The 51,957-nt window shown below is 36.7% G+C and overlaps 3 protein-coding genes and 4 pseudogenes across 3 annotated transcripts; 1 reads left to right on the forward strand and 6 right to left on the reverse strand.

The window, feature by feature from the left end:
• The first annotated feature begins 70 nt into the window (after nucleotides 1-70).
• Nucleotides 71-1,074, forward strand: LOC125596282 (annotated as a pseudogene).
• An 11,985-nt stretch (nucleotides 1,075-13,059) lies between these two features.
• Nucleotides 13,060-16,381, reverse strand: LOC125596280 (annotated as a pseudogene).
• Nucleotides 16,382-16,808: 427 nt separating this feature from the next.
• LOC125596281 (CRS2-associated factor 2, mitochondrial-like) lies at nucleotides 16,809-18,688 on the reverse strand. Its single transcript, XM_048771464.1, has 5 exons — nucleotides 18,160-18,688; nucleotides 17,649-17,776; nucleotides 17,341-17,566; nucleotides 17,147-17,274; nucleotides 16,809-17,060 (listed from the first exon to the last, which is right to left on the reverse strand). Exons 1-5 carry the CDS (start codon nucleotides 18,638-18,640, stop codon nucleotides 16,989-16,991), a joined length of 1,035 nt encoding a protein of 344 aa, XP_048627421.1. The 5' UTR covers nucleotides 18,641-18,688; the 3' UTR covers nucleotides 16,809-16,988.
• Nucleotides 18,689-20,313: 1,625 nt separating this feature from the next.
• LOC125596278 lies at nucleotides 20,314-21,742 on the reverse strand. Its single transcript, XM_048771463.1, has one exon. The coding sequence runs from the start codon at nucleotides 21,665-21,667 to the stop codon at nucleotides 20,654-20,656; it is 1,014 nt and encodes a 337-aa protein (XP_048627420.1). The 5' UTR covers nucleotides 21,668-21,742; the 3' UTR covers nucleotides 20,314-20,653.
• An 88-nt stretch (nucleotides 21,743-21,830) lies between these two features.
• LOC125596277 lies at nucleotides 21,831-24,459 on the reverse strand. The gene is made up of 7 exons (XM_048771462.1): nucleotides 24,054-24,459; nucleotides 23,545-23,685; nucleotides 23,098-23,463; nucleotides 22,766-23,011; nucleotides 22,580-22,672; nucleotides 22,316-22,516; nucleotides 21,831-22,246 (listed from the first exon to the last, which is right to left on the reverse strand). Exons 1-7 carry the CDS (start codon nucleotides 24,378-24,380, stop codon nucleotides 22,031-22,033), a joined length of 1,590 nt encoding a protein of 529 aa, XP_048627419.1. The 5' UTR covers nucleotides 24,381-24,459; the 3' UTR covers nucleotides 21,831-22,030.
• A 10,879-nt stretch (nucleotides 24,460-35,338) lies between these two features.
• Nucleotides 35,339-37,628, reverse strand: LOC125575714 (annotated as a pseudogene).
• A 2,594-nt stretch (nucleotides 37,629-40,222) lies between these two features.
• Nucleotides 40,223-40,928, reverse strand: LOC125596279 (annotated as a pseudogene).
• Between the last annotated feature and the right edge of the window lie 11,029 nt (nucleotides 40,929-51,957).

A 51,957-nucleotide genomic window follows, 5' to 3' on the forward strand; every position in this document is an offset into this window, starting at 1 on the left:
TAACTTGTCTACCACTAGAGTTTTTCTATCGTAGTGGCCTTGAGACACTCATCATTGCAATGCCAATGTCGCCGATATGAGTTGCTTAGTTCGTCTGAAAAAGAAGGTGCCTGTGGATTTGGTGCACAATGATCCTGATGATACTATGGTAACGATCGGGGCATCTCATGGGTGGGTAGCTAGTTTGAAGGACGATGGAATCCTGCGTCTCCATGACGATCTAAACCCTGTTGCATCTGATACAGATCCTAAACGTATCCAGCTGCCTCCTCTTGTGACTCTGCCACACTGCCAAACCAAAATCGTCACCAACGTGTCAATGTCATCATCTTCTCCAGAGGATGATGAGGACTGTGTCGTGGCTGTCAAGTTCTTGGGACCTCAACTCAGCTTTTGCAAACCAGCCGGTAAGAGTAGTAAACCAGAGTGGACAACATCAAGATCGAAAACCCTTGCTTCTACTCCTCCCGTGTCATGTTTTCCAAAAAGGACAACATGTTTCGTATTCCCGGATCTGGAGGCCACCTCATCGGCTCATTGGATCTCTGCGAACCTAACGATAAACTCAAGTTGCAGTGCGTTGGATTTGAAAACCTTCCTCCTAAGCTACCCACTCCCCTTATGGATTCATGCTGCATGAGCCAACACTTGGTGGAGTCAACATCCACCGGTGAGACTTTCTTGGTTAAGCAGTATAGGAAGACGGCCAAGATCGTCCAAGGTGTTGCCCAAATGAAAACACAATTTTTAATGGTGTTCAAGCTAGACGATGAAGGAAACGCGGTCTACACTCAAGACATGGAGATCTCACCATGTTCCTCTCAATGTCTGAACCATTTGTGTCCCTTCTACTTCCTTTCCTGGTTTGCTTCCTAACTACGTTTACATCTTGGATTTCGACGAAACCGCAATGGTTAGTCTGGTGGATGGTTTCCCCTTGGTCGCTACAACTGGAAAAACGGACGCTCCTTACTACATTCCACCTCAAAATATATTAGACTGAGGCTAGACTATATCCTCCAGCTTCTATATCTTCATAAGTAGATTGTACTGTTTCCTGTTTTATGTATGAAATATTTGTTCTAACGCCGTGAAAATTGTTAACCGTTCGGTGGGCTGTGGCCGTGGACATTTATCTCAAATCAATTATATAACTGGAGATAAGAAATTGAATATCGACTTTTAGTATTTTAAGCTCAGAAATGGAACAATTGTTCAAAATTTTCATACAATGCTTAAACCATGTAAAGAGTGAGTTAAACCCGAGTTTTGATGAGGATACATTGAATGGCTGCTAGCTTCTGAAATCGTGAAGCCTTTGGATAAGATGACACCAAAATTACTATGTTACCTTTACTCCATAAATGAAGAAAAAAGTGCTTCAAAACTCAAAACACACCTGATTCGGACAGTCGACACACAATCTATTATATTAAAACAGAAGTCACAACTTTATTTCATGTGTAATTTTTTAAAATGAACCATCACTAGAAATCAGTTATTATTTATTCATTACTAATAATATGCCTAACTATATCACTCCAAATATTCCTATCCACGCCTAATAATACGGTGGGTTAACAAACATATATTTGCTTCCTTATTCAATTAAATATGTGAAATCAATGTTGGTAATATAAACCATTATCAAACCAGTCCTTAGACTAATACATTATCGTATAGTTCCAATTCTGAACCGGTTACTATAATTTAATTAATTATGTTTTCACCTGAAATGAACCTTAAAACCTCTGTTTTAGTTTCTTTTAGTCACTTACGCATCATATATATATGATCAAGTGATGATCCACCTCGATGATTTGAAGCATTTCACCTGAAAAGAACCATCAAATCGGTCGGCTTTAGTTTATAATCGCTTCTTCGACATTATGTACATATATGATCAACTGATAATCAACCTCCAGAATATAAAACCCATAATATATGATATATGACTAGATTTAGTAGTTAAAATCAGTGTTTTTCTTAAAAACCGATGTAACAAGATTTTTCAAAACCACCATTCGGTTACAACAACAATATCTATATTACTTAATATCTATACAATAAAAATAGAAGTCATGATTTTTTTATATGTGATTTTAAATTTGGACAATCTCTAGAAAATTTATTAAATTTTACATAACTTAATTATAATATCTTTTAATGTCTTTATTTTTATTTGAAATACTATTAAATATCTTAAAGACATATATAACAAAATCTTTCAAATATCTTTTGGAATCTTTTTAAAATATATTTCAGAGATTAGTTAATTAAAATTTTAATTATAAAAAAATATAACTATAAACTAAATTTTAGTTAGTTGATTACAAAAAAATAATTTAGTTTTGATTGTAAAGAAAAATTAATAATTATATAAAATACCTTTAATAATATTTTAATGATAATAACAATTTTAAATTGATTTAATTTTCAAATTATATTTAGGAAATGTTTTATAAAATGTTTTTAAAAAGAAATATTCATTCTATTTCTAATTTAAAAATGAAAACTAGATCTTGACCCGCAAAACCGTGCGGGTGATTAGTTTTATTTTACACACATAACTATTTTCTTACATGATTAATTGTAATATTTACCATATTACAAATTATTTAATATAATATTTTGTTTAAAAAGCAATGTTATAGTTCACATGTAATAATTTAAACCATGTAAAAAATTTAATTTTAAAATATTTTTAGTTAAGGATCAAAATTTAATTGAAAAGTATTATATTAAATTAATATCACAAATTTTAAAAAAATTTCAAATTTTTTTAAAAGAAATATTCATTTCTATTTCTAATTAAAAAATAAAAATATATTATCTATTTAGCAAATAAATTATGACTTATTTCATTAGTAATTTTGTTTTAATTTAGACAACTTAGAATTAATACTTTTAAATGCTTTTACCATGTAATATAATTAATTACACATCCCTTCATAGATGAAATATTTAATCTTTATTCATATTGTATACATAAGATTTTAGTATACTGTTATTAACGCCTGTTTATTCTTTGAGTTAAAAACCAATTCAATTTATTATTTAAACATTTATACTAAATTGGTTTTATTAATCACTTTATACCAAATTCTCTATTATGTAGATTCAACTAAATTTAATTTTTTTTATATATTTCAAATTTAGATATAAAACAAAAATTATGTAAATTAGTATTGTTACATAATAATGTTTTTAAAATAAATTTTATTACAAAAATACAAAATTTATAAATTTTATAGTAATAATATTATACGCCACACAAATATTATTATAAAAATACATAATATATAACACCAAATTACATTAATTTATTGATATATTTTATTGCATAATCTAAAATATTTTAGTATTAAAGAAAACCCGCATGAGATCTAGTTTACGTCTTAAAACACTAGACTCACGCAATTATTCTGCCAAAGTAATATATATATACTGTCTCAAAACTAGTCCCCAAAATAAATCCCGTAAAAATAGTTTAGCATACGTTAAGCCTCATAACGTAGTCTCCAAACAAAGACAAACATCTAACTTTTAATTGAATGAAAAACGTTATAATTTCATTGGTTGATTACTTTATTATTATGACTTAGAAAAATTTACTAATGACACACTTTTGATAGTCAGGGGTGGGCGTTCACATACCCGTTCGGGTTCGGATCGGGTATTTCGAATCTTCGAGTATTTCGGTATAGAAGTATAAAACTCATTCGGGTATTTTTTATATTTCGGGTCGGGTTCGGATATTTAAATTTTGAAGGAAAATAAATAAATTATTCATTGTTTAAGGTTTTTGTATTTAAAAAATATACTTTTAACTTAACCGATTTTTTTAATTTTTAATAGATTAAAATATTAATGGGTTTGAAGATAAAACTTTAAAAATAGAAAAACACTAATTTAGTTGTTATCTTAAAATTTGGATGCACCTTTGTTAATGTAAAAAACAAGAGTTTGATATGTATTTTAAATGAGTAGCAAATGATTTTGTCCATAACTATATGTAAGTTATCTGATTTTGTCCATAATTATATTATTTAGCTTTTGTTTATGTTAAAAAAATGTTGTTAAATTTATTACTAATTAAATATAATATTTTGATGAATGTAAATATTACAAATTTAAATCTACATTTTATTTATTTAAAATACAATTTTACAAATTTAAACTACATTTTATTTATTTAAAATAAAATTTTACAAATTCATAAAATTAAAATATGAAGTAAATGAAAATTGTGTATGCGGCAACCAAACAAACAAAACTAAATCTACTTTCTGCGGCTGCGGCTGCGTCAATGTCATGTGTCTTTGAAACAAACAACAAGCTGTGGCTGCGGCTGCAAAACGAACAATAACCAAACGAACAGACGCAGACGCAGCCGCAAAGGCTGCGGCAACCAAACGAGCAGCACTAGGGGTGGGCGTTCGGATACCCGTTCGGGTATTTCGGATTTTTGGGTATTTCGGTATAGGGATAGAGAACCCGTTTGGGTATTTATGTACTTCAGATCGGGTTCAGATATTTGTAGTTCGGGTTTGGTTATTTTGAATCGGATTCAGATATTTAGACTTTAAAAGAAAAAAAATTCATTTTTAAGTTTCTTGTATTTAAAAATATAGATTTCAGTTCACTGATTTTTTTATATAGATTGAATGATTAATAGGTTTCGAGATAATATTTCAAAAACAAATAGATATTAATTTGGATATTGTTTTAACTTTGAATGTAACTTTTGTTAATACATGAAACAAAAAGTTTGACATGCATTTTAAATGAATATCAAATCATTTTCTCCATAATTTTATATATACTTATGATCTTAAAATATGTGTAACATCAATATAAATATTTTTTAAAAAGATGTAAACTAGAAATATAAGTGTATGTATATATATGTTCGGTTATCTTCGGATATCCATTCGGGTTCGGATATTCACTACAAGAAAACAACGGTATTCTGACGAATATTTCGACGGAAAATGAAATCCTTGGAATATCCAGAGGAATTTCCGAGGATATTCCGAGGAAACACAAAATTTGGTTTCCTCGGAATTTCCTCGGAATATACCAACGGAATTCTGAGGAAATATTAATCCGTCGGAATTTTCTTATGGAATACCGAGGAAAAATGTATTCCTCGGAAAACCCGATGAATTCTGAGGATATATTATAGCCGCTAGAGAGCCGTTGGGGGATTTTAAAAATTCCGAGGAAATTCCGACGAACTAGCCGTTTCTGTCGGAATTCCGTCAGAATTTCCTCGGTCTGTCGGTAGGATTTCAACTATAAATACAAGCACCCCTCTTCCTCTTCATTCACTCCATATCTTCATCTTCCCTCTTACTCTCTTTACACACGAATTTGATTCATAAAAAACATGTCTTCTTCAAATTATTTTCGTTTTTGGATCGATCGACCTCATTTGGATCCGAACACGAGATTGCTTACGGAAGAATACCAACGAGGTATAACTGAATTCATGGGGTTAGTTCACCGACAACCGGAAGCAAAAACAGGTATGTTAAGATGTCCTTGCTCTAATTGTAAAAATAGAAAGGTTATTAAAGAGTGGGATGTTTGGACTCATCTATATTTGAGTGGGTTTACACGAAGTTACAAAATTTGGTATCATCATGGGGAAACTGATTATGAACATGGTAGTACTAGTGAACCTCAGCCAGCGGTTAGATTAGAAGAACCAATTAGAACGAATGTAGATTATGGTGTAGGTACTGAGCAGAAGGTAAATGATATGGCAGGTGGTATTTGCATTAGACGGAAAGGTTGCAGAGGTTGTATCTGTCTGAGTGCACAGCGCAACCAATGAGATGGCATGCGGAGCACTCAACAGATGGTGAGATCAGACATCCTTCAGATGCAAAAGCGTGGAAGCATTTCCAATCAAAGTATCCCGACTTTGCGTATGAGAGAAGAAATGTCTACCTTAGATTGTGTACTGATGGTTTCAGCTCGTTTGGCAAGAGTAGAAGACAATATTCTCTATGGCCAGTCATTCTTACACCATACAACCTACCCCCAAACTTGTGCTTGCGACGAGAGTTTTTGTTTCTCTCGATTCTCGTTCCCGGACCAGAGCATCCTAAGAGATCACTTGATGTGTTTCTTCAGCCACTAATATATGAGTTGCAACAACTATGTGCTCAAGGTGCTGAAACATACGATGTTTCGTGTAAAGAAAACTTTCAAATGCGGGCAGTACTAATGTGGACAATAAGTGATTTTCCAGCATATGGTATGTTATCTGGATGGACAACGCATGAAAGGCTATCATGTCCATATTGTCATGATAACACTGATGCTTTCCAACTAAAACACAGAAGAAAAACGTGTTGGTTTGACTGTCACAGGAGATTCCTACCACCTGATCATCCATATCGTAGGAGTAGGAATTTGTTTACGAAGAACAAGAGGGTGTTTGACAGTCCACCTCCGGAAATTTGTGGGAAAGATTTGAAGACACAACTAAGAGATTTTGGTGCAGAAAGGACGCCAGACGTCGGTGGACATGAGCGTTTTCCGGTAGATGCTGTTGGAGACCTACATAACTGGCGCAAAAAAAGTATTTTCTGGGATATGCCATACTGGGAGGATCATCTGCTAAGGCATAATTTAGATGTCATGCATATTGAGAAGAACTTTTTTGACAATCTCATGAACACGATCCTTAATGTTCAAGGTAAAACAAAGGATAATTTGAAGTCAAGACTGGATTTAGTCGATATATGTGCTCGTTCATAACTTCATGTTGATGAGAATGGTAGGGCTCCTTTTCCCATATACCGACTTGATGCAGAGGGAAAAGATGCGTTCTTTGATTGGATTTCAAACGATGTGGAATTTCCAGACGGTTACGCATCTAATTTGCGTAAATTTATCGACAGAAAGGAAGGAAAGTTTACTGGCTTGAAAAGCCACGATTGCCATGTAATGATGCAGCGCCTCCTTCTGTTTGCCTTCAAGGAAATATTACCACGAAATGTTCATGAAGCAATTGCAGGGATAAGTGGTTTCTTCTGCGGTTTATGCACGAGATCAGTGACTCTTGAAGGTATTGAAAATTGAAGACTAACAGCCGTGATTCAGTGCAACCTTGAAAAGATATTTCCTCCCTCATTTTTTGATGTTATGGAGCATCTTGTTATTCACCTGGTAAGAGAATTGGAACTTGGTGGTCCTGTGCAGTATAGATGGATGTATCTGTATGAGCGGTATATGTTCCATTTGAAGTAGATGGTGAAAAATTTAAGTAGGGTGGAAGGTTCTATAGTCGCACAGATGATCAATGAAGAAACTCCAAACTCTGCCGAGTACTACTTTCCAGCAGAAGTTCAGACTAAAAAAAGAAGACCTGCTTGGCATGATGATAGAGGCGAACGAGCAACATATCATGTTACGGTTCCAGACATTTTCACAGATGTTGGACGACTTAGCGGAAAACCAAAGGACCGTCGACTTACTGAGCAGGAGCGCAGTAATTTGCAAACATATTTGCTCACCAATTGCGAAGATGTTCTTCAATATGAGAGGTAAATAAATTAGCTTACAAATTTTTATTTTAACAAGTTGAAATTTAAATCTTAATTAATTACATTATTGTCATCATATGTACAGGATTTTCATGGCAGAAAAGCGGTTCGAATATAGATACGCCACAGAGGACGAACTAGAAGAAATGAAGCAGAGAGAATTTTCTGGATAGATGTTTACTTATGTGAGTGCTTTAAACAAATTAAAATATCATTTATCACATATTTATACTAATTCACATTTATTGATATAACATATATATGTGCTATTAATATAGGTGTCTGCTGGTTTGGCCAGAGGTGAAACATTTGACGATTGGATACGCGAGATGGTCGTTGGACCAAAATTTGTTGTGAAGTCATATCCGAGATTTTGTACTCGAGGATATGCATTCACAACTCAGAAGAGGAGACGTTCGAGTACGACTTATGATGCTGGCGTTTGTTCTGCATCTGAAGATGATGTATACTACGGACACATACATAAGATTTTGGAAATCAAGTATTTGGGCATGGTTGGATTGCGCTGTATTGTTTTCTATTGTGATTGGCATGACAACACTCTAGATCGAGGTGTGAGAACAGATGCATTTGGTGTTACATCAATAAATTCGAGGCGAAAGCTGCAATATTATGATCCTTTCATTCTTGCTTCTCAGGCCAATCAGGTAATTAAATGTTAATTATTTAGAATGATTCATCATCATGTGTATTAATTTATAATTTTACTAATAATTTTTTAAATGTTACAGGTTTGTTATATCAAGTACCTCCGGGTAAGGAACATAGATGATCCATGGGTTACTGTTACAAGACTCAACCCGAGAGGCCGAGTTCAAGGAAGTTCTGAGCTGGAAGATCCACTACAACCAAGCACATCTGGCAACTTAAGTGCAGCAGAAGATTTAGCTGGAGTTGGCCTTGTAGTCGATTTAACCAACTTCGGAGAGGAAGCCGTCGTTCACGCAGAGGATGAACCAGTGATTGGAGAGTTTCACCAAGATCCAGATTCAGATTCATCTGGTGATGATGACTCGGAAACAGACTAGCATCGACTTTTTTTTTTAGTAGAAATACCGAATTGAGGAAGATAAGGGTTTCCTCGAAATTCCCTCGGAATATTCCGAGGAAATTCTAAGGAAGCAGGGTTTTTAAACCGAAAACAACGTTTTGTGGTTTGAATAACACTTATATAACCCTTATTAAGTGTCTTAGACTGATTATGAAGTCAAAAATTTGTTCCTTATCCTATAATAAACACTTTTCCGATTGTATGAACGAAATCCCCACAACATAAGAGAAACACTTATACACTTTAATGAACGGTAAAGGGAATACTTACAATTATTTTTGAAATTTTGTTATTTCATGGTTTATGATCATCTATACAAAGAATCCTCAATGGTATGCATTACAATTGTATAAGAAATGAAATACGGCAAAAAAAATCGATGTTTTAAAACCCCAAACACTAGTTCCTCGGTATTTCCTCGGAATATTCCGAGGGAATTCCGAGGAAGATAATTCCGAGGGAATTCCGAGGAAGCAGGGTTTTTAAACCGAAAACAACGTTTTGCGGTTTGAATAACACTTATATAACCCTTATTAAGTGTCTTAGACTGATTATGAAGTCAAAAATTTGTTACTTACCCTATAATAAACACTTTTCCGATTGTATGAACGAAATCCCCACAACATAAGAGAAACACTTATACACTTTAATGAATGGTAAAGGGAATACTTACAATTATTTTTGAATTTTTGTTATTTCATGGTTTATGATCATCTATACAAAGAATCCTCAATGGTATGCATTACAATTGTATAAGAAATGAAATACGGCAAAAAAAAAATCGATGTTTTGAAACCCCAAACACTAGTTCCTCGGTATTTCCTCGGAATATTCCGACGGAATTCCGACGGATATTTAAGTGTCCGTCGGAATTTCCTCGGAATATTTTCATTTGACCGGGAAAATATTTCGCGAAAATTGAAATTGGAATTCCGAGGAAATCCCGACGGAAACTATCCGTCGGACCCTAGGTTTTATAACCACGAGCCGCTTCTTCTTCCCCATTTCTCTCTTCTTCCTCTCCGGCTCCACTCCCTCCTCTCCGGCGATCTCCCCCTTCTCTCCGACGATATCTCCGGCGAATCCTCTCTAAACCTACACAAATCATGTAAGGACCCTATCCCACTCTCTTAGGTTCTATTTGTTAGGTTTTTGTGTAGATTTGATAGATTTTTGGTAGGGTGATTGGTTAGGATTGTGATTTGGTTGTATAATAGATTTAAAATTGTGATTTGGTTGAATAATTTGTTTTGTTGAATTGATTTAGAATTTTTTATAATTTTTTTATTTTCTTTGTATTTATAAAATAGATTTTTGTATATAAATTTGAGTTTTGTGTATAAATTCAATTTTTGTATTTTACAAAATGATTTTTGTATATAAATTCGATTTTTTGGATTTTACAAAACGTTTTTTGTATATATTTCGATTTTTTGGATTTTACAAAACATTTTTAATATCTATAAATTTTTTGTGATTAAAAACTATTATTTGATATTTAAAAATATATATATATATATATTATATAAATTTCTATATTTATTAATTTTTTTTAATATTATTTAAACTATTTTTTTGTAATTATTAAACTATTTTTTATTTATTAAAACTATTTTTTTTGTTTATTAGAACTATTTTTATATATTTATTAAACATTTTTATCTATAAAACTTTTTTTGTGATTAAAAACTATTTTTGGGATTTAAAAAAAAATAATTTATATATTTCTATATTTATTAAATATTTTTTTAATTTATAGGTCTCATGATGATCAGACCCGCCCTCGACAGCGTCGTGGTCGTGGTGGTACGAGGAGCCAGTCTCGGGATTCAAACCGAGGATGACGATTCGACGGCTTCGACCAACTTGTCCCGGTTTCGAATTAACGAAATCGTTGAATCCGTAAGTTCTTTTTTTTAAAGTTCAATTCATTTATTTCTTGATTTAAATTTGGATATTTTCTATTTTAGTCAGTTCCAAAGAAGAAGGGACGTTTGGTCGGTTTGGGTCGTCGCACCCGGTCGGTTCCTCCTTCTTCTGCACCACCGCCCTTTGTTGATCCAGAAGTACTTACGGCTCAGTTGAAGGACAAGGATGATCGCATATCTTTGTTGGAGACCCAGATAGCGGCTCAACAGGCGGGCTATGAGGCACAGAGGAGGCTGAACCAGCAAATAATGGAGATGATGCAGAGGATGTACCCGAACGAGGTGTTCCCGAACGTGCCAGACCCGTAGTTTTTTTTTTTTCAAAAACTCAGAATGTTTTATTTTTATTTGTACAACTTTGAATATTATCTAATATGTTTTCAATTTTAATTTTAATTTTATATTTTCGAATTAAAATTTCAAAAATTTAATTTTTAAAAAAAAAATTAATTTTTTTTTAAATTCCGAGGAAATGAACTCTCGGAATATACCAAGGGACCTGTTCATCGGAATATACCGAGGGAGTCATTCCTCGGAATATACCGAGGGACTCGTTCCTCGGAATTTTCCGAGGGCTCCGTTCCTCGGAAATTCCCGATGAAAATTCCGAGGAACATTTCGTCGGAACTTCCAAGGATTGGACCATCGGAAAGTCCATCGAAATATCCCTTGGAAGTTCTCCCTCGGTATATTCCGAGGAGCTTTCCGACGAACTGGTGGTCCTCGGAGTTTCCTCGGAATTCCGTCGGAAATTTCCGAGGAAAAATGAATTTCCGAGAAGTTATTTCCTAGGACTTGTATTTCGTCGGAATAACGTTATTCCGACGACATACAAACGATTTTTTCCCTCAGTATGTCGCTGTTTTCTTGTAGTGATTATCCGTTCGGAATCGGATATTCAATCTCTCCTAACTTAATACCCGTTCGGGTATTTTGCTACTTCGGTTCAGATTTTTCGGATTGGATTCGGATACGGCTTCGGGTATCGGGTAAAGTACAAATAAATCAGTCATCTTTAAAAATGACTTCGTACATCATCAAACCAATACATTCAATATATACCAGTTTTGTGTGGTTCAATATATACAGAACTCGGACTTCAAATTTTGATATGTTACTCCTGAACTTGGGAAACACATTTTTTGTGCATGGTCAACAAATATATCATCGTCCCTAGGTGTCAATTGGACGGGCCGTCCAATGGTTGCCCATGTCCATATACAAACGAGCTTAATATGGACAAATCCATTTTTTTCCATTGGTTTTTATTGGACCAAATGTGAGACCATTAAGAAAATGGTCTTTGTTGGTTTTGGACTTTATGGACGTGGACTGTCCAATGGTCACAAAACCTAGGGTTTCTAAAATTTAAGTTTTTCTGCTAAAATCGTAAAATCGATTTTTCGCTTAAATTTTGATATCAAATTTTCCCGTCAGAACCAGAAAATCGAGTTTTTCCGTCAGAACCACAAAATTGAGTTTTTCTTCAAAACGCAAAATCGAATTTTTCCGACAAAACCGGAAAATCGAGTTTTCCTGCCAAAACCGCAAAATCGATTTTTCTCGCCAAAACCGAAATTGTTGTACTTATGAACTTATGTATTATTGTACTTATAAATTTATGGATGAATTTTAATTTTATGAACTTGTATATGTAATTGTAGGCTTATAAATTAAAATTTTCTTATATGGTCATTATGGACCCCATGGCAAAACCGAAAAATCGAGTTTCTCTGCCAAAATCAGAAAATCTAGTTTTCCGCCAAAACCGCAAAAACGAGTTTTTCCGCCAAAACTGCAAAATCGAGTTTTCCCGTCAAAACTGCAAAATTAAGTTTTTCCGCCAAAACCGCAAAATTGATTTTTCCCGCCAAGACCGGAATTGTTGTACTTATGAACTTATGTATTGTCGTACTTTTGAATTTATGGATGAATTTTAATTTTATGAACTTGTATATATAATTGTAGGCTTATAAATTAAAATTTAAAATTTCTTATATGGTCATTATGGACCCCATGGCAGTCCATGAAAATATGGGTGTTAGTGGGTATGGTCATTAATGGACATGGTTCTTAATGGACATGGTCACTCTCTGTCCGCAAACAATAAATGGACAAATGGATATGGGCTAATGGACATGAGCTCGCCCAATTTACACCAATACGTCCCTACAACAAATGACTATTCAATGAGCATTGGAGCTTCATCAACGGTTTGTGGTGTTGTGGAATGGTTTGATGGCAAATTAACAAATTTTAATGCATCAAATTAACAAATTAGGAATAGAATTATATTATATGTGTGTGTCAGTGTGCTCATTATTAGTTGGTGTCTTTCACTGCTGGACAACACAACACAACACAACACCAACATGGCAACTACAATCTCTATTTCTAGCAGTTTTTAAAGCTAGTGTTTGCTTTGATGGAACACATTTGATTGTTGCAAGATTTGTTGCCTTTGGTACAAGGATCATAACGATTCCACATACAAGAATGCAACAAAAAAATATTCAAATAGGAAACGCTTATTCATTTAATTACATAAGTCCCATGAAATTTCATTATATATTACATATGAAGATTATGGGAGTTTGTTTCCTAATACCAGTTCTTATATCTTCTTCAAGCTACTTGTAGATCTCGCAGGTCAGGTTGCACAAAGAGGTTTCACGACAAGGCAGAGGTGTAGTAGCTAGACGCCCTATCTGAGGAACAGCTTTGGAGGTTCCTGTCTCGAAGAAGGCTGAATGGAGAGCCTTCACACAATGTTCAGCCTCATCATCATTCACTATCAGCGAGATGTTTACCTGATTTCACCACCAAAACAAACACATTAAAGAAAAGTCAGACAAGTGTGCATACATTTCACCCCCATAAAGCAACCTTATTTTACTGTCTTTTAATCAAACATTTTTTTTATTATAATGAAACATGCAGTGAAGATTAAGTTGAAAGAGATTTTGACCTTCGATGCACCCTGAGAGATCATCTGTACGTTGATTCCATTGGTTCTAAGAACTCGGAAGCCCTGTTTGTTGTTCATTTAGTCACTAGTAACAAATCAAACAAACCAAAAGCCATACAAGAGAGAGAGAGAGAGATAACAAACCTTCTCTAGTATGAAGGATGATGATCTCTGAAAATTTCCAATGAGTGAGATAATTGATCTGTGCTGAAGCAGGTTTACCGTAGCAATCTTCTCGAGTTCCTCTACCACGTGATTAATCTCCTGTCACATCACCAATAATTACACAAAATACAAGATGAGTCCTCTTGTTTTCATTGTTTCCATGCTACAAGAACAAAAAAGTACTTCTCTCATCTATAACCCATATAAAGCTTGCCTGTTGAATTAACTCTTTGCTGCAGAACTTTGAAGGATCCAATGTCAAGGAAACGCTAACTTCGCTGGTTGCAACAACATCCACAGATATGCCCATCTTTTCAAATGTGGAGAGCACCTGCCAAGAAAGAAAGAGAAGAATTTTTAAAAACGTGAGCTGCAAGATAGGGGAAGTGAAAACATTGCCATCATTATTACCTTGGAAAGGAAGCCATATTGACCGAGCATACGGTTGCTAGTGATGTCCAACATGGTAACATTACGTTTCAGAACGATGCTGGTCAGTACAGCCTAAGGAGAAGGAAGAGGTGGTCATGAATCCTGATGTATGGCTGTGATATAAATAAAATACTCATGCAATTGTTGTTTTTAACGAACCTTGCTCATGTCTCTTGATCTAGTGATGAGAGTTCCTGGGGAATTGGGATTGTAAGAGTTCTTAACCCTTACAGGAATGTTCCCTTCGCTAGCTGGCCGCATGGAAAGTGGATGCAACACTTGTGCACCAAAGTAAGCAAGTTGAGCTGCCTCATCAAATGTCAAGTGTGGAACTGGTTGAGCTCTGCGGTATATGTTTGGATCACAAGTCAAAACTCCATCCACATCTTTCCAAACCTGCCACCACAGTTAAATTCATTCTTGGTTTAACAAAATCTCATCTAAAAACAACTCAAATCTTGGTAAAACCAACGCATCAAGCTAGACCTGGACCTCCCTCAAACCTAAAGCTTTCCCAATTGTTGTTGCAGTCAAATCACTACCTCCTCTCCCCAACGTAGTAACAGCACAAGATCTCCATCCCTACAGAGTAAATTGTTTTGTCCTTTATGTCACAAAAGGCAGAAGAGGACTCATTAAATTGCTAAATTTGATTCAAACCTTTCCAAGAAAGCCTGTGACGACAGGGATTGCACGTTCCTTGGTCCAGTCACCAAGTAACCTTTTTGAGACTGCTGGGTATGTTGCCTCAAGAACATCAGCATTTGTGAAGTTATCTGTGGTTATAATCCCCATCTCGAATGCATCGTACTGCCAAAGATAAAAGACTCATCAAAGTCAGTCATGCAACAACAATCTTGAGACATAAGATAATAAACAAAATCTAGGTGACTAACCTGGCGTGCTTTGTGGCCAATCTTGTTCAGGTAAGCAGCAAATAGCCTAGTGGACATGCACTCTCCAAATGAAACCAAGTAGTCTCTTGTGCGTAGAGTTAACTCTTTCATCATTGCAATGCCGTTAAGAAGCTGCTCTAGTCCTTCTAGATGCTCTACAGAAAGATTAAACGACAGAAAGATTCAGATACTAAAACATATATATGTTAAGAAATTTTTTTACAGAAAAGACAACTTTATAACACTAACTTGCAATTACTGCTGTTCCCAATCCAAGCTCATGAGCAGTCCTGGGTACGTAAGAGAATTATGATTACACATGAGAACAAAGCAAATATTTATAAAAATAAGAACAAAAGAACCAATAAAGTGTATGTATCTTCTATGCAACCTTATATGGAGTTCCTTTATATAGCTCAGCTCTTCAATAGTGTTGATGTTGGTGACGCCGCAGCAAACAGCCTTCTCACCAGCCTAATGAAAGCCGAAGAGCAAGTTTATTACAGAAAGAGAGAAGGAAAAATGTACACTAATTGAATTTTATTTATTTTCTTACCATTAAAAGGTTATTGGTGGTCTTTCCCATTGCTGATAACACAACAACAGGCTTCTCATCAGGGAAGCTGAGTATGAGTTTGGCAACTTCTTTCATCCTCTCTGCTGATGCAACTGATGAGCCACCGAATTTCATTACACATGTCAACTTTATCTCAGTTCTGTTTAGTTTGAAAGTCTCGGTGTCTTTTCTCTCAAGCAACTCCGCGCTTCTAGCTTCACACGTAACTCTTAGAGTTCTGTTCTTCCTACAAGAGTGATTGATGTCTCTAGTGAACACGGGAGCAAGGAGGTTCAGCCCCTTTGACCCGAACTCAATGCTTTTTGAGTTGAAGGCAAGTCCTGAAGTTCTAACTCCGTACAATTGCACTGAAGCCGCCATCACTCACAACAAGTTCTGAAGAAGACGACTGTGAAGCTTACTTAGAACTCAGACACGAATGTTTTTGTTCACTGCGGCAACCTACAACGTTTCCGTGGGAAGCAAGCAAACAAATTTAAAACACATGAACACAAATGCTACAACATTTACTTAAAAGCAGCATGCAAAGGAAATTGAAAGTAGCTTACCAGTTACCTAATGATCTCTGCTGAGCGAGCCAATGAGTTTATTTAAATGTGTATAACCAATCGAACGATCATTCGACTTTCACAAATATTATATTTTGTACTTTATTCCATATGATATGAATCTGCTTAATGATTCAGACTTTAGGTTAAGTAGCATATATATATACAAGTCATTTTAAACTCCAAAGTGTGTTTATTGGAGAACGTGACGAAAACACTTGATGTTACTGAGCCCTTAGGAGGTTGAGGAGGTGCAGCAAAATATAGTTTAATCGAAAAAAACGTGGCTACCTACTCATAGACAATGTCTTAATATTAATTAGCAACAGAGAGAATTTTACATATACCAATATATGCATACTGCCTAACACGTGGCATCATATGTATCGTTAATAATTCAACATTCAGTGGATGGTTATGTCACACGCAATGGACCATATGAAAACTCTCAAAGAGATACTGGTCGTTCAATGTGCATGAAATGTATTTAACAAAAGTTGAAGGGGTAAAGCTGACTCTAGTATATTGCATGAGACCACTAAGCAAGGTGACAAAACTACAAGGAAACTAAACTGAAGAGTGACATAAAAATGCTTGCAACACTTCAGGATATACAATTTCAGCAGATATCAGTTCCAGGCTTCTCCAAAGAGTGCCACATGTTACTAGCTCGTTCTCTAATCGATATAAGTTAAAGAAACAAACTGTTGTTTACAAGGAAAAATATATTCAAGTCACATGATCACTGTTTCTGGATCAGTGTTTCACAGTTGGATTTGTTCAGGTCACATTATTATAGTTTCTGGATCAAAGTTTTCACAGAGTAGCATCCTCTTCATCTCAATTCTTCTTCCCTCTCCAGAGTATAATCTGCTCATCCTTGAACAAAATAGGAACACATGGAACCAAATCCTGCAATTATGTTCACATCATCAAAACCAATCATACAGAAATAATCTTACAGACATGACAAGCAAAAACCATTTAAGAGTCTATACCTTTAGCTTCACACCGATTCGTTTGCAATCACTCATCCCAACATGAGTGCAATCTAGTCTCACAACCTCTTCTGTTTCAAACTCCTCCCTCACTCTTCCCACCACATTAACATAGACACCGTTCCTAGCTGAGATCAATACATAACGTCAATAATAAATGACTGATTACGGCGTAAAAAACATGTACTACTTACTAAGTTTCATAAGAGCAGGAGCGTGAAGCCCACGGTTTCTCATCTCTTTGGTCTCTTCAAACGTTAAGCCATCAGCGACATTCTTTACAAGTCTTGGATATATTGGTGGGTAAGGCTTCCATAACATGAGTGGTATGGTGGGACGACTCTTCGGATCATAGTTCCTTCCCCGGTACAAAACTAGGATGTTTATGTTCCTGTATACAATCTTTCCACCTGATTTTTCCTGTCAGGCAAACACAAACTACTAGTAAGATCAAGCAGAGAACAAATAGAGCATTGGTTATTGAGAATTGAATAAGAGAGACCTCGAGGTGGTGGCATATGTTGTCCATGTCAAGAGTAGGTACTCCCAAGCATTTAATCCTAACTGCCTCGGCTTTCTTCCAATGGTTATGAATGTCATCTATCATATTGTGTGTGACTCCTCCTTTCCCTAATAACATCATAACAACAACAGGAAGAAGAACCTTAACTCATTGGTTCTCGAACTTTTAGAAGAATACAATAGCTTGAAGGTGTGTTCCCTAGTGATCAGAGTGTGATCAGTCTCAAATTGGATCATGAGAGACCTTAAGAATGGAGGAGTAATCAGACAAGTGTACATAATGATCATGAAAGATCCCAAGACCTTAACTTGCAATGATTCATAAAAGGAGAGTCTTTACAGAAAGAAACTACATTCAAAGCTTAAAGCTTTAGCAAGAAGAAGAGTGTAAAGACTCTTACTTTGCAATGGTTTTATAAAACCAAAGTCGTTACATGACGAAACTACATTCAAGGTTTAAAGCTTTAAGCGAGAGGGGAAGAGGGCAATACCGAGATTGATCTGGCGTGAACAATCACTGTGACGGTACCGTTCAACGAGCTCAGCCACTTCCTCCTCCGTCAACGCCTCGCCGAGAATCTTGTCTCTTACCACCGCCCATTGCCTCTGATCACTCTCCAGAGAAGCTGGAGCGCAAGTGCCCGTCCAGTTCCGGTCCAATCGACCCGGTCCGAACGGAGAGAACCGTTTCGGTTCACGGAACCCAATTGGTTTGATTGCCGGGTTGGTTTCTGAATAGGAATACCTAAAATCGAAAGGGAGGTCTGACGTCACCGGCGCCGTCGGGCTAGTCATCGGCTCCGGCGACTGATCCTGCTCGGTTTTCTTCGTCTTCTTCGCTGGTTTAGCGGGTTTGGAGAGAGGGGAGAATGGTGGGTCATAGTATTCTGTAGAGACGAATCGAGCTTGGAGATTACGTAGCGACAAAAACGAGTCTTTCGCTAGAGCTAAGCTTCTGCGAGTTGAAAGCATTCGGACAAGACACACTGTTGAGCTCTTTGGTAAGTGTTTCTTCTCCTCGTCGTGTGTTAGTTAATTCGGAAGGAGCAAATGTTTTTACTGAATAAGACCTATATATTCCTATTTTACGCATTTTGGCCCGGATTTTTTGCTTAACTCATCCTAACCCCAAATAGTCTACAAAACCTTCAGTTTACTTCAAACTTAGCTTCTCTTGTTCAACATCGCTAATTGCTACGATTATATTTCAGCTTTGTTTAGACGGCTGCCAAACTGAATGATTTTTTTTTTCTTATCTATTGTGATTCTATTGCAGGAAGCTGGATCAGATGAATTCATTGGCAATACTCTAATAATATAGGCCATGTTCGTTTGCTCACCCAGATGGATGCAAATCGATGTTCGTTTTGTGCATTATAATGCTACATCCAGATGGATCACCCAGCTGATTTTTTAAAAACTTATCTCAAATTCTCACCCAAACGAAGGTGAGTCTTGATGGTGCATCTGGATGCAGATGCATCTAGTTCAGTCCAAAATAATAAATGACAAAAATGAACTTTTAAAATCAAAATATTATTTTCAAACCTTAAATTCTATTTTTTTTGCATATACATTTTCTACTATAACCAAAAAATGCATTTTCTCGCAAAAACTGAAAAACACACTTTCCCGCCAAAACCGCGAGATGCGTTTTTTCGCAAAAAACGTAAAACACACATTTCCATAAAAACACATTTTTCGGCCAAACCATTAAAACCGCACATTTCGACCAAAACCGAAAAATCGCATTTTCCCGCCAAAACAAAAAAAAACGCATTTTCCCGCCAAAACCCAAAAACACGCATTTTTCCGCCAAAACCCAAAAACGCATTTTCCCGCCAAACTCCAAAAAGCATTTTCCGGCCAAAACCGCAAAAAACATTTTCTCGCCAAAACCGGAAAAACACAATTTTCTCGCCAAAACCGGAAAGACGCAATTTTCCCGCCAAAACCAGAAAAATGCATTTTCTCGCCAAAACACAATTTTCCCGCCAAAACCGGAAAGATGCAATTTTCCCGCCAAAACCAGAAAAATGCATTTTCTCGCCAAAACACAATTTTTCCGCCAAAACCGGAAAAATGCATTTTCCCACCAAAACTGGAAAACAAAATTTTACCGCCAAAACCGGAAAACGCATTTTCCCGCCAAAACCGGAAAAACGCATTTTCCCGCCAAAACCGGAAAAATACATTACCCCGCCAAAACTGGAAAACACATTTTCTCGCCAAAATCGGAAAAAACGCATTTTCCCGCCAAAATCGGAAAAATGTATTTTCCCAACCGAAACCAGAAAAATGTATTTCTCGTCGAAACCGCAAAAATGCTTTTCCCACCAAAATCGCAAAAAAACTTTTCCCGCCAAAATCGCGAAAAAACTTTTCCCGCCAAAATCGAAAAAAACGCATTTTCACGTCAAAATCGTGAAAAAAACTTTTCCTGTCAAAAACATTTTTCCCGCTAAAACCGCAAAACACACTTTTTCCGTCCAAACCGCAAAACGTATTTTTCCGCCAAACCCATAAAAACGTATTTTCCACCAAAACAACAAAAATGCACTTTTTTGCGAAAAACACAATTTCTTCAAAAACCGCAAAAATATTTTCCGCCAAAACTGTAAAAATGCTATTTTTCCGCCGAAACGTAAAAAAATATATTTTAATCATTTTATTAACAAGTCCACCTGGATGTAGATGAAAGTTAAAAAATGAAAAGCAAACGAACATGGTTGCATTCAGACGATTCATTTGGATACATGGACGAAATGAAAAAACGAACAACACTCAGATGGAGATGTACAAACGAACACGGCCATATTCTTGATGATGCACTTGTAAGGTGAGACCACTAAGCATGAAGACAACAAGAAGCTAATGTAGTGGCTGTCAAAGGAACATTCCAGAAACATTCGCATAAATTATCAGAACTTAAGACAATTAGCAATCTCAGCTTAATAAATGTTATAAGAGCAAAGCCGTTGGCTTTCAGAGAACTTTTCCAAAGTTCTCATCTTTGCATCTTCTTTGATCCCCAACCATGGATTCAAAAACATCCAACATATTATCCAAACCTTCCGTATCTTCCCCCATCTCCTTCATCGCGTGTACAATACTCTCTATCGTCGACAAACACCCCTCTCTCGGCTGCCTCCTTACTTCTCTGTACAAACTCGCACCTTCGATTTCTAGCTTCACGTGGCTACACAAAAGCTTCAGCCACGGGTTCTCAACGTACATTCTCCTCGCCTTGGACCACGTCCCATCAAGAACGATCAGATTCCTCACCTTCAAATCTCTCTCTTTAAGATCGTTGATCATCACAGATCCTTCGCTAGGGAACAACAGTGCTGATCCGGGAGGAACCTCGAGCTCAAACTCTTCCTTCCCTTCCGAGAACTTCGTTACCACAAACCCTTTTGCCAACACATCCATGGCTGCAGGAGAAGCCAATATTCCATCAAAACTAGCATCTTCCATCAGAGAGGTGGAGACATTGCTGATTACACCTCGTTTCTTCATAGAGATTCTCATCAAATCCTCTTCACAAGAACCTCTCTTATCAGCTAATTGTTGATAAAGCTTCAAACTTTCATTATCCACATTGTCACTACCTAACTTTGAGGTATCAACAAGCTCCAAGGAGGCTCCTTTAACTCTTATCAAGAACTCAGCCTCGTCATGGACATCGCAAACGGTGGTGACAGTAACGTTCTTAAGCCCTAACCTAGCGATTCGAGTTGAGTTAAGCGCGTGTTTTCTCTCGAGGCTGTGCTGAAGGATAGTAACACTCACCTGGTTATCCAGAGGCGGAGATCGGATACGGTTGCAGAGGCAGAGCTGCGTGGGTTTAGCGCAAGAAGGGCAAGTGGGTCGCTTTGACTGCTGCGACTCCATGCTTAGGGTTTTTGAAACCCTCAAGCCTTGACACCGTATGCTATCGGCGAAGTTATTTCGAGACAGGATCAGGTGAGTCCGGGCCACGACATGGCCCATCATCATCTGTCCTAATGAACTCACATTCACTAGAAAATAGGAATCAATCGAAAGTTCCAACCTTAGCTACTACAGTGCTACTTTAACGAGGAAGATGAGATTGAAACCAGACTAAACCGGCCTAAACCAAGAGAAATGTTCAAAAGATCAATCTTTAAACCAAGAGATATATGTCCAAGAGATCAATCTTTTAATTCCTACTTTTTGCGTCTCATAATAATTCAAACAATTACATAACCTGTAGTATCAGAGTATGCTACAGACCTGAGTTATATATTTACAAACAGTTGTTAAGAGCTTTCACCGTGGTATTACATTAAAACTTGTGTCCTAACAAACAGACAAACAGTTGAGAGTTCCAATTGGTTTCTAGCAGTTGTCTGGTCTGCTGTACTTTGGAGGCAGAGATGGACATAGCTCATTCATATGGGTGTATGGTTCCATAGTGTTGTAACCAGGAAGTTGCATTCTGTACTTGCCAAGTATCTGACAGTAAGGAAGCTTCACACTGTCATTGTCATTGCACCATTTAGGAAGTCTACTTGCGTTTGTCTCGAAGAAGTTGAGCATGTAAGCATCTTTGAGCTGCAAAATTTTGAAATATTAACACATAACACGGTAGCACTAGCTTGCGACTTATGTATTGCTTCTCACCGTGAACTCTGTGACTTGAATAGAATCAGCCAATGAGCCGAATAGGCCACCTTCTTTGTACATTTCGAGGATGAAAGCAATGCATGAGGTTGATTTACCATCGCTGTATATCCAATCGTCTTGTTCGGGTATTGCCAGTAATTTGTCAAAAGAAGACCCGCGCTTCTCTACTTCGACCAGTACATCAGAAAGATCAAGACCCTGCAAAATTAAGAACATGTAAGAGAATGATATCAAGAAGAACAAAGGAACAAATTGTGATACCTTTGTTCCGAGACGCTTGTTCAAAGCTTCATTCCACATATTAGCAGCATAATCAGGCTGCATTTTGCTCCAAACAGTCATGAAAGACGCAACCTGAAAGAGAGAGAAAGAAAAAGCTCCTAATTAGAAAGAGTACTCGTTCACAAGGACAAAGTTGTGAACTGAGAAATGAAAAGAAAAACCTACAAGATGAGAATCGAGAGGAGGCGGGTAGTTCTCACTAACAGTATCGATCCAGCTAAAAATCAAATTATGATAACCATACGGTTTACCCTCCATGCTTCGAGCATACTCCCACGCAGCAGAAACGTTGAACTTAGCACGAACATCGGGATGCAAAGGTAGCAATGCGATCTGAGGATTCGCGTCATCCTTTGTTAGTTCGAATTCCCACCATTCCTCCCATGGTAAGATCGCTATTACATCTTCTCCCTATGATCATCACAAACCCCAAAAACACTTCAACAAACGAAACTCTTGTTTGCTAAAACTTAACTCTGAAGTTTAGTTTTGTTTACCTTCTCGTTTTCATTCCCAGACTCACCAACCCACAGTTTCCCTTCGGAGTCTCTCAAGCAGACAGCGGAATGACCAGCGTACGCCCCGCTCACCCACTTCTCAAGAGTCTCGAACCCACCCCACCGTCCACGGATCTTCGAGATAGCTAGCAGATCACCAGACTGGATTTGATCAGTTGTAACGTTTGTGACCCACGGTTCAGGACGAGCGTCGAACTTAGCTCCCATATGCTTCTCAAGAAACGCGAGGTTAGAGCTCTCCCCCCAACCAGTATTGGTAAAGAGAGGAAAAACATCCCATAACGCTTGAAGTGTTCCTAACATCCCCGCGTGCATAAGGAATATCGAAACTCCCTTATTCTTAACCTGATACACACCCAAAGAATCGCATCAAAACAAAGTCATCCTAAACTGAGAAACCAAAAGACATAGCAACAACCATCTTACATATTCGTACTCGGCTAATCCATCCCACTCCGGGAACTCCACAGTGTGCGCACGTGAGATGAAGTACCAAGTCCATGTCACACGGTACGGAGTTGCAAAGACATAAAGATCCATGCAAGTCCAACTATGCGCTTTATCCGCCTTCATAACACACAAAACAAAAGAACAAAACTTAGGAATAATCCACTACAAACAGTTTCACATCAACTACAAAAGCAAGAAACAACAAAGCTCACAGATTTTTTTAAAAATGGAGTCTTTACATACTAAACTCAGCAAGTACTCAACTTTCATTAAAATTGATTAAACCCAAAACTAAAAAGCGTATCCTAAGGACTACCCACAAGAGAAGAAGGTTAAATACAACTTAAATCAACAATGTGCCCTAGCAATTGAATCGAATCAGAAACTTGCAATAGTCAAAATTGAAAGAGGACCCATACACAATTAACTCCCATAGACACTCAATCGCGGTCGAAATCTATTCGAATTTGAGTTCTGATTCGCACCTGAATGTGAAGCGTGCCTCCACCAAACTCGCTGCCAGACTTGTTATGAAACTCCAAATAAGCCGTGTTCTCGTAGAAACAAGCGCCTTTCCACTTGACGTCATCGTTCCCTGGGCTCGCTGTTCCGATGAAAGTGGGGAGCAGATCGGCGGCGCCGTAGAGGGAATTGAGAATCGGCCACGAGACTTGCTTGGGAAGAAGTGGAAGGAGGTCGCGAGGGTTAAACGGGGATTTCAGTGATTCCGCGGTTGAGGCAGTTAGAATCAGAACGGCGATGGAAAACAGAGAGGGAAGCGTGAAAGACGATGAGGAAGATGAAGACGCCATGTCCGTTTTTTTTGGGGGTTCGTCGTCTCTCCACGATGTATTTTAGTTCCTATATTTTCCCTCGAAAATGTACTTTATCTTATTATTAGTTATATATATGTTGCTGGCAAAATGCTCTAATGCTTAATGATTTCCACGTAACATTTTTATCCATAGAAAATTTTAATTTTTTATTTTTCAAAATTTGAAATCTTATCCTCAAAACCTCATTTCTCAACTCTAAACCCTAAACTCTAAACTCTAAATCCTAAACCCTAAATCCTAAACACTAAACCCTAAACCCTAAACCCTAAATCCTAAACCCTAAACCCTAAACTCTAAACTCTAAACCCTAAACCCTAAACCCTAAATCATAAACCCCACCCTTTAACTCTAAACTCTAAGTTTGTGACTTTTTAATAAAACATTAAATGCTATTTTTGTGACTTTTGACCTTGAATGCTAGTTTGAGAACAAAAACTTGATTTAGTGCTATTTTTATCTTTTTCTCTTTTTTTATAGTCAAAATACCAATAGAAGATAACATTAAAAATTTCCTTATTAAAAATATAGCACACAAATGTAAAAATGATTAAAATAGGTTTTATTATAGAGTAAAATGATAATTATACTTTTATTATATATATATATATATATATATATATATATATATATATAATTAAATAAATATTTTTAAATAGAAATTTTGTTGTTGAAATATTCAAAAATTTCCTTAAATTTTTTTTCCATTTTGTTTCAATTTTTTTTTGAAAAAACAATTTTCCTTCTAAAAGTTTATGAAAACTTTTCTAAATATTCATGATATCTTTACTGAATTTGAGTTTAGAAAAATCTTCATGAATGTATTTAAATGACATCTTCTTAAATCCGAGTTTATGAAGTCATTTCTGAATAAGTATAATATATTTCTAAAATTTAGAAAAAATACTGATAAATTTTTAATATTTTAAAAAAAATTTAAGAAGATATTAATAAATATCTTCATAAAATTTAGAATTTTTTTTTCATAAATATGCATTTAAAAATAAATTTTAAACATGTATTTAGGAAAACTTTAATGAATATATATTTATGAACACTCTACTAAATTTGAATTAAATGCATAAATAATAAGATATTCTTAAATACGTATAACATTGTCCTACCTTTATGGAAATGTTTTTATATCTAAATTTATAAAAATATTATACATATTTAAAAACATCATCGCAAATTTTTGAAATATATTATATATATATATATATAAAAATATGTTTGTCTTTCTCCTAAGCTATCCACGTGGAAAGTCACTCTCTGACAGACCGACACGTGTCTCTGGGTTTTATTTCTTTGGTTGGGCTTGAGTTTAACTTTGGGCTTATACTATGAACAATTGACATGGCTTTTTACTCTTTAATATTATTGAATGTGTTAATTATTTCTTAATACATAGTAAATAAAAAAACACACACATTACGATATGGACGTTATATTATCATCAAAGCAATCTTTACCCTATGTACTTTATCATGTGATAATTTATAAAGTAACAACGAATCTATGAGTTCATCAAATTTGCAATTACTTACGTCAGAATTGTAAGTATATAAACGGTTAATAGTAGTGTGTTGAATATTATATTCATATGATTTAAAAGCCTTTACAAATTTTTATTTTTAAACATACACCAAAATTTTTATGAAAGTAAATATTCATTCAGGTTTTCAACTACTTCAAATACCACCAATGCCAAAAAAATTTAATCAAGTGCATGAAAACTATAATATATTTAAAACTACAATAAATACATTAGTTAATGAAAAATCCTTTTTAAAAAGTATTATGGATGCATACATAAATATTAAGAGAAATGTATAAAAGGAAATAAAATTAATAATAACTTGAAGAAAAAAAATGTATAAGACTGAGAATATTTATGATTTGTGGTTTAAGATATATTCAAACTTATTGTCCTAATCAAGGTGGAATAAAAATTAAATAATATTTTTTTTTAAATTATATATACATAGAAATATTTTTAGTGGTAGGGTATATTTATAATTTCCAATATTTGGTCAAATAAAGAAGAAGGAAACCTGCATGTATATAACCACGAAAAGAAAACTACTTTAAATAACTTAATCAAAACAACATCCACGTACAACTAAACCCGATGAACGTCCCAACCTCAGAAGAAAGATGGTATAAGAGCAAAAATCTCAAGACATGACATATAGTGTTGTACTAACAGCTTACCAAGCAATTTAATTTACATAGTTCATTCAACAGTAATCAAAGCAAGCAAATATCCCTAATCAAAGCAAATATTGGTAGTTTCATAGTCTATTTAGTATTCAAATACATTAACATGTACAATATTTAACTAATATGTATATTTTTATATGATACAAATTTATATTAAACATTCATTCTAACTGTTTAAATTGTTTCTTAATTTTTATCCCGTCCGTAGAGCGGGCCGGCCCTAGTATATTAAATAGGATTTTTTTAATATGCATATAAATCAAATTTGAGAAGAAGACATACACATTTAGGAAGACATTCTTAAATATACATACAAGTTGCATTCATAGGTCTATTTACACATTTATTAAGGCATTTATGAATTTGGGGGAAAACAACTTATAAATTCAGGTAGATATCATATATGTTTAGAAAGGTTTTCCTAATTTTCTTAAGAAAAAATCATTTTTATAAAATGAAAAATATATTTTTATATATTAAATAAATAATTAAATAAAATTTTAAATAAGATAAAATTGTCATTTGACTCTTTAGTAAAACCTATTTTAGCCACTTTAATTATTTAATCAAAAAGAAGCTTTGCCATACCAGTAACCTCATTTATCTAAATAGTAATATTTTTACCTCTAGTAAAAATGTGAAAATTTATTGGATTTTGAATCTAAAGAGTAGGTAATAATTTTATTGATTTGAAAAAAATTAGTTGAAGAAATAAGTAAATATTTAAAAATGTTTGATGAGTTTTAATACATTTATCTAATTCTTATGTTTTAAGTTTCAAAGGAATGCAAATAAATTTAATAGAAACTAATTCCATGAAGTTTTTTCTTTGTATATAAGGAGATTCCAAATAAATTGGATTTATTAAAATAGTAAAACTAAACTTTTTATATATCATGGAAACAAAAAGATATTAAATGGAACAGTCAAATAAAAAATAAAAGTTTTGAATAAAATTTTGATTAACAAAAAAATTGAATAACAAAAAAACATCTTATCTGAATATAAAAAGTTTTTAAAAAAAATTGTCTTAACTAATTTATGGATAATTTTGAGAAGAATAATTGAAAGGGTTTGTCCATCAATACAACATGGATTATGACAATAATATTTTTTTCATTCATCGTCATGGTAATATACTTTAACAAATTATAATGAAAATTATATTCTTAAAGCTATCATATAATAACTATTGATGTACATATCGGATAGATAAATATAAAGAATTATCTTCAAATCATAGTTTAAAAGCACATAATTGGTCCCTTTTATAATAAAATTTTCATTAAATTCTTTTCAAATACCAGTATCTCAAAATCCACCAATTATATAACATAAATATTTAATAAAATTAGAAAACTGTTAAATTCAATAACACAAGAAATTAAATTAAAGTATTTGAGAAGAATGGTTACAAAGACTTAATCCAAGAACACAAAATTTAAAATAATTGACAAAATACATAATTTAACAACACTAGAATTTAATGAAATATTCAACATAGTTCTTGTATTCTTCCAAAAGCGTTACTATCTTAGTATAGTAGGTTGTAACAACCATAGATCCTTACTGAAAAATACTTAAACATTGTTCTATATCATAGACTCTAGATACATCATCATGTTCAAATCAAGTAAGCAAGTTCTTCCATATAGATTCAGCAGTGGACATAAAGAGAAAACTCTGACCAATTTTCTTGAAAACTGAACTCATCAACCAAGTAGCAAACCATATCGTTATAACAGGACGAAGAACCAGAATCACGATGATTATCAAGGGGTTTGGAATCATACTATCAATAAATCCAAACTTATAGCGGATATTGAGAACAAGACGTATAGAGCGACACCAAGAATGAAATTTAGCTCCAGAAATCAGTCAAGATGTAACTAAAACCAAGCCAGCATGATCAGAGAGCCGTGAAGAAAGTACGAATTCTCGTAATGATGCAAAAATTGAAGATTGTTCACAGTTGATTCCATGATTGAGAACAAATCAAGAAGCAATGAAGACAAATCAAGCTAGGAAACGAATCAAGAAGACAAAATGAATCAAGAACCGGGCAAAGAAATCAAACGAATTGGATCCAAACTTCAATCGTTGATTGCGAAAATAAAAGAAGAAAAACAAGAACACGCAAAATGAAGAAGAAAAGCTCAGTATTCTCGAAAAAATTGATTAGAGTAATGAAGTCAGTGATGGATTAGAGTTGAGAAATACGCATCGTCATTAGGAAGGTTGTTAGGCTATGCTACCATATCAAAATGTATGAATTATATTTCTCAAATTGTAAATTTCATACTTATTACAGTTTAAATATAAGTGGAATAAGCTAAAGGAAACTTAACCACCAGTATAAAATAAACCAGATTATAAACCTATATGTACTGTAATAGTCTTGCATGTCCTTGCGTATAGCCCTCTTCGTTTCCGTCTCATCGAAATCTCGATGGAAGCTTCCACGGGTCTTTTAGCTTGATTCGTAAGGAAAGCCGTTCGTTCATGTGTGGATTACGAAATTTGATTGTCTTCTTCGGTTCTGGTTCTCTCCTGTGAGGTAACCTTTTCCACTGAGGATGGTTTCATCAGTTCATATGTAGAATCTGTAGGTTATTTTCAGATTGGTGTTTACTTTTATGAGATTTGTGATTTGAATCTGGATGTCTAGTATACTCGTTGATCAAATGTTGAGTGATTGAGTGGATAGTGTTTGCAATGTTTTACCTAAATTGATCCTTACTATTTACAGCTGCTGATGGTATTCTTCCACAAGAACAAGAGGATGTCTGGTGGTGCTACAACCGCCTATGTTTTATTTGAGTTGATGGAATATCACCTTCTCACTCTGCTCTGCCATTTGATTATTGTTGTGTTCTTTGTACTGTTTCTATGGTCTAGTGCCACCATGTTCATTAACTAGTAAGTTCATCACCAATCATAAATCAGCTTTGATTACATTCTCTTATCAAATGTTAATGATGGATAAAATAGATTGTAAAGTGTGTGTCGTATTGATGAAAGTACGTGAGTATATACAAGAGATTAAGTCCTTATCACGAGAGGACTATGTATTTAGATAAGTACAACATATCATTATCTATAATTCACATCATTATCTCTATACCCCCCCCCCCCCCCCCCGCAAGTTGGAGGTGAAAGATTTTGAATCTCCAGCTTGGACAGTAGATAAGAAAATGTAGTTGTTGGTAGGGCCTTGGTGAGAATGTCTGCCAGGCTGCTCAGTGGTTCTGATATGTTCTGTAGTAATCAGCTTGTCCTCGACAGCATCGCGAACAAAATTGCAGTCCGACTCAATATGTTTCGTTCGTTCATGGAAAACTGGGTTAGCCGCAATGTAAATGGCCGCTTTGCTGTCACAGAAGAGTTGCATTGGGTGATCATGAGGTATGTCAAACGCACGCAGCAGTTGCTTGATCCACTTGAGCTCTTTTAAAGATGCTGCCATGGACCGATACACGGCCTCAGCTGAGGATAACGAAACCATCTTTTGTTTCTTCGTTTTCCAAGAGATGGGAGACGAACCTAGGAGAACAATATAAGCGCTGAGTGATTGTCGCGTCAAAGGACAACAGTTCCAGTCGGAGTCACAATAGGCTCGAATGGAGAGATCAGAGTCAGCGCGTAGTAGTATGCCATGATCAGGAGAGCCTTTGAGATAGCGTACCGTTCGCAAAGCTGCGTCCCAATGGACCTGTAGTGGAGACTGCATGAACTGTGCAAGTATGTGGACAGCGTAACAGATCTCAGGTCGAGTAAAAGTGAGGTAGATAAGGCGCCCTATTAGACGACGATAAGCCTCTGGATCAGCAAAGTTGGGACTAACAGCCAGAGCCAGTTTATGATTGAGTTCTATAGGCGTTGAACATGGTTTATAGCCCAATAAGCCAGTCTCAGAGACAATATCCAACGCATACTTTCGCTGAGACAAGAAGATACCTTCACTATTGCGAGCAACTTCAATGCCAAGAAAGTACTTGAGTTTGCCCATATCTTTCATGTGAAAGCACTTGCTCAGATAGTTCTTAAACTTCTGAATAGTAGAGATGTCGTTGCCGGCTACAATGAAGTCGTCGACATATATCAAAATGTGTAATGAGATGTTACCCTTGATCAACGAGAAGTGTGAGTAGTCAGCCCTGCTTTGCTTGAAACCATAGTCTTTCAAAGCTGTCCGGAGCTTTACGAACCAGCAACGGGGAGACTGCTTGAGACCGTAGATAGACTTGCGTAAGCGACACACTTTGGTAGGATCAGGATGTTCGAAGCCAGGAGGAAACTTCATATAAACCTCTTCTTTTAGATCACCGTGCAAGAAGGCGTTGTGGACGTCCATTTGATGTATTTCCCACTTCTTTGCTGCGGCGATTTGAAGTAATAGTCGAGCGGTAGTTGGCTTTGCGACTGGCGCAAAAGTGCCGGTGTAGTCGAGACCTTCTCGTTGTCGATTACCACAAGCAACCACACGAGACTTGCGACGAAAGATCTTGCCATTTGAAAGATACTTGTTCTTATAGATCCATTGACAAGCAATCGCTTTCTTGCCCGGAGGAAGAGAAGTGACGTCCCATGTGTGTTGACCTTCAAGAGCTGCATATTCATCAGTCATGGAGTCATTCCATTCATCATCGAGACAAGCTTCCTTATAGTTGCGAGGTTCAACATTTGATGTCAGAGCTGCAACAAACGCTTTGTGTCCTGCGGAAAAGTTTGCCCGTGAGAGGTAAGTAGAGATAGGGTAAGGTGTAGTACCTGAGACTATGATAGAGGAACCCGAAACAGAGGAAGATGAAGCGAGAGGGGGTTCTTGGAGTTGTGTGGCGTTGACGACATAGTCCTTAAGAAGAACAGGCGGTTTGTGTGATCTATGACCACGACCAAGTAGTAGTGGGAGACCAGGAGAGAGACAGTCTGACTGCTCAACAGAGGATGGAGCGGGTAAGGCCGGGGTTGGTGAAGTAACAGTCTCAGGAGGAGAGATAGAAGTGGTAACAGGAACTGTAGTAGTAGGAGACGGCGGGTGTGTATCAGTAGTCAGGGGTGTGGTGATCATCGAAGGTGAAGAAGAAACTGGTGATATCCAATCATCAATAGCGACGTCAGGTTGATAAACAGGAGGCGTGACATATTCAGTATCTTAAGTTCCAGGGAATTGATCTTCAAGAAACACCACGTCACGACTAGCGAAGAACTCATTTTTATCAATGTCAAATAACTTCCAAGCTTTCTTTCCATAAAGATATCCTACAAACAAGCATTTGCGACTGCGATCTCCAAACTTATCTCTGTCTCGCGGTCGTCGATGCTCATAGCACAAACAACCGAAGATGCGTAAAGAGTCAAACGAAGGCACAACTCCATGGAGAAGTTCGTAAGGAATTCTCCCTTGCAGAAGTGGTGTAGGCGTGCGATTGATCAGGTGAGAAGCAGTAAGAATACTCTCACCCCAAAAGGAAACTGGTAACTTAGCTTGGAAGAGAAGGGAGAGAGCAACATTTAATATGTGACGGTGCTTACGTTCCACACGGCCATTCTGTTGGTGTGTCAACGCAGGAAGTTTGGTGTTGTATCCCTTGTTGCCGTAGGTAGGAAGTCAACACCGTGAACTCGGTACCATTATCTGAGGGAATGCATTTGACTTGTTTGCCGAACTGTTTTTCACTCATTGCACAGAAGTTTCGTAAAAGGTTTTGGACTTCAGATTTTTCGAGCATAAGGTAGGTCCAGACTGCTCTGGAATAATCATCAACCACAGTTAAAAAATATGCAGCGCCACAAGAGGAAAGAGTACGGTAAGGGCCCCAAACATCGCAGTGAATTAACTCAAAAGGTGCTGAAGCTTTATTAAAACTATCTCGAAAAATTGAACGTGTTTGTTTTGCTTTAAAACAAATCTCACACGCAGGAGTTTCTAAATCAACACGCAAATCAGAAAACATAGGTAAGGAAGAAAGCATCTTGTATGAAGGATGTCCAAGTCGTCGGTGCCATAAAACTGTAGGTGATATCTTTTCTTTTCCAGTCTGATTAGCTCTAGCAACTGTGACCCTTTGAAATAGTAAACCCCCCCTCTCTCTCTTCACTTGCTCCAATCAGAGTCCTCATAAAACGGTCCTGCAAAACACAAAGTGTATCAGTAAAGATAGCGATGCAACGCGTCTGTTTAAGAAGCTTTGATATAAATATCAAGGTGCAGTTAAAATTCGGCACGTATAGAACGTTGATCAGAGAGTAATCTTTAGTTAAACGTAATCTGCCGATCTTAGTGGCTCTAGAAGCTGTGCCGTCAGGGAATGTAACCGCCGACGGGACAATGTCGATACTATCGTGGAGAAGAGACAGATCACCAGTCATATGATGAGAGGCTCCAGTATCTAATAAAACATCTGTAAGATTTGTCTTACCAGACAACCAATCAGTAGAGAACTGATTGTTTTGAGACTGAATTAGGCTGATGAACGTCGCAATTTGATCTTGAGAAGAAGTAGGAGTATTTCTGGTAGTTGCAGAAGCAGAGTTAACACGTCCATGACCACGACCACCTGAAGTAGAGTTTCGGCCACCTCGTCCTTGTCCCTGAGATTGACGTTGTTGTTGTTGCTCAAGAAACCAGTCAGGATAACCGTGTAGTAGGAAACACTCTGCTGCCTCATGACCCTTGCGTTTGCAGTGGGTGCAAGAACGATTAGCGTCCCGGTTGCGAGAGGACATAGAAGCCGCAGCTGAAGAAGTAACAGGTTGTGGAGACTCTGTTTTGACTGAGAATCCAACAGCATCCTGCTTGATTTCAGTAGTACGCATAGTATTCAAGTGTTGTTCAGCACGAATGACTCGAGAATAGACGATGTTGAGATCAGGTAGTGGATCGTCATCTATGATCTGGGAACGAACGGTACTGAAACGTGATTCATCGAGACCGAAGAGAAACTTGTGAACCTTGGCATCTTCTCTTTCCTTGTCAAGATCAGACACGTACATGAGACTGTTGTCTTGAAACTTTGTAATTCTTCCCAGAGTTTGGTTAGACGACCGAAGTATTCGAGGACAGACTGGCCATTCTGTCTACAGTTTGTAATTTCATCCTCTAGAAGATGTTTCCGAACGCTGTTCTTGACGGAGAAGCGAGATTTCAGAGAATCCCAAAGCTTTGCCGCGTCAGCGACGTGAGAGACAGTAGAGAGAATCTGCAGATCAATGGAGGTACGCATCCATCCAACGATCATAGAGTTGATGGAAGTCCATCGCGCAAGATCAGGGTTTGAATTTGGTTTCTCTACGGTACCATTCAGAAACCCTATTTTCTGTTTTGCTTGGAGTGAGTTTCAAAACTCAGTTGCCCATTCTGAGTAGTTATCACCTTTAAGAACCACCGGTGTGATAAGTGCACCAGGGTTATCCGAGGGATGAAGAGAAAAAGAAAAATCCGAGGATTAATTTTCAGTAGTAGAGGCAAGGGCGGTAGAAGAAGTAGTAGAGGAAGTAACCATGTTCTAAAGTGAACACGAGTATGTAAGCGGAAGTCGGTTTGTAGAGCAGATCGTAAAAAAATTTAGGTTAAGATCGAACCTGCTCTGATACCATAAAATAGATTGTAAAGTGTGTGTCGTATTGATGAAAGTACATGAGTATATATACAAGAGATTAAGTCCTTATCACGAGAGGACTATGTATTTAGATAAGTACAACATATCATTATCTATAATTCACATCATTATCTGGATTCTCTGTCAGGTCTCCATCAAAGATTAATTACTGAATTTCATATCCTGGAGAGCCTATTCCTCAACTTGTGTATTCTCTTATCTTCACAATCGCTTGGAGATTTCGAAGAATATTCTGATCAAGGCAAAAAAGAAATAACTTTATAAAACCCATGTAAAACTTATAAAATTATTAAGGAATGGGTTTACAAGTTGAAGCAAACTTCAAGAAATGAATATGACGAATTCCAGTTGAATTTATAACCCATTATGTATATAAGAACTCATATAATGATTTATAAACTCTAAATATAACTTACAAATTCATTTACTAGAGTTTACAAAATTACGATATTATTTATAAAAGTTTCAAAAATTTATAAGGGTTTATTAAACATTCATAAGGGGTTTTAAAATGTTATATAAAATTTTATTAAATCATTTGTAAGGTTTATAAACTATTATAAATTATAATTTATCATTATAAAAGTGGAATCTAACTTATGGTATTTCAAACAATTTTTCTAAGGTGTTTTCCCCATTTAAAATTAATGGTAAATTTGCTTATGCTTTCAGGAAGGTATTTTAGCGAAATAGTATTGAAAATGTGTTATTTTGGGTAATTTCTCAACATAGTATTTACATAGCGTTTCATCAAAAATTCAGCTTAGCCAAAAATATGTCATTTGTATAGTTGTCTTAAATTACTCAGTTTTTTTCATCAAATGTATAAATAAAACATGGTATATATACATATATATATATATATATTAATCTTACATATTTCAAATCCATATTCTTAATAATTTTGAAACAAAATACAAAAAGATTGACTTGACGAAATGGAAATAACTTACTACTAACCATGAATACAAAATTACAAGTACAGCACAAATACAGATTTATTTAGAAAGGGACTGAAAAAAATACAAATGACATGCTGGAGAGCGAAAGAGTTCAACTGCCGTAATAAGAGAAATTTATCTGGCGATTTATCTGGCCATTCATTGGTATAGTCACCACCACCACAACATTCTCAAATGGGGATATTTTCAACGAGCAAAGAGACGACGTGCTCTTTCAAGAACTCGGGGTGGGTGTAAGCATCTTGGTACCTATAGAAAACATGGATGACACGTGAAAGGTTAAGAATTGGCATCAATAAAGAGAAATTAACTGAGTGAGGCCTCATTAGCTCTTGGTTCAAATCTTTCCAAGCATTTGAAACAATGTTGAATATTTCTTCTGCGGCTCGCTCCTTGGAAACACCAAATTGCTTCATGTAACAATTGATGCCTGTCGCCACATGTTTCCTTTTGCGTTCAAACTGCAATCATTAGTTAATATGTCAATATGTCAAAAAATTTTATACTCTGGAAAAGTAAATGTATTTAATGATATACGTATATTTTTAATTTTGATATACTTATATTATATATAGTTTGTGCTCACCTCGTAGCTATAATGTCATCTGTGAATCGACAGAGTACCTCAGATGCTACCCTAATTTTAGGATGCGAGCTTAACCATTCAAAAGCATCAAGTTTTGCGACATCTCCCATTCCCGCGAACGTCACGGCCATGATGCCATAGTAACCGGAAGACACGATAGCACTCTCTTTGTATTCGTCGAACTTAGCAGTGTAATCCTTTTTCAACCACTTTGCCTCTTGCATGTATCCATTGGCTGTTGCTTTCAACTGATTATGAAGAATTCACTTAGGTCTGAATATATGAAGTTCAAAAGAAAAAAAAAAACATTTGTTCTAAAATAATTGATTCTTAGGGCCTTAACTGATTTCTTAAGATGGAAGCCACAGCCTGACCTCCCTTCCTTCTCAAGATCATGCTGAGTTTTTCGTAGAAATCTACTATGACACGGTAAAAGTGTTTCATGCTATCAGGTATCCCGGTAGGGGCTTCGGGAAGCCACCTGTATTAGATCCATCAAATATTATAAGTCAGACATTGAAAACACACAAAAAATATGAAAAATCTTATGTTTTTGCAAAACGAGTACTTTTCCAATGCATGTGTGAAAATCTCAAGTTCCTCTTTTGTGCCATACGCATCATACACATCATCAAGTGCTGTGTATAAGATGACTATAATAGCTAATGCAACCCGTGCTTGAGAATATTCAGGTTCAAAGTATGTTCCAAGTGCCCACAAGTAGGCCTCGGCTACTATATGTCTTGTGTATGTTATTTTAGATTCAAACTCCATTTCTTTGTGCCACCTGAAATGTAATGGAGAAGGTCAAGGTCAATGAAGACTAATACGTATATGTTGGAGCTGCCGAGTTAGTTACCTTGTTACACAAGCAAGCTCTTGGCGGTGCAGCATTTGCAGCAAATTAAAGTCGATCTTTGCAAATTCAAGTAATGTTGCATCACACTTCTCTTCTGCCTCGTAGTATGAGATATATTGCCTCGTTTCTATCCTCGATATGCCTTTGTGAAATGGATGTTTTAGGGCCTTCTTGATGGGTATTGCGAGATGAGGGCTAGACCGAGAAGAGATTTCTTCCAACTGAGAATTTGAGAAGGCGAGAGCTTCGTCAAGAATGTCTTCTCCAGGAATTCTCCACTGTGCCGCTTCATACAAGCTTAACATGCCCCTTGCATCTGCCACTAAGTGTGCTTTGAACTTCCCATCCTCGTCTTCGAAGTTTTTAAACACATCTTAAGACATGGATATAATTAAAAAAGCGTTAAATCAAAACCATGCAAACGTTCTAGAAAACTTCACTCATATAATTCCATTTGAAATGTTTTATGTAATAAAATAATTACCAGCAGGAAGTTTGAACCCAAATAGCCTGAAAACCTGGAAAACTATTCCAACCGTGCACAAATCACCTCCGTCTTGTCTTATCTTCTGATTAAAATCAGGACAATCAAACAACTTCTCCAGTTGCTCTGTGATATCTTTTTCAAAATGATAGGAGACACCAATTAATGCAACATAGCGTGTCGATGAACATGATGTTCTCTATTGGATTCGCTCTTGACGCCGTAAACGACTCATTCACAGTCTCCTTTAGAGTAATATGCTTCTCTTTAAGTGAATCACTTCCCTATACGGAAGTGAATTGTTATCAGTGAATCAAATGACGGTAGACTACTACAAAGGATCCAATATATAAATAATGCATAAAATTATATGAAAAGAATATACGTACAAGTTCAGACTTTGAGAAGGAATTTAAGATATCTTCCCATATGTTCACTGGAAAATCAGCTAGTGGACGCTGAACTTCACTCTCCATGCTAAATTTATCTGGTAGCAATTAGCAATCGGCTTCTCAACTTAATCACTTGTCGTTCCACAAAGCTTTACCAAAACAACTGTCATCTCTATATATATATATCTTATATATTAAAACAGAAGTCACAACTCTGATTCATGTGTGATTTTTTTTAAAAAATGTACCTAATGTACATATTCTTAGAAAATCATGTTACATTTAATCTCTAATCTTATCATTTAAATTTTGGATCTACCAGAAATTTTTATTGGGCTATTAATAATTGGATTTAAAGAATAGATGATCCATTGGATTTATAGATAGTATAAATTAAATAAATACAATTTAATGTTGTAATACTATACTTCTATATATTGAATATTTAAATATTTGTCGATATTAACTTTTAAAATTATAAAGATTTTTCTTAAAATAACAAAAATCATATTATCTAACAATGATTAATCTTTACTACCTTAAACCAATGAAAACAAATTTTAAACTATATAGTTTATTTTAAAAATTAAACAAAAACTAAATGCTTAATTATTTACTCGATAATATAAATCTATGAAGCGAAAAAATTAATTTTTTAAAAACTTTTTAAATTTTTGAAATGTTACAATATCTTTGAATATGACAATAAAACAATATTTTACTAATCTTTATATATATATAGTTACGATTTTAATAATGAAATAATAATCCAAAAATATATATATAGAAGAAGATACAAATACATATGAAAGTTTGAAACAATCTATTCCATGAAAAAATATACCGTAAACTTATTGTGTTTTAAAAATTGATAGACACATATATTATACTAATATATACCAATTTAAAATTAAAAACAAAATATTTATATAAAAATAAATAAAAACAAAGTCCGCGCGGTTGCGCGGATCGAGGTCTAGTAGAAAATTAAAACAACCATTACAGTTAGGGGTGTCAAAATGTGTTAAAATCAATGGGTCAATCCAACTCAATCTACACCATGGATCTTAATGGATAGAAAATTGGATATAAATGAATTAATGGATATAATTATTAATGGATTTATTGGATTTGATAAATGGTTTGGATTGTTATGGATAATGAGTTATCCATAACCAAACCAATAAACATCTATTAGTAACATAAACTCAAAAAAAAAAAAAAAAAAAAAAAATTGACCAAACCAAAAGAGAAGAATAGCCGCAATGTCGTGTTTTCCTAATGAAATCACTTTCCGCCAAAATCACAAAATTGTGTGTTTCTCAACAAAACAAAATTACAAAATTGTGTTTCCCGCCAAAACCGCAAAATAGTAAAATCTAATTTTCTCGTCAAAACCTTAAAATTATGTTTTCCCACTAAAACCGTAAAATCGTGTATCTTGCCGCCAAAACTGAAAAATCGTGTTTCCATCAAAATCGTAAAATCTCGTTGATCAAGTGGACCAAAGCAGTTTGATCCAGTGGTGTTACACTGGACCAAATTGATTAATCGTGGAAGCCCTTTTGGATCAAACCACTTAGTCCAAGGAGGCTTCCACCAAATCATGTTTCCATCAAAATAATAGTTTAAGCAATATTTTTCATCTCCAAAAATAATTATTTTACTTAGTAATTATTTAAACTATAATATTATTATTTATGAGTTAACCATTAAAACAATGAACTCTTTAACTTAAAAGGGTTATGGAATGATCCAATTTGAAACTTAAAATGAGTTATCGATTGATCCAATTCATTTGTCAAATGGGTTGGATTAATTCATATCCATATGAGCTTAGAACCACTTAGATATGATATGATTTGGTTTGGGTTGGTTTATGCATTTTGGCACCCTTTATTATTATTCTTCTATTTTTTTATTAAATATAATAGACTGTGATCACGATTTAGTCGTGGGATAATACAAAGAGGATGCTGTCGTATCTTCCGGTTACTATGCCATGATGGCCTATGACATGAATTGATCATTAGTGAGGGCTGTTCTTCAGATTTTGGGGTTATAAGTAATTTAGTAGTTTGTCATTAACTTTTTTTATATAAAAAGTTGAGAAGCTTCAGATTTTGGGATTATAAATTAGTAATTAATTTTATGATTTGAAAAGTTTAGAACCTTTGTTAGTATAATTAATTTTTTTATCGTCCAATGGAAGAACTTGGCGAAGTTCTTAAAAAAATTTCAAGTAAGTTGAATTATTGGATTTCATAACATGAAAGAAAAGCATACATAAAAATTCAAATAAAAATGACATAAAAGCATATTAAAAATACAAATACAAATCGTAAACGAGATCGAGCCATTCCTGCTGATTCCATTGGGGTTTTGGGGAAACTGATTGTGGCGAAGACTTCTCCTTGTTCCACTTTAGTGGGCCAGTTGCAGGAAGTAACTCGATTCCTGCTGATTCCATTGGGGTTTTGGGAGACTTCTCCCTGCAGCTCTCAGGAGATCAAGCGTTTGGTGACAACACTATGAAGAAGAAGAAAGAGAGCACAGTAGGTGAAGAGTACAGCTTGTTTGCGGAAAGCAACAGCTTGAGGTTTACTATCTTCTAAAAAGCTTTTTATAGAGTTTACTGGACAAGGTTTTATACACAGTTTACTTTTGGATTTGTTTGGCGTTATGGAGGATTGTAATCCAGAACACAGTTTATTTCATTTCATGTAAAGATCTCTCCACAAGAGTTTTCTTTACATATTATTTATCTTTTCAAAAGGTTCTGATTTACTCAAAATGAATCGTGTGTTTGATTACAAAGACAACAGGTAAGTCAGAGACAACCAAATCTGAAAACTCCTTCCTTTGCTGCTTTAACCCTTCTCTACCTTGCGGGTGACTGATTACAACTCGTGCACCTGTCACAAAACCATTAAACCAAACTGTGTTAGAAACCAACCAAGAGCCAACAAAGACATGGTTCAGAACATTGTTACCTGAGGAACAACGTTGAGACAGTGTCTTGAACACCTCGTCCAGACCAAAAGGCAAAGCTGGAAGAAAATAGAGAAACACGACATCTAAAGAAGACCATATCTCTGGAACATAGATCAGCTATACTTGCCAGCATTTGACTTTGTCGTATTTCTCTTTGACGCAGGCTAACATGAAAAGGGAGTCGTGGACTATAAGCAAGAGCTGGGAAGGCGAAGATTCCACCAGACGATCAACGAATGCTTCTGAGCTAAACGAGACCAAAACCCTCGAAGACTCTGTTACTTCTCCAGCTTTTACGATCTCTTTGACCTTCTGGGTCTGTTCGGTTTCCATGGATTTGAGAAAGGACCAATCTTTCTCGTGGAAATCGACCATGGAGACAGTTTCCTCTGGTGGGGAAGAAGCTTAGGAGAAAGGTAGTGACTTTGAAGAAAGTTTAGCTTCTTTGGTTGCGAAGAACCATGAAATTAACCAACCCTAATAATCCCTTTATGTGCAATAGATTGACGTATCCACTACAAGAAAACATCAAGGATTCTGAGGAAAAAAATCGTCGGAATTTCGTCGGAATATCGTTATTCCGACGAAATTCCGACGAAACACGTCGTCGGAAATAATTCCTCGGAATTTCTTTTTTCCTCTGAAATCCCTCGGAATTTTCCGACGGAATTCCGAGGAAATAAATTTCCGAGGAAATTCCGAGGATCCCTTGTTTGTCGGAAAAGTCCTCGGAATATACCGAGGTAGAACTTCGTCGGGATAATTCCTCGGAAGTTCATCGATCGATGCGTGTTTGGACATATATACATCGATCGATAGGAGTATACCGACGGACTTTTTCCTCGGTTTATTCCGAGGAACTGTTCCCTCGGTATATTCCGAGGGATCCGTTCCTCGGAATTTTCCGAGGGAGTTGTCCCTCGGAAAATTCCGAGGGAAATGTCCCTCGCTATATTTTTTTAAAAAAAACGGATCGATCGATGCGTTTTTGTTCAAAAACGCATCGATCGATCTAGTGAAAAATATAATTAATTTCCTCGGAATGTAAAAAATATTAATTTTTTTGAAAAAATAAAATTTCTGAAATTTAAATTCGAAAATATGAAATTAAAAGTAAAATTGAAATCATATTAATTAATATTCAAAGTTTCACAAATAAAAATAAAACATTCCGAGATTGGGGAAAAAAAAAACTACGGGTCTGGCACGTCCGGGAACACCTCGTTCGGGTACATCCTCTGCATCATCTCCATCATTTGCTGGTTCAGCCTCCTCTGTGCCTCATAGCCCGCCTGTTGAGCCGCCATCTGGGTCTCCAACAAAGATATTCGATCATCTTTGTCCTTCAACTGAGCCGTAAGTACTTCTGGATCAACAAAGGGCGGTGGTGCAGAAGAAGGAGGAACCGACCGGGTGCGACGACCCAAACCGAACAAACGTCCCTTCTTCTTTGGAACCGACTGAATAGAAAAAAGCCAAATTTAGAAATTTAAACCAAGAAATAAATGAATTGAACTTTAAAAAAAAAGAACTTACGGATTCAACGATTTCGTTGATTCGAAACCGGGACAAGTTGGTCGAAGCCGTCGAAGCGTCATCCTCGGTTTGAAGCTGAGACACTTCGTCTACCACCTGAGTTTGGACCAGGTCGACCACGTCCCTCACAAGACCGTCATCAATCTGGCCGGTCTTCTTGTTGGTATACGCCCTCCTCATTAGGGCGAGATCATCGACCGGCTCGCCATCATTTTCTTCCGCCTTGAAAAAAAACATAAAATTAAAGAAACATTAGAAATTAGAAGAAATGCACAATAAATTTAAATTCTGAAACTCAAATAATTGAAGAAAAAGCGGTTGAACTTACCATGCGATCTCCGAGAGTGGCAATAGATTGAGCACCCAAGTTATGCTTGTAGATGCCCTTCCCTTTACGGTCGCTCCTGCGGTTGGTGGAGTTGGTGGAAGAAGTTTCTTTCGTCTCCTCCTTATCCCAATGCGCACACAACTCCTTCCAGACCGTGTCGTTCATCGACTTTGGGACCTTTTAATTAAAAAAAAAAAAAAGTTTAATAAATTAAAAAATAGTTTAATAAATTAAAAAATTGTTTAATAAATTAAATCGAACCTTATTGATTTCCCACTTCTTCTTCCACTCGTGGATCTGCTTCCCATAGTTGTCCATTACTTTATGGACGAAGTGGTGATAGATAAAGAGCGTCTCATCGGAATTCCAGTTGAACTCTTGCTGAAAAAAAACACAATTAGTAGAAAATTTATATTAAAGATTAAAAATATAAGTAAAAAATTAGAATACTTACCGCAAACTGACGAAACCACAGAACCTGCTTGTCGGTTGGGAAGTGAGTGAAAGTCGGATGTCCACTGTCGAGGGCCGAGTACATCATACGGTTGATCCATGCGCTGATCCCGTTCCCGGATCGGTTGAACCTTATTAAAAGAACAAACGGTTAATAATGAATCCAAATTTAAAGAAAAAAAAATGTTTAATTACCATGTTTGACCCCGTCCATGTGGATACGGAGTGAGATACGGAAGATGGTCACGACCGGGCTGTTGAACCAACTCCGCAACCCTCATCACTCCCGGAGGACCCGGAGGAACAGGAGCGGATGCAGCAGCGGGAGCGAGAGGAGCATGAGCGGGTGCAGCAGAGGGAGATGTATGGTTGGAGCTGTGGGGCGAAGGGGAATCCTGAAAATGGCTGGAATCCCGAGACTGGCTCCCCGTACCACCACGACCACGACGCTGTCGAGGCCGGGTCTGATCATCATGAGACCTGTAAATTAAAAAAATATATTTAATAAATACAGAAATATATAAATTAATTTTTTTTATTAAAAAAAATCCCAAATAATTTAATCACAGAAAAAGATTTATATATATTAATTTTTTTTAATAAATATATAAAAATAGTTCTAATAAACAAAAAATAGTTTTAATAAATAAATTTTTTTTAATAATTACAAAAAAATAGTTTTAATAATATATATATATGAAAAATATTTTTAAATCCCAAATAATAGTATTTAATCACAAAAAAGTTTTATAGATATTAAAATGTTTTGTAAAATCCAAAAAATCGAATTTATATAGTAATTTTTTTTGTAAAATCCAAAAAATCGAATTTATATAGAAAAATCGTTTTGTAAAATACAAAATCGATTTTATATACAAAAATCGATTTTATAAATACAAAAAATAAAAAAATTATAAAAAAATTCTAAATCAATTCAACAAAACAAATTATTCAACCAAATCACAATTCTAAACCTATTATACAACCAAATCACAATCCTAACCAATCACCCTAACAAAAATCTATCAAAACTACACAAAAACCTAACAAATAGAACCTAAGAGAGTGGGATAGGGTCCTTACATGATTTGTGTAAGAGAAGAGGGAGATCGCCGGAGATATCGTCGGATTTCAGGGGGAAATCGCCGGAGAGAAAGAGAGGAGTCGCGCAGAGGAAGAAGAGAGAAATGGGGAAGAAGAAGGGGCTCGTGGTTATAAAACCTAGGGTCCGACGGACATTATCCGTCGGAATTCCGTCGGAATTCTAATTTCAATTTTCGCGAAATATTTGCCCGGTAAAATGAAAATATTCCGAGGAAATTCCGACAGATAGTAAAATATCCGTCGGAATTTCCTCGGAATATTCCGAGGAAATACCGAGGAACTAGTGTTTGGGGTTTCAAAACATCAATTTTTTTTGCCGTATTTCATTTCTTATACAATTGTAATGCATACCATTGAGGATTCTTTGTATACATGAGCATAAACCATGAAATAACAAATTTCAAAACTAATTGAAAGTATTCCCTTTACCGTTCATTAAAAGGTATAAGTGTTTCTCTTATGTTGCGAGATTTCGTTCATACAATCGGAAAAGTGTTAATTATACGGTAAGGAACAAATTTTTGACTTCATAATGAACGTAAGACACTTAATAAGGGTTATATAGGTGTTATTCAAACGGCAAAACGTTGTTTTCGGTTTAAAAACCCTATTTCCTCGGAATTTCCTCGGATTATTCCGAGGGAACTCCGAGGAAAAACCCTCTTCTTCCTCGAAATTTCCTCGGAATATTCCGAGGAAATTCCGACGAACTAGTGTTTGGGGTTTCAAAACGTAATTTTTTTTAAAAAAACGCATCGATCGATGCGTTTTTGAACAAAAACAAATCGATCGATTACTAAGATGGCCCGGGCCGTAAGATTGTGATCGATCGATGAGAGTATCCCATCGATCTATCGACAATCGATGAGATATCCATCGATTTCCTCGGAAAATCTGTATGTAAAAATGTTTTTTTTAAAAATGCATCGATCGATGCGTTATAGAACAAAAACGCATCGATCGATTACTAGGATGGACCGGGCCGTAAGATTGTGATCGATCGATGAGAGTATCCCATCGATCTATCGACAATCTGAATTGTTCCTCGGAATTTCCTCGGAAAATCTTGTATGTTTTTTTAAAAATGCATCGATCGATGCGTTATAGAACAAAAACGCATCGATCGATTACTAGGATGGACCGGGCCGTAAGATTGTGATCGATCGATGAGAGTATCCCATCGATCGATCGACAATCTGAATTGTTCCTCGGAATTTCCTCGGAAAATCTTGTATGTTTTTTAAAAACACATCGATCGATGCGTTATAGAACAAAAACGCATCGATCGATTACCAAGATGGCCCGGGCCGTAAGAATGTGATCGATCGATGCGTTATAGAAAAAAAACGCATCGATCGATGCGTGTTCGGAAAACAGAATTATAAGGCAAAACCCGACCTTTTTTGGATCTAAACCTTAGAACTCTCATCCCCTCCGATTTCCCCTATAATTCGCCCCCCCCCCTTTCTCTCTCTATAATCATCCGATTTGAACAATTTTGGGCTCTATTCCACTTGATTTTTCGAGCTCTACCTGATTCCTACACTCGTCTTCACCCTAAGACAGGTATACTCCGCGAATCTCCACATTCTGAAATCGTGTTCTTGAGCAATTTTTTGGGTTTTGTGAATTTCTTATTTCCGTGTTGATTCCTTGATCAAATATGCATGAAACAGATGTTTAAACATGGAATAGAACACAATTGTCTGTGATCAACGAGTTTGGAACATGATTTGAGATGATTTAGGGATAGAGAATTTTTTTCAATTTCGTTTTTTTTTTATCACAACTCGATTTCGCTTTTCATTTTCATGTTGCTTTGAGTTCTTAATTGATTATAACCATGTTGAGAGCAATGATTCTATTTTGTAGAGAATGAAGCGCACGAAAACATCAGCAAAGAAAACACACAAGAAGAGGGTTCGTCACAGCTGGAGAAGCAAAGGCCAAAGAAGTGGGATAAGTCTGATACCACCCACTACAACAACATGAAGAAGGTAGCCGTTCCGGCTACACAACTAGCATGTCCTGAGACGATGACAATATTGGGAATCAAAGCAGACATTGAAGGACTGTTCCAGAACATGGGTCTAGGCCAACTATGCAACCTCAAGGAACCCACTTATCCGGAGTTGGTACGCCAGTTCATAGCATCCGCATACGTCACCCGTCCCGATGATAGCCATCAGGAAGGTTTTCTGGCATTCGTAGTGCAGAAAGTATACTATGAGGTATCTTTCACAGACCTCTGCGGACTATTTGGATTGAGTGCGGGGGAGAGGACATATGGTCTTTATTGGACTTCAGAGCTGTTGAACTTCTGGGAAACGATTGGCACAGGGGTTTATAGATCTTCTCAGGCAAAGGAGTCACTTATCCGGAGCCCAGTACTGAGATATGCGACACGCCTCATTGGCTCATTGCTATACGGGACAACCACAGCCGCATCAGTCACGCAATGGGAGTTGTGCCTCCTGTACCAAGGTGTGAGGCATTTGCTACCGGCATTTGGAAACTCTACATTCCCACCTGCTACTGCCTTCAACATGGGAGCGGTGCTGGCCGCAAACTTAGCAGGATACAAGGGGAAAGTAACCAAATCCAAGAGCAATGCATGTGGATTTGGTGCAGTGATTACTCGGATCCTTAGACATGTGGGTGTAGACTGCGAGAACCAGCAGGTAGCACTGGACAGATCGAACAACATTGCTTGGAACTACCTGGATGTCATTTCTCTAGTAAGTAAGGAGTTCATAGCTGGTCCCCACTCGAGGATCGATCGGGATGGTCCTTACGTCTACGTATTCCAGGACCGAGCGAAGAAAACACTCTACTGCCACCTGCCTCAGATCGGCCTGACTGCTCTACTTTCAGAGGCTGCAGTTGAGTTCCTACCCCCTGCTACCGCACTAGTAGACAAGCCATCCTTCTTCACGCCAAAATATCAGACCAAAGGCAAGGGCGTGGTTGATGAAGAAGGACAAGATGAGGCTGCACAAGCCATTCCAGATGATTCACAACCCCATCAGCTACTCCCATCAGACTCCAGCCAGTACAAGCTGCAAGAGCTTCCACCGAACGCCACTTCGCGCCAGCAACAACATTGGAGAGATCAGAGCATAAAGACAAACAACGACATGCTACACAAGATCTGGGCTGCCATTTCACGTATCAGGCCGTGTCGTTGCCAAAAGGATGATGTAGTTCATCGGGACAACTCTCCATCCAGCTCTGGTTCGGGTTCGAGTGGTACACACAGGGTAAGAAAGAGGTCCAAGAGACCCAACGATGCAGGAACATCTGGAGCAGGAGACGAGGAGTAGGAGCTATCACCGGCTATTTTATTTTCTTTTCTATTCTAACGTTTTATGGTCTTATTTTCTGTTAATTTTGAACTGAGTTTTTTTTTAGGTTTCTTAATTATGAGTTCGTATTTCTTTTACATGGTTTCTTTGTTTTATTTGGTTGTGTTTTGTGTAGCTTTTAATTCGTATTCAGCTTTGCCTTGCTAGATAAACCAAATAACTATTATCCGAGGAAAGAGGTTATATCAAGTGTTCCTCGGAATTTCCTCGGTATTTCTTAAAAAAAAAAAAAAAAAGTTCAATGGTAGTCTGTTTCCGAGTCATCATCACCAGATGAATCTGAATCTGGATCTTGGTGAAACTCTCCAATCACTGGTTCATCCTCTACGTGAACGACGGCTTCCTCTCCAAAGTCGGTTAAATCGACTACAAGGCCAACTCCAGCTAAATCTTCTGCTGCACTACAGTTGCCGGATGTGCTTGGTTGTAGTGGGTCTTCCAGCTCAGAACTTCCCTGAACTCGGCCTCTCGGGTTGAGTCTTGTAACAGTAACCCATGGATCATCTCTGTTCCTTACCCGGGGGTACTTGATATAACAAACCTGTAACATTTAGAAAAATTATAAATTAATACACATGATGATGAATCATTCTGAATAATTAACATTTAATTACCTGATCGGCCTGGGAAGCAAGAATGAAAGGATCATAATATTGCAGCTTTCGCCTCGAATTTACTGATGTAACACCAAATGCATCTGTTCTCACACCTCGATCTGGGGTGTTGTCGTGCCAATCACAATAGAAAACAGTACAGCGCAATCCAACCATGCCCAAATACTTGATTTCCAAAATCTCATGTATGTGTCCGTAGTATACATCATCTCCTGATGCAGAACAAACGCCAGCATCATAAGTCGTACTCGAACGTCTCCTCTTCTGAGTTGTGAATGCATATCCTCGAGTACAAAATCTCGGATATGACTTCACAACAAAGTTTGGTCCAACGACCATCTCACGTATCCAATCGTCAAATGTTTCACCTCTGGCCAAACCAGCAGACACCTATTAATAGCACATATATATATATTATATCAATAAATGTGAATTAGTATAAATATGTGATAAAATATATTTTAATTTGTTTAAAGCACTCACATAAGTAAACATCCATCCAGTAAATTCTCTCTGCTTCATTTCTTCTAGTTCGTCCTCTGTGGCGTATCTATACTCGAACCGCTTTTCTGCCATGAAAATCCTGTATATGATGACAATAATGTAATTAATTAAGATTTAAATTTCAACTTGTTAAAATAAAAATTTGTAAGCTCATTTATTTACCTCTCATATTGAAGAACGTCTTCGCAGTTGGTGAGCAAATATGTTTGCAAATGACTGCGCTCCTGCTCAGTAAGTCGACGGTCCTTTGGTTTTCCGCTAAGTCGTCCAACGTCTGTGAAAATGTCTGGAACCGTAACATGATATGTTGCCCGTTCGCCTCTATCATCATGCCGAGCAGGTCTTCTGTTTTTGGTCTGAACTTCTGCTGGAAAGTAGTACTCGGCAAAGTTTGAAGTTTCTTCATTGATCATCTGTGCGACTATAGAACCTTCCACCCTACTTAAATTTTTCACCATCTTCTTCAAATGGAACATATACCGCTCATACAGATACATCCATCTATACTGCACAGGACCACCAAGTTCCAATTCTCTTGCCAGGTGAATAACAAGATGCTCCATAACATCAAAAAATGAGGGAGGAAATATCTTCTCAAGGTTGCACTGAATCACGGCTATGTTAGTCTTCAAATTTTCAATACCTTCAAGAGTCACTGATCTCGTGCATAAATCGCGGAAGAAACCACTTATCCCTGCAATTGCTTCATGAACATTTCGTGGTAATAGTTCCTTGAAGGCGAACGGAAGGAGGCGCTGCATCATTACATGGCAATCGTGGCTTTTCAAGCCAGTAAACTTTCCTTCCTTTCTGTCGATACAGTTACGCAAATTTGATGCGTAACCGTCTGGAAATTCCACATCGTTTGAAATCCAATCAAAGAACGCATCTTTTCCCGCTGCATCAAGTCGGTATATGGGAAAAGGAGCCCTACCATTCTCATCAACATGAAGTTCTGAACGAGCACATATATCGACTAAATCCAGTCTTGACTTCAAATTATCCTTTGTTTTACCTTGAACATTAAGGATCGTGTTCATGAGATTGTCAAAAAAGTTCTTCTCAATATGCATGACATCTAAATTATGCCTTAGCAGATGATCCTCCCAGTATGGCAGATCCCAGAAAATACTTTTTTTGTGCCAGTTATGTAGTTCTCCAACAGCATCTACCGGAAAACGCTCATGTCCACCGACTTCTGGCGTCCTTTCTGCACCAAAATCTCTTAGTTGTATCTTCAAATCTTTCCCACAAATTTCCGGAGGTGGACTGTCAAACACCCTCTTGTTCTTCGTAAACAAATTCCTACTCCTACGATATGGATGATCAGGTGGTAGGAATCTCCTGTGACAGTCAAACCAACACGTTTTCCTTCCGTGCTTTAGTTGGAAAGCATCAGTGTTATCTTGACAATATGGACATGATAGCCTTCCATGCGTTGTCCATCCAGACAACATACCATATGCTGGAAAATCACTTATTGTCCACATTAGTACTGCCCGCATTTGAAAGTTTTCTTTACACGAAACATCGTATGTTTCAGCACCTTGAGCCCATAGTTGTTGCAACTCATATATTAGTGGCTGAAGAAACACATCAAGTGATCTCTTAGGATGCTCTGGTCCGGGAACGAGAATCGAGAGAAACAAAAACTCTCGTCGCAAGCACAAGTTTGGGGGGAGGTTGTATGGTGTAAGAATGACGGGCCATAGAGAATACTGTCTTCCACTCTTGCCAAACGGACTGAAACCATCAGTACATAATCCAAGGTAGACATTTCTTCTCTCATACGCAAAGTCGGGATACTTTGATTGGAAATGCTTCCACGCTTTTGCATCTGAAGGATGTCTGATCTCACCATCTGTTGAGTGCTCCGCATGCCATCTCATTGGTTGCGCTGTGCGTTCAGACAGATACAACCTCTGCAACCTTTCCGTCAAAGGTAAATACCACATCCTTTTATATGGCACTGGAACTCTTCCACTCGTATCTTTATAACGAGGCTTTCCACAAAATTTGCATGTAACCCGCTGTTCATCCGCCCTCCAATAAATCATGCAGTTGTCGCTGCATACATCTATTACCTGATACGATAAACCAAGACCAGCTACGAGTTTCTGAACCTCGTAGTATGAACCAGGAGCTACATTATCCTCGGGTAGAATACCTTTTACAAAATCAGCAATCGCATCCACACAGTCTTCAGCCAAATTATAATCTGTTTTAATGCCCATCAATCTTGTAGCAGATGATAAAGCTGAATGACCATCTCTGCAACCTTCGTACAATGGTTGCTTTCCAGCATCCAACATATCATAAAATCTCCTAGCTTCTGCATTGGGTAAATCTTCCCCTCTAAAATGATCATTTACCATCTGCTCAGTACCTACACCATAATCTACATCCGTTCTAATTGGTTCTTCTAATCTAACCGCTGGCTGAGGTTCACTAGTACTACCATGTTCATAATCAGTTTCCCCATGATGATACCAAATTTTGTAACTTCGTGTAAACCCACTCAAATATAGATGAGTCCAAACATCCCACTCTTTAATAACCTTTCTATTTTTACAATTAGAGCAAGGACATCTTAACATACCTGTTTTTGCTTCCGGTTGTCGGTGAACTAACCCCATGAATTCGGTTATACCTCGTTGGTATTCTTCCGTAAGCAATCTCGTGTTCGGATCCAAATGAGGTCGATCGATCCAAGAACGAAAATAATTTGAAGAAGACATATTTTTTATGAATCAAATTCGTGTGTAAATAGAGTAAGAGGGAGGATGAAGATATGAAGTGAATGAAGAGGAAGAGGAGTGCTTGTATTTATAGTTTAAATCCTGCCGACATACCGAGGAAATTCCGACGGAATTCCGACGGACAAAACTAGTTCGTCGGAATTTCCTCGGAATTTTGTAAAATCCCCCAACGGCTCTCCAACGGCTATAATATTTCCTCGGAATTCATCGGTTTTTTCCGAGGAACACAGTTTTCCTCGGAATTTCCTCGGAATATTCCGACGGACTGTAGTTTCCTCGGAATTCCGTCGGTATATTCCGAGGAAATTCCGAGGAAACCCAATTTTGTGTTTCCTCGGAATTTCCTCGGAAATTCCTCGGTATATTCCGAGGATTTCATTTTCCGTCGGAATGTCCGTCAGAATATCGCTGTTTTCTTGTAGTAGATCCCTTCTCTAACGATTTCAAAATTCATAATTGGTAAACCCTAACGCCTGAAATCAAACAGAGAGAGAAGGGAGAAAAGTAAATACTACAGAGGAGCAAGTTTGTGGACAGGCGTGGAAGAAGGAGAGGAACTTCCAGTGAATGAAAGTGGATTGCAGGGAGATCGATCAGTGGTTAAAATGCAAAGAGAGAAGGAAAAAGATTTAGAAAAAGAATGGAATTTTTTTCCTTTGCTGTAAGAATAGCCAATGGGTTGAGGTCACGTAATGGATGTTACTGATTTTAAAAGTTAAAAACCTCTTGACACGGTTCTTTGTTTTAATGATTTAGATTTTTTTTTTGTTT

This window comes from Brassica napus, unplaced genomic scaffold, assembly GCF_020379485.1.
Source record: "Brassica napus cultivar Da-Ae unplaced genomic scaffold, Da-Ae ScsIHWf_1169;HRSCAF=1668, whole genome shotgun sequence".
Taxonomy (NCBI): domain Eukaryota; kingdom Viridiplantae; phylum Streptophyta; class Magnoliopsida; order Brassicales; family Brassicaceae; genus Brassica; species Brassica napus.

Excerpts from the sequence above, each read along its gene's own strand:
- LOC125596281 (XM_048771464.1), bottom strand. The coding sequence starts at position 18,640 with ATGCTTTCAACTCGCAGAAGCTTAGCTCTAGCGAAAGACTCGTTTTTG. Across the intron at positions 17,777-18,159 it reads TTCACGCCAGATCAATCTCG|GGAAAGGAGGAGTCACACAC; the intron begins GTATTGCCCTCT and ends TGATGTTATTAG. Across the intron at positions 17,275-17,340 it reads TCCTGCTCTTATGAAACTTA|CTAGGAACGGTGTCTATGTT; the intron begins GTAAGTAGTACA and ends TATTGATCTCAG.
- LOC125596278 (XM_048771463.1), bottom strand. The coding sequence starts at position 21,667 with ATGATGATGGGCCATGTCGTGGCCCGGACTCACCTGATCCTGTCTCGA.
- LOC125596277 (XM_048771462.1), bottom strand. The coding sequence starts at position 24,380 with ATGGCGTCTTCATCTTCCTCATCGTCTTTCACGCTTCCCTCTCTGTTT. Across the intron at positions 22,673-22,765 it reads CTCCTCTCGATTCTCATCTT|GTTGCGTCTTTCATGACTGT; the intron begins GTAGGTTTTTCT and ends TCTCTCTTTCAG. Across the intron at positions 22,517-22,579 it reads ACAAGCGTCTCGGAACAAAG|GGTCTTGATCTTTCTGATGT; the intron begins GTATCACAATTT and ends TTAATTTTGCAG.